Source organism: Vigna angularis, chromosome 8, assembly GCF_016808095.1.
Source record: "Vigna angularis cultivar LongXiaoDou No.4 chromosome 8, ASM1680809v1, whole genome shotgun sequence".
Taxonomy (NCBI): Eukaryota; Viridiplantae; Streptophyta; class Magnoliopsida; order Fabales; family Fabaceae; genus Vigna; species Vigna angularis.
The window spans coordinates 5,768,118-5,840,206 of NC_068977.1; the positions used below are offsets into that span (position 1 = coordinate 5,768,118).

At 34.0% G+C, this 72,089-nt stretch overlaps 6 protein-coding genes, 1 long non-coding RNA gene and 2 pseudogenes across 8 annotated transcripts; 3 read left to right on the top strand and 6 right to left on the bottom strand.

Moving 5' to 3' along the window:
- Window positions 1-797: 797 nt before the first annotated feature.
- On the bottom strand, window positions 798-3,542 carry LOC128193656 (mogroside IE synthase-like). Its single transcript, XM_052867684.1, has 2 exons — window positions 2,830-3,542; window positions 798-1,668 (listed from the first exon to the last, which is right to left on the bottom strand). The coding sequence occupies exons 1-2, from the start codon at window positions 3,532-3,534 to the stop codon at window positions 955-957; spliced, it is 1,419 nt and encodes a 472-aa protein (XP_052723644.1). The 5' UTR covers window positions 3,535-3,542; the 3' UTR covers window positions 798-954.
- Window positions 3,543-6,550: 3,008 nt separating this feature from the next.
- Window positions 6,551-8,301, bottom strand: LOC108344956 (mogroside IE synthase). Its single transcript, XM_017583498.2, has 2 exons — window positions 7,601-8,301; window positions 6,551-7,413 (listed from the first exon to the last, which is right to left on the bottom strand). The coding sequence occupies exons 1-2, from the start codon at window positions 8,234-8,236 to the stop codon at window positions 6,703-6,705; spliced, it is 1,347 nt and encodes a 448-aa protein (XP_017438987.1). The 5' UTR covers window positions 8,237-8,301; the 3' UTR covers window positions 6,551-6,702.
- A 2,540-nt stretch (window positions 8,302-10,841) lies between these two features.
- Window positions 10,842-11,358, top strand: LOC128193819 (uncharacterized). Its single transcript, XR_008245128.1, has 3 exons — window positions 10,842-10,928; window positions 11,017-11,082; window positions 11,173-11,358. It is a non-coding gene; the product is annotated as an uncharacterized LOC128193819 (long non-coding RNA).
- A 10,800-nt stretch (window positions 11,359-22,158) lies between these two features.
- On the bottom strand, window positions 22,159-23,971 carry LOC108344908 (mogroside IE synthase). Its single transcript, XM_017583443.2, has 2 exons — window positions 23,245-23,971; window positions 22,159-23,054 (listed from the first exon to the last, which is right to left on the bottom strand). Exons 1-2 carry the CDS (start codon window positions 23,866-23,868, stop codon window positions 22,344-22,346), a joined length of 1,335 nt encoding a protein of 444 aa, XP_017438932.1. The 5' UTR covers window positions 23,869-23,971; the 3' UTR covers window positions 22,159-22,343.
- Window positions 23,972-28,515: 4,544 nt separating this feature from the next.
- LOC108344523 (mogroside IE synthase-like) lies at window positions 28,516-29,343 on the bottom strand (annotated as a pseudogene).
- A 3,939-nt stretch (window positions 29,344-33,282) lies between these two features.
- On the top strand, window positions 33,283-37,070 carry LOC108344896 (transmembrane emp24 domain-containing protein p24delta7). The gene is made up of 4 exons (XM_017583429.2): window positions 33,283-33,661; window positions 34,040-34,252; window positions 35,861-35,937; window positions 36,673-37,070. The coding sequence occupies exons 1-4, from the start codon at window positions 33,446-33,448 to the stop codon at window positions 36,815-36,817; spliced, it is 651 nt and encodes a 216-aa protein (XP_017438918.1). The 5' UTR covers window positions 33,283-33,445; the 3' UTR covers window positions 36,818-37,070.
- Window positions 37,071-37,364: 294 nt separating this feature from the next.
- LOC108345941 (uncharacterized protein At5g39570) lies at window positions 37,365-40,918 on the bottom strand. Its single transcript, XM_017584806.2, has 2 exons — window positions 39,509-40,918; window positions 37,365-37,692 (listed from the first exon to the last, which is right to left on the bottom strand). Exons 1-2 carry the CDS (start codon window positions 40,769-40,771, stop codon window positions 37,612-37,614), a joined length of 1,344 nt encoding a protein of 447 aa, XP_017440295.1. The 5' UTR covers window positions 40,772-40,918; the 3' UTR covers window positions 37,365-37,611.
- Window positions 40,919-42,502: 1,584 nt separating this feature from the next.
- LOC108345359 (putative disease resistance RPP13-like protein 1) lies at window positions 42,503-56,840 on the bottom strand. Of its 2 annotated transcripts, none has more exons than XM_052866710.1 (2): window positions 56,394-56,840; window positions 42,503-42,810 (listed from the first exon to the last, which is right to left on the bottom strand). In XM_052866710.1, the coding sequence occupies exons 1-2, from the start codon at window positions 56,721-56,723 to the stop codon at window positions 42,739-42,741; spliced, it is 402 nt and encodes a 133-aa protein (XP_052722670.1). In that variant the 5' UTR covers window positions 56,724-56,840; the 3' UTR covers window positions 42,503-42,738. The 2 variants fall into 2 exon arrangements, with proteins under 2 accessions (XP_052722670.1, XP_017439446.1); XM_017583957.2 differs by lacking the exon at window positions 42,503-42,810 and adding an exon at window positions 42,933-43,365 and having other exon boundaries at window positions 56,394-56,830.
- Window positions 56,841-61,161: 4,321 nt separating this feature from the next.
- On the top strand, window positions 61,162-61,734 carry LOC108344524 (uncharacterized; annotated as a pseudogene).
- The last annotated feature ends 10,355 nt before the right edge of the window (window positions 61,735-72,089 follow it).

A 72,089-nucleotide genomic window follows, 5' to 3' on the forward strand; every position in this document is an offset into this window, starting at 1 on the left:
AGTGATTAAAATCATGGTCAAAGTACGTGTAATCTTATTATAGACTTTAGTTAATTTATAAAAAAAATATCTTAAACTGAAAATTAATCCCTCGATATTTTAAATTAAGTATAATTTGGTTCTTAATTTTTACTATTTATGAACGAAGAATGCAAGCTAAATAAGCAAACTATATATATGTAGGGATGGGAACAAGTGTAAAATGCTTGAAAATCACTTCTTAGGATACAGTGTAAAATGGTTGGACAAGGGTTTGATGCACATGCAGTGCTATATGGAGTGTTTGATTGAATTTAGAATAAACATCATGAATGATTTATTAATTCTAAGCAGCATCCATGGTAGAGAACAATAAAATAAAATGAAATGAAATGACTTTATTATGCGTACCAACTATCAATTTCAATAACATTTAAAAACATAAAATTTAAAAAAACAACATTATTTAATATTAAAAAATAAGTTAAATCAATAAATTAATAATATTTTAGAAAATAAAATTAAAAAAGGGCATGTGTTATCATCTTTCTTATGCAAAAATTTATGAAAAATGAAACTAGTTATGGAGGGAGCATTGGGGGACAATAACTCTGTTATTCCATGTGCCTTGTTATATATATTTTTTGTCGCTTATAACAAAAGTATATTATTATTTTATTTGAATATCAGTTTAACAGTTAGCAAACAACCTCATACTAGTAAAACGACGATGTTTTTCTACTTTCTTCTCTCTTTTCCACTGCAACTGTTATTTATTTATTTATTTTCATTTTTTGAAAATAAGTTTATTCTAGATGTCAAAATTAAAGTATTATTTTATTAAAAAATATTTATCTTCTTAAATGAATTAAACATACCTACAACATCACCATTAACCTTAGAATATGCTAGTAAAAAAAAAAACTTAAAAAATGCATAGTTGTCATAGTAGTGATCGTTTTCATGCATGTACTACTAATGAAAGAAGCTATTTACGAATTCTAGAATACTTTTATGAGAACTTCCACCACTTTTAACAGCCTTCACAGCTAAAGTCCTCCATTGATTGGCATTGTTTTTCAACTCATTTCCTTTCTCATTCTCCATTATTTCTCTTATGCAATGCTTCAGAGCTTCTCTTCGCACAACCTTTTTTTCATCAAAGGGAGCCCTAATTCCCATCTTCCAAACATCTTCCATAAGTTTTGCATTCGTGCTTTGATCTGACCAAAATGGTATTGCAATTGTTGGCACTCCTAAGCACAAAGTTTCTAACGTCGAATTCCAACCACAATGTGTCACAAAACATCCTATAGCCTCATGAGCCAGGACTTTTAGCTGGGAGCACCATGTCACTACAAAACCCTTTTCCGTTTTCTTCTCAAAACCTTTTGGGAGATTGGCCTCTTCTGACTTTCTAACCACCCACAGAAAGTAATGTGAACACTCTTTCAAACAACAAGCTATTTCTTCCATTTGCTCCTTCTCAAAGCTTGCAATACTCCCAAATGATACATAAACAACAGAGTCTTTTGGCTTATCATCTAACCATTCTATGCATTCATCCCTCTTCAATTCTGTCACCCCATAATCTTGATCATCTTCATATTGTTCGTCTAAGAAGAAAGATGGTATATTTGGTCCAATACACCTAAATTTAGGCCAAATCTCCTTGAATCCATCTACAATCTAAATAAAAGATCTGGTTAAAACAATATTCATGCCAAATTTTACAAAAAGAAAGGTTAAAATTTTAATAGCTGCCACCATTTAAGTTTAAGGGTCATGAATTCTTGTAATCATTTAAGGGTCATGAATTCTTCCCACGCCTAAAACAACCTTTTATCCATGTACAGAAACAAAGATTTATAGTTTTCTAGTAGAAGCAGTAAAAGTTAAAATGGAAATAACCTCGGGAACCAAGTAAAAACCAAGGTATATTAATCTTATAAAATTGGTCTAACAATTAATACTTATAATTTTATCTTGTTTTTAACAATCTCCAACACATATCTTAATACTAATGACATTGAGGACTAGAATCAAGAAGAACCCGATTTATGGTGGATAGGATAAATTCATATTTCGGTTATGATAAACTCTTGTATCTTTTATATCATATTAAGGTAGTGAGTATGTTCTTCGTGTAATGAGAATGATAGAGGTACAAAATTGACTAAAAATAAAACTGCATTACAATATAGTGTAACCAAATTATTTATCACCAAATCAATTTTATAAAGTTTTAGAGGGTCGAATTAATTTTAAACTCACAATACTTCATATTTTAGATATTATTATTTTAACATCCAACAAATTTTTGTATATATTTAATTTTCATTATTTTATTTTTTAATTTTTCTCTTTCTTTATTAATACAAAAGTTAACATTTTTAGTGACCAAACTGTCTCCGATCAAGTGGTGCATCCAGTTTTAGAGATATCTTGTATTTGTAAAACAAGAGAGAGATTAAGGGTAAAACAATGTGAAAAAGGATAGCTATCCTTTAACAAGAAATTTTTATTAGTACAATTATATCTTAATACAAATTTCCTTACAATATTTTAATATAATATACTTGTTATCTTTTCATTGAATTTAAAATATGTTAATATAGTAACGATTAAATAATGAATCAATTAAACAAAATAACACTTAGTTATCATTTCATTGAATTTAAAATACGTTAATACATTAATGAATATCAATTAAAAAAAGAATACGTGTGATATCAAAATATTATTTAAAAATCTGTTTCAGAATATTATTTTCGTTTATATTATAAGCATTTAATACTGTCATGTCTTTTTCTTTCCGACGTGAAAATAATAGTACCTTAACATTCATACCTCTTTATCCATGTCGTATAATGTGTTGCAGAGGATCCAATCAGCTTTGTTGATGTTGGAGAACTGGTCCAGAAGAAAAGGAAGCAGAAATGGTTGCTTTTCGTAAGTAAGGAAAAATGTAGGCAAGTCCTGAGGTTGAAGTTTAGGCAAGGTGGGAAGGGAAATTTCATCTTGTTTGAGTGGAACCTGCAACTTTCCCATTTGAGCATGATAGTATATACTGTTCACAGTCATGTTTTGAGTGAGATAAGCAGCACTAACTATCTCAAATCTCTTAGCAACATCCAATGCCCAAGGGAAGAATGAATCATAGATAACACAATCAACACGATCATCTTCTGATCTTCCATGTTTCTCAAGAAGCTCAGCAAAGGTGAGTGACCCAACTTCACAAAATTTCTCTGTGTATTCTTTGTGGCTGGCAGCACCTGTATAGCCAACTTCATCAAACCCATCAGAAATGGTTTCGAGTGTAATGGGAGGAGGCACTTTCTGCACAATATTCGCGTAGAAAATAGTTGTCACAAACGTTACTCTCACTCCTTCACGAAGCAACACCTTCGACAACTGCAGCATAGGGTTGATATGGCCATATGCAGGGTATGCTAACACCAAGCAATGTGCTCTTCTTGTTGCTATATTTTTCTTCTCCATTATTTCTCTCTCTCTCTGATGTGTGGATATGAAAGGGGTTCCTTTATACATGATAAGATAAGATTTCTGCCTTCCATTATCCGTGCAACCAATCATGCTATTGTTTACTGTGATTAGGGTTCTTCCAATTCAACTCATTACTGTTCAAAATATCATCATTTACACTAATTTTAATTTTGGTATTTTAAATTATATTACAATTCATGTATTTTAAAGATTCAAGAGAGATAATATTAAAATATTTTTAAAAAAGTTTAACTTTGGTTTCACACCGGCATTTTGTATTGGGTTATTTTATAATAATATTTTATTTATATTTATTATTATTATTATTATTATTTTAATATATATTTTTAAATATTATAAAAAGTAGTTGTGTTGTTATAATTATAATGAAATTGGGTTCGGTGAAAAGTTTTCAATTTTACATATTTTCTCTTTAATTAGGTGAGGATCTTGGATTCCACAAGATTAGTTTGGCTCATTTACATGTCGTTTTCGAAGTTGAGAAGGTTCTATTCAACTGCTTCCTATTACATACATATACATACATACACACATATACATATACATATATATATATATATATATATATATATATATATATATATATATATTATAGGTTCAATTACAATAGTCATATCCAACGTTAATGAATTATTAATTAAATAATAAAATGACGACATGTTGTTCTTGACTTCCAAGTAAATATATGATTCTTTGACCAATTCATTTATCTATTATTCATTGAGCCCTATCTGCTAGTAAATTTATTAAATTAATTTATTACAATGTTTAGAAAAAGGGGTCATATTAAATATATATATATATATATATATATATATATATATTGTTTTAATATTTATATGTGGCATTTATCATGAGTGTCTGTATTTTCTGCAACCCTCTAATGCAGGGACATTTTTCTCTATTTTAGCTCTATTGTTTAATTAGACAATAAATTCTCGCATAATATTTTCATTTGTTTATTTATGTTTGCTGATGAGTAGGTGAACATTGTTGATACATATTATACACGTTTCTTATGATTTTGACAAAACAATTATTTTAAAGAGTTGGGACCAAAAACAATAAATGTATTGTGACTTGTACTACAACTAAGCCTTTAATTGCTCACTGCTAGCATGTTTGACTATGTATACAAGGTTTAAATATTATTTTAGTCTTTACTTTTATTTATTTTATTTAATATATTTTTTCATATGTTTAATATAATTTTATTTTAATAATTCTTTTTAATTTGGTGATGTTTTATGATTGTTTAAATCTTTAATGAAAAATAAACAATATATGTTACAGTTTGCAGTTTTTTAATTTTTTAATTAAAATATTTACAAATTTTAAAAACTATAAATTAATATGTGATATATTATTTTTTTTCGTTAACAATTTAAATAATAAAAAATAAAATTAAATAAAATCTATGAAAATAAAAACCATATTAAACGTTCAGAAAAAATAGTCTCACTTTAACAAATTAAGTAAAAATAAAGACATTGTAAAAGGAAAAGAAATCACACAAGAAAAAACCTTTAACATCATTGTTTAGACGTCTAATGTTTAAATATTTAATGTAAAAAAGATAATCAATAATATTTTTGTAATTAAAAAGAGTATTTAGACGTGATATGACGAGACTCCCAATGAAAAAAAATACGTAAAAATAAAAATATGAATTTTTTATTCTATTAGAGATAGATAACCAATAAATATTTACGTAAATTTTAGTTAGAAGACATAAATAACCAATAAAGCATTATAAAGTATAAATATAAAATAGAATACACACAAAGCTTCCACTGCTTCCATATTTTACCCTTTAATTGTTGACTTCGTATTTGTTTCAAAAGTCATTTCTTACATAGATAGATGTCTTTATGAAATGTTTTCAATAAATATCTGTACCTACAATTGAAACTACTCCAATAATACAACTGTTGTGATAGTGACTAGCACTCTTAATTAGATAAGCACGTTGTGATTAGTGAGTCACTTTAAATATAATATGATATGATATGATATGATATGCATCACATAACTTTTATTTTAATACATGGAGCGAGTAAAGAATCAATACTTATAATAAAAAGTTTAAATATTTACTTCGTTCTCGTAAGATAAATTTTTTTTCATTATTCGATTTTTAAAATGAACACATTAGATCTCTATGTTATCAAAAGTATATGAATCAGTCTATAAAGAAAGAACAAGTTCAACAAATCATCAAAGAAAAAGCTGAACAAGAGACAGAAAAAGTTGGACAGCAGAAGAGAGAAGAAAAAAAATACGACCATCATGGACTTAACGTCATTACTGTCAACTTAACAGACATGACTTTATTCATACACTTTTCATAACATAGGGATCCAATGTCTGTATTTTTAAAACCCATACTAAACAGAAATTCACCTTTTAACATGAGGTCGAAATAAGTATTTAAGTCTATATCAACCAGTAGAGAAAAACTTTTAGTAGAAAAAGAATCAGTTCAGGCTTTATAATTACTTTTCAGTTTTATATGTATTTTGGCATAGGAATAATACTTTTAGGGGTTTTTTTTTCTTGTTTTTGTGATTGTGTATAATTTTAAATCATGATTTCAATGATAGTTATAAACCCAATCCAGCTCAACTAATGCATTTTAAAGGGACTAATATGGATCAGCCAATCACTTAATGCATTTTAAAGGTACTAATCTGGATCACTCAATCACCTAATTGTTTTGTTTTTGTTAATCTATTATTTCTTTTATGCTGTATTTGACTAAGAATTTCCATGTTGTAGTTGTTAACTATTAAAGTGTTGTCCCCATATCAAATGTCGTATTATCTACATTCTCTTTATCATCTCAAATAGAAAGGCGAGATCTCGGTTGTGTAGCACTAAAATTTGTTGAAGCTTATTGCCTTTTACAAAAATTTTATATACATTACTCAATCAATTTATAAGTTTAATTACTCTTTTTTAACTTTATTTTCGTTCAAAAATATCAAGATGGTTGGTAGATGGATATACTATTAGTTATAATAAAATGTTCGCATGAAAATACAACAAGAATTATTTGTCATGTCATGGAGTACATTTGATTATGAAGCTTATGAATCTTATGAATGTATTGAATTATTGATCAACTTGTTACATGAAAATACAACACAGAAACTTCTTATCAGAAGTAATCTCCATTTTAGAACATTAAGCTTATGAATGCGATAAATTATTCACAAATTCTTTGACATTTTCATAAGAACTACCACCTTCACTAACAGCTCTTATTGCTGAAGTCCTCCACCTAATGGCATTGTTCTTCATTTCTTTAGATCCATTCATTATTTCATTTATACAGTGCTTCAGAGTTTCTCGTTGTACAACCTTTTTCTCATTAGCTAGAGCTCTTGTTCCAATTTTCCAAACTTCTGAAAGAAGCTTTGCATTTATGTGCTGGTCTGACCAATATGGGATTGAAACGGTTGGAACTCCTAAGCACAAACTTTCTAACGTTGAATTCCAACCACAATGTGTCACAAAACACCCAACAGACTCATGAGCCAGAACTTTCAATTGGGAACACCATGTTACTACCAAACCCTTCTCTGTTTTTTTCTCAAAATCTTTAGGAAGTTTGGTTTCTTCGGAAGCTCGCACCACCCACAAGAAATAACTCGAACACTCTCTCAAACAACATGCAACTTCTTCCATTTGCTCTTCACCAAAGGAAGCCAAACTCCCAAAAGATACATAAACAACAGACCCTTTTGGCTTATCATCTAACCATTCCATGCATTCTTCAATCTTGAATTCTGTGACCCCATAATCTTGGTCATCTTCCCATTGCTTATCTAAAAAGAAAGATGGAATGTTTGGTCCTATAGTCTTAAATTGTGGCCAAACCTTCACTATCCAATCTGCTATCTAAAAGTGTTTTCTGGTCACTAAACATCACATGCGAGAAATTGGAGAAAATATATAGATATATACATATTATTATCAGAAAAGTTGTAATATGGTTTACTGTAACTTGATACAAAAACTAGAAAAACTGAAAGAATAAACATTTAAGTTAAACATAATCTATATATTGAAATTATTTGGTTGTTACCTCTTTATCCAACTCATAGAAGGTGTTGCATAGGATCCAATCAGCTTTGTGAATAATGGAGAACTGAGAAACTACAAAATCAAGAAAAGTGAAATCTTCACCAAAAAAGAAAGAAGGCATGTCCTCGAGATAAAGTTTATTCATGGCAGGAAGGGAAAACTCATGTTCTTTGAGTGGAACCTGCAACTTCCCCAGGTGAACATGATAGTATATGCTATTCACAACCATGTTTTGAGTGAGATAAGCTGCAACAACTATCCCAAATCTCTTACAAACTTCTGGTGCCCAACTGAAAAATGAATCATAGACAACACAGTCAACATGGTCATCATCATCTTTAGATCCACCAAGTTTCTCAAGAAGCTCGGAAAAAGTGAGTGGCCCAACTTGCCAGAAGCGTGTCAAATAGGCTTTGAAGCCACCAGCTTCTTTTGGTCCTCCATTATCAAATCCATCAGAGATGGTTTCAACGGCAATAGAAGGAGGCACAGTTTTTAAGTTATTGTAGTAGGAACGAGTCGTAACGAGAGTAATTCTCACCCCTTGTCGTTGCAGTAGTTTTGAAAATTGAAGAATGGGATTGATGTGACCTTGAGCTGGGTATGCAAATAACAAGCAGTGTGCTCTCGTAGCCATAGTTTTTTCACCCAGTTTTTGTGGTGATGTTCTTCGTTGGTGACTGCTTGCGATCTTGAGCCGTTTATGGATTGATTTATTAAATGTTAGTCATGCAAAGGACAAAATTTGGACGGCATGTAAAATCAAGTATTGAATTTGGATTAGGTCACAACATGTACTTCTTTATTATTAAATTCCAAATATGATATACGTTGAAGGTGGTAAAGAATACTATTTGTAATAAGGACTTTTTATCTTATTTGATGGCTACTAGATTTTTTTAATTCTGGTAAGAAAAATGATTCTTTGACACGGTTAAACCAAATAACATTCATTTGACACGCGGTGGGCCCCGGAAACTGTCAACATCATGAAGGATAGCTTGGTCATTTGACATTATGGGCTGGTGCTGAGTTGGCAGGTAAAAAAGTTAAATGAAACGTTGCGTTTCACTGTGTGGCTTAGGATCTGTGTGGGATTTCAAATTTCGAAACGCTCGAGTTAACTTGCTGGCTTAGGATCGTGTGTGAGATTTCAAATTTCGAAATTTCGAGCTAGGGTTAGGATTGAGAGAGAACGAGAGATAACGAGAGAACCAGAGAGATCGAGGGAGAAAACACAAACCCTACTCCATTGCTGCCACCGGAGGCTGTACGTGATAGGAAAAGATTGTACCAGCGAAGGTGTAGCCGAAGGCAAAGTTCGTACCGGACGTGATCGATGTGGAGCGCGGAAGGTTTGTCCCCTTTCTTATTTCTCCCCTTTGTACCGTTTGAATAATATAAAGTATGATACTGTTGTTCCTTTGTTCTTTTCTCAGAATTTGTCTATCTTTGTTTTTATTTTTGGTATTTTATCGGAAACCCTAGACTAAAGGGGGAAATGTCGTGAGAGATAAAATTCTGGATTGGGCAAACCTGTAGGATTATTTACTGTCCTTAGTGTTTTTGGGCTTGGTTTGCTTATTTGCAAAAGGGAATATTGCAATAAATGGATAAAGTGTGAGATGATTACAAGAAATGGCAACTACCCAGCATGGTTATTATGCTCAGCAGCAGCACGAAATGCAACGCAAACGTTTCTAACTGTCTTCGCGCGAATGCTGGAGCTACTTCCCATGAACTGATTGAAATGATTCCCGTTTTTGTTATAGTCCGAAAACTCCCTGTCCATGCTGCATTGGCTCCCTCTGTGTTCCTTCATTATCTGTTTGATGAAATTTTTTTTGAGTTAGAAAAAGGGAAATATTGTCATGAGAGTTGAACATCAGTTTAAGGTGTCCTGAATTTTTCATACATTTGCTTCTGGCACCATTTTATTTTTAATTTATGTATTGTATATGTTATTTACCTGAATCCACTGTTTTTTACTCAGTGATAAATTTGGTTTGGAATCCATCACATATATTTTATTTCTATCACTACTAGGTTGCCCTTTCTTGGTCAGTTGTATTAGCATTTTGCATTGTGCCCTGTTTGCCCCTAGATATATTGCGTGATTATGTTGTTTGTGGTTTGTATATGGTGTTTGGCCACTGTTATTTATAACTCCTTGGATTTTATGTAGAGAATAGTTTCATCTAATTTATGAATTTAAATATAGGTTATTCTTTCATAGAGCTAAGTGCTTGATTAACACCAAAAGTTTGTTTCTCCATTTTTTCTGTTTCTAGTGTCCTTGTGGAATCAGCTCTTACGAAATTAATTGTTTTGCATGTATTACCCTATGACAATTGATGCAGGAGTTAGATTTTACAAATGTTCGTGAACTTGAAGATTGCATGATTACCGTATGACAAATGTATGTATTCCCTTCCACAGAGTATTTAATGCTTTCCTACTATCCACACAATCATTATTTTTTATCTTGTCTTTTTGTAGAATGTTTGATATAATTAGGTTAATAAATTGGTAGGTTGAAACGATATTTGATGAATGACAGACATGATTTTTAATTTTCTATGTTTTATGGCTTAAAGTCTAACTTGTTTATTTTATGGACATTCAGTACAAACCATAGAGATAGTTGGAAGAGTCATTATGGAGAAACAGGTTTGAATAGACATGATGATTTATTATGTTTTTAAATTTAATTTGGTGAAATGCTTTGTCTGACTTATTGAATTGTATACTTTGATGTATAGGTTTATGTACGGCATTCATGCAGGACAAAATACTTGGCACATGTGAACACATTATTAACAGATGTGCAAAAGACATTGATACAAACAACTCCTTTTGCATGGCTATTGTCCATTGATGTGGATGCCAAAATGAGTAGGACACTACTTTTAGAATTGTGTAGTAGATGGTCAGAGAGGAGGGGCGGTTTTGAAGTTAGGTCTGTCTTTATTCCATTCACCAAGTTAGACCTTTGTTTAGGTTTAGGGGTTAGGGTTAATGGAGAGATGTTTAAGTTGTTTAAAGACAAAGTTGATTGTCATACTAGGAGATTGTTTGACACAATTGATGTAAGTGTTCATAATGTTTATGAAGAAATTCAAAAGCATATAAAAGGGGATGAAGTAAGTGATGTATAGGTTGATGTATATTTACTTTGACGACCAGCTTCAAATATAATTCTGATAAATGAACCTCTTTCTTAACAGGATCCAAAAGGGACTGTAAAAGCAAGTGTTCACCACAAGGCCATTGATCATCCTGAAATAGGCATACACTTAAAAGTTGGAAGTGTGATAATCCTACAAGATGTAAGTATATTTCATTTTCATAAACACTTAGCTATTGACCTTATATTCCCACATAAAAATATGGATTCCACCAATAATATTTCTACAGGTTTCAATTTTTTCACCAATACGTGAAACATACTATCTTAACATAACTCTGAGGAATATTGTCAAGGTAAAGATTTTGGTGAACAATTTTCTATTGTACTATTACATATGTTGTAAACTTTTCTATGACTTTAAATGATACTCTCGGATTGTGCAGGTTTTTGGAAGTGATATTGGGGGCCCAACTGATGACCTAGTACGTCTATCAATACCAATTGATACCAACAAGCCTTCAACACGCTCCGTTGATGACATTCTATCGAAATTGATTCCACCTCTTCACAAACCTCAAGGCACTGGATGAAAGAAGAACAATATAAATGGCCTATGTTAAAACTTTCATAATTTCGTTGCCTGTATTTAAGATTTATCGTTGTTGTTTGTTGTCGAATATTGTGCGTGGTCACATGGATGTGTTATTTAGAAAAATTTGTGAACTACTTAACTTATGTTCATCAATTTGTTGTTGCATTAAGTGCTTATGTAATGTTCGTTAAGTTATAAGTTTTATATGAAGTTCATTTCGTGAAAATTAAAAGTGTTTAACTTTATGGACAACTTTATTCGGTTATTTATTGAATTGGTTTTCTACAACAATACAAGTGGTTATTTATGCAATTTGGTTTTGTACAAATTTTCTGGAGGAGCGTCCAATTTTATGGACGAGCGTCCACTTCTCTACGATCTTCTGGACGAGCGTCCTTCTGGATGAGCGTCTCGACGACCGTCCACATGTGGACGACCGTCCTTCTGGATGAGCGTCTGGACGAGCGTCCATCCGGTCCAGCGTCTGCACGACCTTTAAACGACCGTCCATGTGCCAGCGACTCACGTATGGACGAGCGTCCACTAACAGATCGAGCGTGGACTTGATCTTCTGTGGACGACCGTCCTTTTGTGCGTGCAGGGGGCGACGAGCGTCAGCTTGCTATGAAATGTTCGTGCGCTCGCTATGTGACGACCGTCGTGGGCGACAGGGTGATGTGCGAAAACGCTAGACGCTCGGTCAGCTGTACAGAACGAACGCTCGGTCACGTGTACAGAGCGCTCGTTCACTACATGCATAGGCGCTGATTTGGTTACAATAAATGGTTATGTTGTTAGACCTTTGTGGTTATTTCTTAATTTTATTTTGTACAACAATATTACAGGTTAACTGGATATATGGACATCTTTGATGCAGTAACTGGATATATGGACAACTTTATTCGGTTATTTACTGAAGGACCGCGATATTCCAACAACACATTTTTAACACTCTTTTAACACTATTTCATGGATAACTGTAATATTTGAATCTCTATTAATGGTGTGTTATAATGAATTTAATTATGTCATACAAAATGGTGCCTAAAAGTCAGTTTTTTTGTCCAATGGTCTCACATCACCATCCACCATCCACCCTCTCCCACCACTGGAACACCTCCACAAGCCTCAGACCGGTCCAGATTAGCATAAAAGTCAGTTTTCTGTCCAATGGTGACCTGTGTTCATCTGACTGGGTACCTGTGTTGGACTTTCTGTACAAATTCCCAATTTCTCTCGGGTAATCGTTTACAGGGATGCTGTAAACGATTACCAGCCCCATTTTTCAGCACTCTCACTCATTCCTTGCACAGCTTCCTCCCCCAAGTCATGAGGGGTCACCCCACCCTCCTTGGCCTCACATCACATCACCATCCACCCTCTCCCACCACTGGAACACCTCCACAAGCCTCAGACCGGTCCAGATTAGCATAAAAGTCAGTTTTCTGTCCAATGGTGACCTGTGTTCATCTGACTGGGTACCTGTGTTGGACTTTCTGTACAAATTGGCAATTTCTCTCGGGTAATCGTTTACAGGGATGCTGTAAACGATTACCAGCCCCATTTTTCATCACTCTCACTCATTCCTTGCACAGCTTCCTCCCCCAAGTCATGAGGGGTCACCCCACCCTCCTTGGCCTCACATCACATCACCATCCACCCTCTCCCACCACTAGAACACCTCCACAAGCCTCAGACCGGTCCAGATTAGCATAAAAGTCAGTTTTCTGTCCAATGGTGACCTGTGTTCATCTGACTGGGTACCTGTGTTGGACTTTCTGTACAAATTGGCAATTTCTCTCGGGTAATCGTTTACAGGGATGCTGTAAACGATTACCAGCCCCATTTTTCATCACTCTCACTCATTCCTTGCACAGCTTCCTCCCCCAAGTCATGAGGGGTCACCCCACCCTCCTTGGCCTCACATCACATCACCATCCACCCTCTCCCACCACTGGAACACCTCCACAAGCCTCAGACCGGTCCACATTAGCATAAAAGTCAGTTTTCTGTCCAATGGTGACCTGTGTTCATCTGACTGGGTACCTGTGTTGGACTTTCTGTACAAATTGGCAATTTCTCTCGGGTAATCGTTTACAGGGATGCTGTAAACGATTACCAGCCCCATTTTTCATCACTCTCACTCATTCCTTGCACAGCTTCCTCCCCCAAGTCATGAGGGGTCACCCCACCCTCCTTGGCCTCACATCACATCACCATCCACCCTCTCCCACCACTGGAACACCTCCACAAGCCTCAGACCGGTCCACATTAGCATAAAAGTCAGTTTTCTGTCCAATGGTGACCTGTGTTCATCTGACTGGGTACCTGTGTTGGACTTTCTGTACAAATTCCCAATTTCTCTCGGGTAATCGTTTACAGGGATGCTGTAAACGATTACCAGCCCCATTTTTCAGCACTCTCACTCATTCCTTGCACAGCTTGCTCCCCCAAGTCATGAGGGGTCACCCCACCCTCCTTGGCCTCACATCACATCACCATCCACCCTCTCCCACCACTGGAACACCTCCACAAGCCTCAGACCGGTCCACATTAGCATAAAAGTCAGTTTTCTGTCCAATGGTGACCTGTGTTCATCTGACTGGGTACCTGTGTTGGACTTTCTGTACAAATTGGCAATTTCTCTCGGGTAATCGTTTACAGGGATGCTGTAAACGATTACCAGCCCCATTTTTCATCACTCTCACTCATTCCTTGCACAGCTTCCTCCCCCAAGTCATGAGGGGTCACCTCACCCTCCTTGGCCTCACATCACATCACCATCCACCCTCTCCCACCACTGGAACACCTCCACAAGCCTCAGACAGGTCCAGAAGTGCCTACAAGTCAGTTTTCTGTCCAATGGTGACCTGTGTTCATCTGACTGAGTACCTGTGTTGGACTTTCTGTACAAATTCCCAATTTCTCTCGGGTAATCGTTTACAGGGTTGCTGTAAACGATTACCAGCCCCTTTTTTCAGCACTCTCACTCATTCCTTGCACTACTTCGTCCCCCTACTCATCACGGGTCACTCCACGCTTCTTGCGTTCACATCAATCACCAACACCCATCTCCCCACTCAGAAATTTATCAAATCCTTCGCATTAATTACCATTAATTTTAGAGAAAATGGTCTCGTACTGTTCAAATTTTTATTATAATGCTGCGTTGATTTTTCATTCATTAATTTTGTCATTATAACAAACACAAACGCAAAGTAAAAACAATTCATTTCGAAATCCAACCACTATTCTTATTACAAACACATAGTGTACATTGTCAAATAACATTAGGTACATATTTCAACATCTTATACATGTCAAAATTGTCAAATAACATTAGGTACATATTTGAACATCTTATACATGTCAAAATTTGATAATTTCTTAGCAATCCTAGACAATGCCGTATAGATGTAGGGCTTCCATTATGCTAATGTTCTCATTGTCCAGCATCCAGTCACACAGCGAGAGAGAAGACGGACGAGAGACAAGGCTTGAACGAACGACAAAAAGCAAGGCTTGAACGAAGACAGACGGACGACACAACAATACAAGTGTTCAACTTCAATTTCAATGTCAAATATTTTTCGTACAGTTAGTGGTTATCTGTTAAGTTATATATGGTTATTTGCTCAATAACTTTTGTTCACTGCAAGTTCTGCTAATTTAGTTAATAGCTTATGTACACAAAATGGACAGTGGTGATACTACTGCATAACTAATCCTTCACTATACATAGTAAACAACTTAAAAAACCATAGAACAAAAATTGTTTCATATTCTATCATATTCCAGCAACATCATTACAAGTTATATCCTATTTCATGACTTCTTCATTTGCTATAGCATTCCACAGTTCTTCATTACTGTACTTCTATGCATATTTCCTTCATGTAATACCCAATCACACACCGTTTGTTGTCGAATAAGTTGTAACTGCTCCTGCATTGATATTACAGTAGTGAAATATTATAATTAATAACCTGTTTTAAAAAACCATTTAAAACAATACAAACATATACTTAAAGAAGACCAACTGTTGTGTAATCGGGCATTTTTTTGCCATCAAATTTAGGTTGGTTGTCCCATAACTCCATATATTTCATCACCAACAAACCACAATCATACCTACACATTAAACAAATATTAGAAGGATCACATATGACACAACCTAATACATTGGTTATGGATAAGGTCACTAACGTATTTGGTTGAATTGGCAAATCTTCTTTAATGACCTTCAATTGTCGCTCCTCAGAATTTGCTTCATTATCTATCATATTGAATAACTCTTGCAAACAACCGACCTTGGAAATTTGTATTCAACACATTCATTATTATTGTACACCTTTGACGCAAAAATAATACTTCCATCAAAATAACAAGTCTACAGCACAACTTCTCTTACCATTGCCTTGTCAATACCATATCTGGTCCGCCTCTTATGACCAAGAGAATCTAAAATGAAAAATTCCCTTGATTGGCAATTGACACAATAGCACCACCAATGGTCATCACTCACAGTAGGCACAAACAACTACAGAACCACAACCACAAACATCAATATAGTGAACAACACATGTTATGATAAAGGTATAGGTTCAAGTACTTACAAATTCAGAATTTAACAAATGATTTATTGAACAACTCTGAGGTTGGAAGAAATTATGGTAATCTATTGCTTCCAATAATTCTCTCTTTTTTTTAGGAATCTTCATTCTTTCAATGATCGTTGTCTACAAAAATTGCATTAGTAACATTAGTTCAAACATACGTACTTCACCAAGGTCAAACATCAATGAATAATTATTCTACCGCAAAAAATGGATTGAAACAACATCGACTGATCATTCCTGATTTATGCAATTGATTTAACACAAGCATCGCAGTCGCAAACAGCATAACCTACACCAAAAGTTCATAACCAATCATTGAATATCCTTTTCACATTTATATTTCTTCATAATAAAATAACGTAGCATTTTTCAATCTTAACCGTTCTATATACTCCTCACATAGTACTTCTACACAACAACTTTCGGGTATTTGAACTTACAATGTTATCAATTTTTGCACGAGGTCGAAAGCATTGCAAGTCTCCTCTGGTTAAGATGTTGTTAGACACCTCCACAAGCGCTCTATATACAAAACAAATTCCTCATAAATTTCAATCATAAAAACATTTATTAATAATTTTTTGAATTTTTGGTTCTATTGAGTTAGGTATAACTTACACATCACCATCATGACAAAGTGATGAAGTGCAGGTGGTGTAAACACTTCTAAAATCAATGTTGTCCTGTCTGGAAGCTCCCTCCATTCCCACATCCACAAAATTGACAATAGCTAAATCATTCATTTTGTCAGCTGTGGATGGTCCCGCAGCTGTGGATGGTCCCTCCATACCATCATTAGAAGATGGCATTTCATTCTGTACTTGTTCTTCAAGACGTCTTATTTTCATTTGTAACTCATCAAGCCGTTCTGCATGCTTGTCAACTCTTCTCATCAATACTCTCTGCTCTTCCACAAGTCTAGCAAACTCTACGTTCTCATCATTTGACTCAGGATTACTTTTCCCACCATGAGTTTGTGATTCCTTCATTTCATCATTTTGTAATTGCTCTTCAGACAAGTTGCATTCCCACAATATCTTCAAAACAAAATAGAAATTTTAAGAACGCTAATAAATCATATTAATCAAATAACACAACAAATGTAACCATTATATAAAAAAGTAAGGAATTACCTCTGTTTGTTGAAAACTTAATTTGATTTTTTTCCTTTTATCTTTAATAACAACCCAATGAAGAAATCGGGGATAAATACATCGTCCATCAAGATGATACAAACTGATGTGTTCAACAACCCACAACTGTAAAGTTCATTACAGTAGTTATATCTCTTTCAAAAAGTATCATTATTTATTTTGTAACAGTTAAATAGATGAATGTATAAACATACCTGCAGAACTGTTGCACACCCAGCCATGTGTATAACTTCGTGGTAAGATCTGTTATTGTATTTATTGCATGCCCGATTCAAACTACTTACTATCAAACCATGTACAGCATCACCCCAATTGTATATATTTAGATCATTAATGTTGTCTAGTTTACTAAAAGGGACACTGTTTATCACATTACTATTCCTAGGAAAATAAAAGGCTCCAAAACCTAACAAAATATACAACCTGCAAAACATGTCAACACTTCTTTTGGATTTAAATGTCTTATGCTTCATCTTATCCATTATACTTAAAATTGTGATGTCCTCATCCTTAAACAAGTCATTGACAATGCCACCGACATCATTCTCTAAATTAACACTCTAGCCAACATTAGGTAAACCTAAAAAAAAACAAACTTCATCAACTCTAAAAGGCACTAAATTCTCCCTAATCCTAAACGCCTTATGAACCACGTCCCACCTACTGATTAACTCTATAAGAATAGGGCTAGAAATAACCATATCATCAACCAAATCCACCAACCACTTGAAAGGTGTTGACTTTAAACGTTCCTTTTGAAAGGATGATAGGCAACCGTTCACTTGAACTATATGTTGTGTCTGGACTCGATGCCTAACTCTAAGTGAGGCCTGCAAGTATAAATCAAACCGTATGTTACTTAATTCAATACAACATTGTGCATATTTAATGGTAAATTAATAAAAGTACACCATACTTACCATTTCACTGACTTCTTTGTCCATATCACTATATCCTGCAAATTTAACAAAACAAAATAATATTGATTGTATAATACTATGTATCTCACTTCACAGTCGCATGTTCAAATTAATAAATTGCTTAAATACAGTGTATCAAACTAATGCATGCATAAAGTGGAATCGTGATATTAAAATTTGAACATTGACCACTTACTGTACCAAAAAATACAATGTATCTAACTAATGCATGCATAACTAACCATAACACCACTTATTGCACTTTAAAATGTGGACATTGATATTGTATATAAAAACTGCTACAGATGTACAAATACCGATTTACAAATCACCACATCCGACTAACAAGATAACCAGCTAATGCAGGGAGAATATTGCAATCTGATTTCGTTTGGGAGTGGAAGAAAAGGTTGCCCTGCAAGCTCACTGGCTTAGCAGGTTGTGAAGGGTCTCGTTGTTTCTAAGGCTCTCATTGTCTCATTGAATATAAAAAACTTCTACGGCAGTACAAAACCAGATTTACAAATAACCATATACGATTAACAACATAACCACTTCCTGCACCTATTACTCAACTCATGCATGCATAAAGGGTCTTAAAAACCAACCTCAGTCAACGGCATAGCGACAAAAACAAACTCAAAAGTCTAAGAAACCACCTCCCCAATTTTAAACCAAATGGACCCCGTATCACGCCTACACCCTAGGGTCAAAATGAAACTCAAAAGACTCAACCTTTTTACTAATCTGCTTCCTGTCGCACCACACATAAAGCTCCTACATAAAACACGTTACCAGCAAAGCAACCCCAACCCCACCTCCAACATAGAACACATCACCAACAAACCAACCCCACCTCCCATCAACCCAAAAATCAGAGATTGGTCCCCCACAACCCCACATCAATAAACCGATGTACCAAAAAATTACATTGCCACAAAAACTACACAGCCTAACACAGAAAATAAAAAATCAAAAACCTGTACCGTAAAATCCGAAGACGAAACGCGCGACAGAAATGGAGTTTCTTGATGGAAACGCGCGACACAAATCCGAAGACCAAACCTGGACCGTAAAATCAAACCAAAAAGGTGTCTGAAAGATGAAACTGAGAAGCATATGACAGTGGTGGAAATCGACTTTCTTAAGAAAACTCAAATGGGGATTTCGAATCTGAAAACACAAACCCTAGGTGTTTTTCCACTTTTACCCTCCATCATTTTGCAGTTTTTTTTTAAAAAAGCTGACGTGGACCGTGTCAAATGAATGTAAGTGACACGTAAGCGTGTCACCGTATTACTACTCTTCTGGTAAAAGCATATACTTACTCTACACTGTTCTTAATAATTTAACTTTTAAATTAGAATATTTATAAATAGTATATGGTACTTTAATCTACTAAAAATAGATAGATATTTATCATCCCAAAAAACCGTCATTAAAAAGCAAAATCGACTTTAAATAATTAAGATTGGATTTGTATTGTATTATCGTCTAACTCCATGCACATGTTAGAAAATGACTCCGACTTAAATATTTTTTAATATGTTTAGGGTGTGTGTTTTTTTTAATGAACCTTACAGTTTATAAAATTAACATTAAATCTTTCATTAATAATCGATTACAATGTTTCTAATTATTACAAATTAAATACTATAAAATATAACAGAATAATTTTTACTCTTCCTATCCTTTCATTTGCTTTATCAATTTAAATATTTACACTCATAATAACTTTCTTTGTTATTGGGTTAAACAATATATAGGTCTTAGTTTTATTTTCATACCTAATGACATTATAATAATAAAGAGTTTTTTTGACGTTTGTTATTTTTATTTTTAACGTCCATTAAAACATATACATAATATAAGAGGAAGTCAATTTAACCTTAGAATAAATAAAGGAAATTGATTGACGTTGGAAAACAGACTATTCAAACATCCTTCAACACTCAACGTCATGCCTTGGTTGCTGAGCAAAAGTTTTTGGGTGGTCTTTGGAATTTCAAGTGAAGGGTGTTTGACATCAAAATTCATCCTTTTGACGTCGTTCTTAGTAGGTCACGCCTTGCCTGTTCAACGAAGGTTTCTTTCTGGAATTGGCATTGCAAACTTTTTGATGTTTGAAGAAATTCATTTTTTACTTCAATTGACGTTAGAAAAGATTATTTGACATCAAAAAGTGCACTTTCCTACATCCTATTTTAATAAAAGATTCGTTTTTACAGTTTTACTAAACTTAAAAAGAGAAAACTAGTTTTTCATTTCATGTATCCAAAATTTATTTTGAAATTTGTTTGAATTAATCAAAACTATAAACTAAATATATAATAAATAAAATTAAAAGCTAAAGTTATCAAAACTCAAAGTATTAAAGTTAAATTAATGTATATCCTAATTCCATCGATCCAAAAGATATGTGATCCATTCTTATCGTATTTTTATCATTGTGGCATCTGCTATTAGTGATGAATTGTTGAACTGCTGCAAAAACAAGACAACTTTATATTTATGTTCTAATGTTCAAAATTGAATGTAATTTGTAAGATATGAAAGATATATTATTATCTCGGTCCAATCATCTCTAATTTCTGATCGAATGATAATCTTGATCTAAGACATGATGTAGTAGCTGCATGTCCATGAATCTGACTACATGTTACTCTAAACATGACAAAAACGAAGGTCTAAATTTCACATACAAAAATTAATAAGTTAAAGATCAATTAAGCTCAATATTTGGATACAATATTTGAATTTATTGTGCTCGAGGCTTACCTACAACTCTAATTCAATTTGAAACATTATGCAACCATATAACGTTCAAAAGGTGAAATTCCAACATAAATTAATGTCGGAATTCTCTTTTCCCAATGTCAATTAGGCATATGATGTCGGAATGTTGGAATTTTCAACGTCTAAATAGGATAATTATTTACAAAAATATGACTGGTCATTTCTAATATTGGCTTTTCTTTATGCTGATATTGAATGGTAGGTGTGGAACGCTTATTTAGCACTAGTGTAAATACATTTTTCTTGCTTCTATCTTCAAGCTTGGTTCGCTATTAAGCTAGAACATGACCATAAGCTACACTGCCAAACACAAACTCTAAGAGGAGACACACTTAGCTTTCTTCAACTCCAAAGTTCTTGTGGTGTCTAATTGCTTAACTCTGCAAGAGGGCATCTATTTTGCACATAGATACTACATAGCTTCATCCTAAAAACTCCTTGGCATATTCTTGCTTTTAAACATTTGTTGAATCATAAGATGTTTCGATTTTTTCTCTGTGCAACTCTGTTTTATTGGAGTGAGTATGGTGTTGTCAGGAATCTTCTTATCCTTCACGAAGTACTTCATGAGCTTGGTTGATATAAACTCCCCTCAGTAACTGAATAGATTAGTTGTTGGTCTCATTCTCAATCATCACTTTAAACCTTTTAAACACTTTGATCATCTTAAATTTCTCCTTCAAGAAATACTTAGGTTTCCCTTGAAAAATAATCAATGAAAAAAATAAAATACCTTTTTCCAATAAAAGAATCGTATGTAAATGGTCCAGATAAGTATGTATGGATTAATCCAAGTTGTTCTCTTGCTCGATAATCAGATGTCCTTATAAACGAAGTTCATCTAATCATAAAAATCATAAATAAAATACAATACAATATTATATATTTGTAGTTATTGCACACAATATTCTTTTACAAGATGACAATTAATAAGTATAATTCAACAAGACAATAAAATAATTCACACGAAAGAAGAAAATACATGGACAACTAGTTCTTATAAATACATTATAAAAAAATCAAAATCTAAATTTGTTGAAGTTTATTGCCTTTTACAATAATTTATACACATTACTTCGTCGATTTATAGGTTTAATTATTTTTTTCCACTTTATTTTCGTTCAAAAATACCAAATTGGTCTACCAATTTATTTTATATATATATATATATATATATATATATATATATATATATATATATATATATATATATATATATATATATATATATATATATATATATAATTAGATAATGCAATGCAGCATGTTCTGTATATACACAATAATCCACCACTTCATTTTCAAATTTACTGATAAACAAATATAACTATACAAAAGGCAACCTAAATGATAAAATGGATATACTATTACTTATAATAAAATGTTTGCATGAAAATATAACAGGAATTATTTGTCCTGTCATGGAGTACATTTGATCATGAAGCTTATGAATGTACTGAATTATTGTCATGGAGTACATTTGTTACATGAAAATACATCACAGAAACTTTTGATCACGAAGTAACATCAAGCTTATGAATGTGATAAATTATTCACAAATTCTTTTATATTTTCATAAGAACTACCACCTTCAGCAACAGCTCTTACTGCTGAAGTCCTCCACCGAATGGCATTGTTCTTCATTTCTTTAGATCCATCCATTATTTCATTTATACAGTGTTGCAGAGTTTCTCGTTGCACAACCTTTTTCTCATCAACTAGAGCTCTTGTTCCAACTTTCCAAACTTCTGAAAGAAGCTTTGCATTTATGCTCTGGTCTGACCAATATGGTATTGCAACTGTTGGAACTCCTAAGCACAAAGTTTCTAATGTTGAATTCCAACCACAGTGTGTCACAAAACATCCGACAGCCTCATGAGCAAGAACTTTCAATTGGGAACACCATGTTACTACCAAACCCTTCTCTGTTTTTTTCTCAAAATCTTTAGGAAGTTTGGTTTCTTCGGAAGCTCTAACCACCCACAAGAAATAACTTGAACACTCTCTCAAACAACAAGCAACTTCTTCCATTTGCTCTTCACCAAAGGAAGCCAAACTCCCAAAAGATACATAAACAACAGACCCTTTTGGCTTATCATCTAACCATTCCATGCATTCTTCAATCTTGAATTCTGTGACCCCATAATCTTGGTCATCTTTCCGTTGCTTATCTAAAAAGAAAGATGGAATGTTTGGTCCTATAGTCTTAAATTGTGGCCAAACCTTCACAATCCAATCTGCTATCTAAAAGTGTTTTCTAGTCAGTACACATTACGTGCCAGAAATTGGAGAAAATATCTAGATATATACATAGTATTATAAGAAAAGTTCTCATGCAATATGATTTTTAGTGTAACTTGATACAAAATTACAAGACATTGAAAGAATAAAAATTTAAGTTAAACAAAATATATTGAAATTGTTTGGTTGTTACCTCTTTATCCAGCTCATAGAAGGTGTTGCATAGGATCCAATCAGCTTTGTCAATACTGGAAAACTGAGAAACTAAAAAATCAAGATAAGTAAAATCTTCAACAAAGAAGAAAGAAGGCATGTCCTCAAGATATAGTTTAGGCATGGCAGGAAGGGAAAACTCATGTTCTTTGAGTGGAACCTGCAACTTCCCCAGGTGAACATGATAGTATATGCTATTCACAACCATGTTTTGAGTGAGATAAGCTGCAACAACTATTCCAAATCTCTTGGCAACTTCTGGTGCCCAATTGAAGAAGGTATCATAGACAACACAATCGACATGTTTTGATCCATCAAGTTTTTCAAGAAGTTCAGAAAAAGTGAGTGGCCCAACTTGCCAGAAGCGTGCCAAGTAGGCTTTGAAGCCACCAGCTTCTTTTGGCCCTCCATTATCAAACCCATCAGAGATGGTTTCAACGGCAATAGAAGGATGCATAGTTTTTAAGTTATTGTAGTAGAAACGAGTTGTAACGAGAGTTATTCTAACCCCTTGCTGTTGCAGTAGTTTTGAGAATTGAAGAATGGGATTGATGTGACCTTGACTTGGGTATGCAAGTACCAAACAGTGTGCTCTTGTAGCCATGGTTTTCTTCACCACTTTTTGTGCAGATTTTGAACTTGTTCTTCGTTGGTGAGTGCTTGCGATCTTGAAGATTTTATGGGTTGATTTATTCAATGTTAGCCATGAAAAGGACAAAGTGTGGACGGCATGTAAAATCAAGTGTTGAAGGTGACAACATGTACTTCGTTGTTATTAAATTCCAAATATGATATACATTGAACGTGGTAAAGAATACTATTTGTAATAAGAACTTATCAAATTTGAAGGTTACTAAAATTTTTTAATTCTGGTATTCTTATTCTGCACTCTTCTTAATAATTTAACTTCTAAATTATGATATTTCTAAATAGTATTTGCTACTTTAATTTGCTGAAAAGGATATATATATATATATATATATATATATATATATATATATATATATATATATATATATTGTAAAAAAGCCGACACTAAATAGCAAAATCGACGTTAAATAATTATTAAGATTGGATTTGCATTGTACTTCCGTGTAACTCTGAATTCAATAATATTCTTCACTTTTAAATTGCCTTACAGCTAATAGGACAAACTGTGAAAGGCTTGTAATTCAAGTGTTGAATTTATATTATTAATTTCCAAGTATGATACATTGAAGGTGGTAAGGATACTATTTGTTAAGGACTTTTCATCTCATTAGATGGTTACCAAGTTTTTTAAATTATGGTAAATGGATACTTACACTACGTGTTCTTAACAATTTAACTTCTAAATTATAATATTTTAAAATAATATATTCATCACTTTAATTTACTAGAATAAAATATATATTAGGTTAAATATGTTTTTATCCTTAAATTATTACATGATTTTGGTTTTAATCTCTCTCATAAAGTTTAATCTATTTTCATCCTTTTTTTTTTTTAGAAAGTTTTGGATTTAGTTTGTATGATTAAAAATGTTTTTTTTTCTTAGGTAAGTAACGAATACAAAAAAATATATAGTTAATGAGAAAAATGGATGTAGATGAATAAGATAAATGTAGATCAAATATATAAGTTCAAATAAAGAAGATGAGAATATGAAGTAAAATTAGAAAAAAAATATGAAAGTGGTCACTCAGAAGAACATGTTATATATGAAAGTGGAGAACACAGTCACATAAATAGAACTTGCAACAAAAAGATAATAGTTTTAATTTTTATGGATGATTTATGTGGTTTTTACATATGTAATATGTACAAGAAATTATTTTTCTTAATGTATAAAACATATGGTTTATATGTGTAATTTGAGTATCATTTAGTACTTTAAATTATTTATTAAAGAATAGTAGCAAAAATATATTAGAAAATATTGTAATAAGTAAATAAATAAATAAATAAATACAAGGGAAAAAATTGTAAAATTAAGAGGAAGAAAAATTATTTTATATACTTTTTTATGGTCTGATCTTTTATTGTTTTTATTGTTCTTAATTTTTGTTTTTCTAATTGTTAAATATGTCGGAAAGCTTGAAAATTACATCTTCTCAACTCTGTTATGTTCTTTTTCCTTCCATGTTCTTTATTTTTAACAATACACTGTGTGTATTTATTTATTAATGAGGAGCAGAGAGCGACACACTTGAATTGATTACCCATTTTTAGACAAATGTACATTTCAGTGTTATTTCATCATGGGAAAAAGAACTTGAATACACCGCGGTCTTAATTAATTTAAGTTAATTTTTAATTAAATAAAAGGTTTAAACTAACAGTAAGTCATTCCATTTATTCCTAAAGTTTGTACATTCTTCTTCTTGTTTGTAAGACTATGTAAATTATATACTTTTTTATCTCATCTTACATTTTATTTATGTAATATGATAATCTCCATTAATTACTTCCTCTTTCCGTTTTATCTATATCTATATCATTCATATTTATCCATTGGTATGTGTGAATAAGAGAAAAAATATTTTAAAAAAATAATTATATGTTATAAGCAAGAAAAAGTAAAAAATGTTTTTCTCCGGTTTTATATAAGTGAAAAAAATATAAAAAAAAGGAAAAAAATGATTTTCATAAACAATGTAACATTTAATTTGTTTTCTTAATATGAAATATTTTTTACTTCTAAAATTAAATTATATTCCAATTTTAAAAAAAATAAACTCAGAAATAGGAAGTCATTTCCCACTCATTTAATTCTAATTTGAGACAAAATTATTTTGTTTTGCAAGAGTTAAAAACAATCAGAGGAGTCATTACTAATATTTGTTAAAAAGGTTAAGAAAAACTTTTTGAAAAAATGGTTTTCGAAAACAAAACTCAAATTCTTTTTTTTTCCTAAAGAACGGTTAGTGCATAAGATTTGAATAAAAAGATTTTCATTAGTAAATAATAATTTTTATATTTTTTTAATTAATTAGTAAATGGTAATTAAAAATATTTTATTAGTTGAAGTCCACATTTAATATTCATTCGTGCGTAATAAGTCTTTCAAGTCTCACATTCAATATTAGAATACAAAAAAGACAATGTTAGAAATGATAAGTGACATTTTTATAAATAGATATTCAATTTCGATGTCGAAATTTATATTTTCTATGTCATAACTCATTAGATGAAAATGTTTAGTGCGAAGATGAAAATATTTAGTGCGAAGATGAAAATATATCAACGTATGATGTTGAATGCCCTAGTTTCATACCTCAAAGAGCTATAAGACGTTAGAGTTTGGAGTTTTCTGACATCATATACATTGTAATTATTTTCTAAAAGCAGCGCCACCATACTATTTCTTCGTGTTTTCTCTTCTACTTGGACTAGAGACTTTGTTCACAAGTGCAAGGAAGAACAAAGATAAGTTTTGTGTAATTTCCCTTAACGAAAGTGTTTCTATTGCATTTGTTTGGATATTTCTTTAGTTTTTCTGTTGATTGTTATCGTTTTTTCGTTTAACATTGACGTCCTAAACACAAGTTCAAAATCCACCATTTTTAGGAAAACGAACTGCTTCGTTCACGAGTGCAAAGAATAAAGGTTAGTTTTGTATCATTTACCTTAAATATATGTGTTTCTACTACCTTGGTTGTCATTTTGTTTGTGTTTTGATGGATTCATTTCGTGTTTTCGTACTTCATTGAAGCACTACCACAATAACCATCATAGGCACATTCTCATTTCTCTCTCACCAGTGACCGCGTTTTATTCCATTGATGAACTTACCTTTAAGGTTAGTTTTGGATTTTTGATGAACTTCCATTTCCATTTTTTGGGTTATAAATTAGTTGTTGAACTTTCACTTTTTGAACTTATTGTATATGATATTGGTTATATTTTATCTAGTTTGCGTTGAACTCACTCCTTAGTAATTCTTAATTTGTAAGTTTAGATATTCAAGTTTTCTTCTGTGAAATTCAATGTTTAAATGCACTTTGCTTAATTCCTTCATGGAATAGAAGATTTGAAACCTGGATTTTTGTTGAAAGCCTTATCATGTTCTTGATTGGATCTTTGACATTTATATAGTTTAGTCAATCATCTTCTGAGTTTAAGTAAACGCATAAATTAAATACTTAGTTTAGTTGGATTATGTCAAATAAATATAACTGGGACAGCTACTACTATCCAAATACTATTAAATTGGAGTGCCACTACTTTACATAAATTAGCGCTGGGTTCCGGTAAGCAAGAAACATAGGAAGCTGGATGAAGGGAAATATGTGCTAATTTATAATAGTGATGGAACTTGTTATGCTATTAATTAGTTCTGTGTAGGTTTAGTCTTTGAGCAGGTCTCCGAGAACTATTACCATAGAAAAGAAAGTACAACAAATTATAGTAGATATGCAGGAACATTATTAAAGACCTCCATAATTTTATGAATGATTGAATCTACTCTATAGTATAGATATTATAATGTTTGTTGATGAAAAAAACAGATATAATGATCATACTAGATATATGTACAAACTTTTGGATATATAAATAGATACAATATATTATATTTAAAATTAATTTGTAATATATATAATTGAATAATATTAAATTGAACTGTTTGAATATTATTGAATTATATTTCAAATGATTTTTTGTTTGTATTTAACTTTTAAAAGCAAAGTATTATGAATATTGAATTGGCTTGTATAGTTTGGAAATGAATATAATGTATTTACCCACGGTTTTAGATTAGTATGTAATTTATCCACAAAAGTTGTGTGGTAGGAATGATCCACGGATGATAAATGATAAATGGTATGTTTGGTACTTACCTATTGATAAATAGCTGTGGAAAATTATCTACAAATGTTTGGTATGAATTCAATTTATTATAATTTTTTTTTTTTAATTTTAGTTGGAGTTGTGTTAATTTGATTTTAGTATATATTATAATATAAAAGGAAGTCGTGTTATTTTTGTATGATTTTTTATTTTGTTATATTTTTTTTTAACTCTAACTAAAATCATACTGACTTTGCAGACTTGTCCAACTTTCTAATTATATCATTTTAATAAGAAGACAAAATTACACTATTTTGATGGCTTTGTCAAAGAATCACAAAGTAAATATATCATAATCAACCTCCCACTTGAAAATATATAAAATAAGCATAGTAAATTAAGCGTATGAAAAGTAATAAACAATCATCATCCGTGAAAATATAAACGAGGACAATAACTTAGTACAGATCAAACTTGAAACTTAAGAATGCAACAAACTATTCATAAATTGTATGATATTTTCATAAGAACTTCCACCTTCATTGACAGCTCTCAGAGCTAAGTCTTCCATTGAATGACATTGTTCTTCATCTCTTTGTTTCTTTCTATTATCTCCTTTGTACAATGCTTGATAGATTCTCCATGCACAACTTTTTTCTCATAAGTGAATGCTCTAATTCCAATCTTCCAAACATCAGCAATATACTTGGCATTTGTGTTCTGATCTGACCAACATGGTATTGCAACGGTTGGAACTACTAAGTACAAAGTTTCTAACGTTGAATTCCAACCACAGTGTGTCACAAAACACCCGACAGCCTTGTGAGCAAGAACTTTCAATTGGAAACACCATGTTACTACCAAACCTTTTTTTGTTTTTCTCTCAAAATCTTTAGGAAGTTTGGTTTCTTCGGAAGCTCTCATCACCCACAAGAAATAACTCGAACACTCTATCAAACAACAAACAATTTAATCCATTTGTTCTTCACCTAGTTTAACCATACTCCCAAATGTTACATAAACAACGACTCTTTAAGTTTATCATCTAACCATTCCATACAATATTCTTCACTCTTATACATTGTAATTCCATAATCTTCATCATTTTCACATCTTTTATCTAAGAAGAAAGAGGGCACATTTGGTCCTATGGTCTTAAGATTTGGCCAAATCTTCACAGCCCAATCTACTATCTAAAAAAGGAGTGCATGCTCAATTTAACAAATTTCAATGTGATATATATTTTATTAAAAATGTGAACTTTAAATCTAAGACATAATTATAAATGGATTACCAAAATTAAAAACATTATGGGGTGATATTTTTAACATGTGTAATAACGTGGTCAATTTAAGAAAACATGTATGTAATATTAATTATTTATATTTAATAAGTTAAATATTTTACTATAAAATAGTAAATGAAATACATTAAAAACAAAGTAAAACCACTATCCAAATAAAAAACAAATTAGCTTATTGAATTATGGGTGATGATACAAATAGCATATTTTCTACTCAACACCGATTAAAAAAACATTTTTGTTTTAAAATATATAATGGATTAAAATGAATTAAGGAAAAAGTTTAAAGTCTTAATTAAAAAGTTGGTCTCTTTGATTTATTTTTATCTTTATATTTCTTTTTGTCGATTAAATTTTTTTTAAAAAAAAAACCCTCAATATAATCACTTCCATTAAATTATGTCACTTGTCATCTAGATTTGTAATGGAAGTTGAAAGTGCTGGTGTCAAAATTAGAAAGGTTTTAAAATAGAAAATGACGTAGATTTTTACCTATAACATTTCTAAAGGATCTTAACATCAATTTAATGAATAAAAAAAGTTACGTTAAGTTATTTTAAAAAATATAAATAAAAAATTAATTGATTAAAAATATATAAATATAAAAAAAATGAAAGATGTAAATATAATAATCAAATTACTAATTAAATTAAAATTAAAATATTAGTATTTTATATATTAAGGGTTGGAAAAGTGTATAAAAATTGAAACACGTATATTTATAATTTTCCTTGAGACTAACATTATCTTCTTTCCAAATGTGTGAATCTAACATTGAGCAATCACAAACTAAGAAAAAAAAAGACCCATTTTTAAAATTTAAAGCTATAATCTACAATATAATATTTCATTTATAATATTTTTCTCTTTTGAAATATCTTCTTCTTTGTTATCATCTATAATATAATAAAAAAATTCTAATTAATAATATTGAAATACAAAATAATAAATAATTAAATTAAATTAGGTGGATTGGTAAGCCAATCCGGCTCACCACTGGTTCAACCTGATGAGCCAGGTTCTAAGTGAATCGGGTTGCAAAATAGCCCGCATAAATAAATTACATCTGTTATTTTAGGCTTTTAATGTCAGATCCCGATCCGACGTCTTTATGGGTGATGTTAATGGGACGTCAGACTCTACAGGTTCGACGTCTTTATAAATGTCGGTTTACACCAACACCGACGTCTATAGACGTCGGACATGACATTAACCGACGTCTACTACAACTCGTTTCTTTGGGTAACGTAATAGCACCTTCTTCGTTTGTTTGTTTTGTCATAAGAAAAGCTTGCATCTTTTGGACCTCTTATGGCATTTCAACCAAAAACCGAATCTCGGTCCTTTCCTAGTTCCATTCCAACCGGCAGTGAAAACGAATACGATGACATGAGAACTAGGTAAGGACCCAAGTTCGATTTTGGATTGAAAAGCTATAAGACATCTAAAAGACGCAAGCTTTCCTTACGAGGAAACTAGCAAAGGGAGAGAAGGTGCTATACTACGCTACCCAAAGACACAAGAAAAGCTACACCAAAACACAACGAAAACTCATTTTAATCGGTTCAAATGGAAGATAATCCATCAAAGACTAATTTAATGGGAGTAAATGTAAGTTTAAATGGTTCAAAAGAGATAAAACGCACTTGGAAATGCAATGTCACGGATAGAAAAGGCGAGAAGGAAGACGATGAAGTGAGCGTAACCGCGGGTTCGATTTCTGATTTAACAGGAATCCAAACGTCGGGCACAGGGGGGCATCGACGTCTATTCTCGACTAGACGTTGGGGACCTCACTAATATGACGTCCATTCAATTTAAAAATTAATATCTGTGGTGTATATAGACGTCGGACGTAAGGGTGGCCGACGTCCAAAACAACTTTTCACCTACCTGTCAAGCCATTTAGACGTTTGTTAGGAGGGGCACCAACGTCCATAATATTAGAGACGTCGGGGACCCTCTAATCGACGTTTATATGTCCAACTTATTTACAAAAATATTACCGGTCAATAATTTACGTTAATTATTTGGTAGTCCGACGTCTACGGATGACGTTAAAGGCCAATTCTGCACTAATGACAAAAGGGTGGTAAATAATGTGAGAAATATTGTACACACTCACTTGGGTGAAATAGAATCATAGGTCACATTCTTCCTTCATACTAAACTTTTAATTTACTATTTGAAAATTGTATATTATCGAGTGATTTATGAGTAATTCAAGTTTATTAATACTAAAAAATTCATTGATAAAATAATTATCAAATAAGTTTTGTACACCTAATTAAAAAAATCATCTTATCGACTGATTTATTACTAGTTCAAGTTTATTAATACTAAAAAATTCATTAACAAAATAACCGTCAATGAGTTTTGTACACCTAATTAAAAAACTCATCTTCAAACGGATACCATGAGACGCTAGCTAATACCTACTACTTTCGAACTCAATCTGATTTCGCAAACCATTCATATTTTAATTTTTTTTATATGAAAACTTTGATGATTTCTTTATATTTATATAAATAAATTTTTATTAGTTGTCTCGTGATTTCGGTGTATATATATATATATATATATATATATATATATATATATATATATATATATATATATATATATATATATATATATATATATATATATATATATATATATATATATATATATATATATATATATATATATATGGGGTTTGTTAACGTGCGTATGTCTGTTTTTCAGTTGGTACATTTTAACAATGTGTACCGGATTTTAGTAGACAAAAATACCCTTATATATCATGGATTATAAGTTTTAAGGTTAAAGGTATTTTAATAATTTTCATTCTCAAAACTTAAAAAAAAAAATCAGAAACATTTGCCTTTAAACAATTTGTCTTTGTAAAGAGTTGAGTCATTAACATATTCACCTTCAGGCAAAGGTTCAAGATCTCTTCAATTTCACCATCTTCACTAACCTCTCTAATTTCATCATCTGCATATGTTGAATCATCATCTCTAAAAAAACCCTCCAGACCAATTACCAATTCTTTTGGATGTCATTATGCTTGTGAAAATTAGATAAAATTATATACGACAAAAATTATAAAATGAAAACTCATTATAAAGTCATTTTTTGTAAGAAATTGTTTAACAATGAGTGTTTCTGATTTTTTCCAGGCCAATTACCAATTCCTTTGATGTCATTATGCTTGTGAAAATTAGATAAAGTTAGATAAGACAAAAATTATAAAATAAAAACTCATTATAAAATCATTTTTTGTAAGAAATTGTTTAACAACGAGTATTTCTGATTTTTTCCAAGTCAATTACCAATTCCTTTATATTTGTAAAAATTGGATAAAATTACATAAGACAAAAGTTATAAGATGAAAACTCATTATGAAATCATTTTTTTGTAAGATTGTTTAACTGCAAGTGTTTTTGATTTTTTCAATTGGGACTATAATGAAAGAGAAAGGATTGAGAGGAATGAGAGAGGTGTGTAAGGATTTCGGGGGTTTCTTTTTTTTTTAGTTTTGAGAATGAAAATTATTAAAATACCCTTACTTATAACTTAGAATCCATGATATATAAAGATATTTTTGTCTACTAAACCAGTATACATTGCTAAAACGTACCAACTGAAAAACATTTTTGTCTACTAAACCAGTATATATTGCTAAAACGTACCAACTGAAAAACAGACGTACGTTAACAAACCCCTATATATATATTAATTCTCTTCAAAATTTGTCAACATTAATAAATAGTTATATTTTTAATTTATATATTCAAGTCACAATAATAACCTTTTTTATCTTTGTTTGTTGTTAAGGAACGTAAAAACGTATTTATTTTTATAAATGTTTTATTTATGTTGTAAAAGTGTATTAGTTAGTTGAATGAAAAAGGAAATTAGTAACAGATTCTCACAATATAAATAAAACATTTGTAAGTATGTTTCATCTGTTATGTTCCTTAACAACCAAAAGCCCCGGTGGTTACTTTTTGCATATCTCGCTCCGTTTTGAGTTCACTCTGCGAGGTGCCGTTTTGGCCATCCTTCTTCGTTCCCTTTCAAATCCTAATCTACAGATCAGATCCCAAATTGGGAACACCCCATGGCAGCAATGTTCAATTCGGTTGGTCCCCTCGCACTTCTCACCCTGGCATTGACCTTTAGCCTCGCGTATTCGATGCAGTTCGAGCTTCATTTGGGTCACACCAAGTGCATTTCAGAGGATATTAAGGCCAGTGCGATGAGTGTGGGAAAGTACAGTGTCGTCAACCCTTCCGAAGGTTACCCAAACTCCGATTCCCACAAGATCATTGTCAAGGTAACTTCGTGATTCAATCACTGTCAAACCCTTTCTTTCACAGTGAAAAATGAACTCTCCCAATGTTATAACTCGCAAAGCCAAATGTAGCTAATAGGACCACAATTGCAGTTGCGGGCACCCAAAATACCTAGGCTTTGCAATTAAAATCGCGGTTTTTAACTGTTTTATAAAACCTCGTACTTTCTGAATGAAAAGTAAAGCCTCGAATCTTAAATGGGTCAGCTGTAGAATGTCTCCTGGTTGTTTGTGATTTGCTTTGTGGTTTGGGTTTCTGAATTTGGAATGTGGTGTGATTGTTGGGAGGGACAATGGGGTCCTGTGGTTTTGTTATCAACGTGGGTTTGACTGAGATTTTGGATGTGTGTGTTTTTCCAGGTGTCATCGCCTCATGGGAACATGTATCACTTTGGGGATCATGTGGATTCTGGTAATTATGCATTTACTGCATCTGAAGCTGGTGACTACACGACTTGCTTTTGGCTTCCGGATGAGAAGGATGCGCCACCAATGGTGACTGTTGAATTTGAGTGGAGAACTGGGGTTGCTGCCAAAGACTGGTCCAAGATTGCCAAGAAAGGGCAGGTTGAAGTAAGTAGTTTTATCACATTTCCATAACTTGCATTTGCTCGCGTGTATGTGATAGATAGTTTTTTTTTAATCATTATTATATCATTTTAACTCTTTCTGTGTTTTTTCTTTTTTGAGAAACCCCTGTGTCGCAGTACCAAACCTGAATATTGAGGAGGGTTGAATTAGGCAATAGGCAGGTTTCTGCAATGTAAACTTTGTCAAATGTTTTTTATACTGAACAACAATGTAATTCTGCTAAGCTTTGTACGAAACAATTGAGAAATCTTGCTCTATTAATTCTTTTCCCCCTGAAAATTTAGGTTTGGTGGCCCGTTTAGTGAATTTACTGGCTAAGAGAAGTTTTAGCGTGCTCTTTTTATGCCACAGCAGATATATATAGCCAACTTGCACAGTGAAGTAATGCACTCAGAAGTTATTGTGTGCTCTTGTCATGGTTTTGGACACCCGCAGGATTATTAACTAATGCTATGCTTCTATCTTTCTATTGTATTTGGAATATGATACTGTATAATATATAGTTACAATATCGTAGTGTTTTCCCTTATATGTGAAAAATTAGTCTAACCTATTTTATCAATCTAGTTTTTCTATGACGAAATCATAACTATCAATCAAGGGTAACAGCATGAAATGGCCACCCTTGAAAACTGTGGCAGTATAAAGGAAAACTTGTGTATTTTTTCAAAACTAAAAGAAGTTTTACATAGAATCACCCTCAATCTGGTAGCAACAAGAGCATAGGAATGATGCCAAAGAAAGAAGGAAAAAGGAGCTGAACAGCGTACTCTCACAGAAAGAATAAAAAGAACATAGACCTTGAAAGTGTGAAGGAACAAATGTCAACTCAGGAAACTTTTTGAGTAAAGAACTGATGAAGAAGGGTTTCTAAATCAAAATTAATTAGAAAATGGGGTAGAATCACAATTCCCCTACCCCCGCCCCAAACAAAATTGTTTAAGCCCCAAAATGGGTTTTAAAATCCTATCACAAGACTGCCACTGTAGTGCATGAAAACCTGCTATTTTGGGAATGACTGCTACTGAAAACTGCTCTGCAGTTTGTATCTTGCAGTAGCCTAGGGAACACACACTATAACGTCATAATAGGTCCTTCATGAAATAACGGAATATATCAATTTAAAAATCTCAGTTCATGGAATTTTCTGAAATTCTAGTTCTTGTACTTATAGAGAAATCAAGGAACTAGCATAAAACTGTCTGAGAAAGGATGTACCAGTAACCCAGATTTAGCTTTACACTACTGCTTTGGATCCATATGTTTATTTTAACCATGACTGTGTAGCTCACCCATTCTTTACGTTTTGGTGTGCATCTTTCTTGCTTAAGATGTCAAATCCCCCAATTATGAACATTTATTATATCATTGTTCAATTGTCTTTCATTGTAAATGTTCCATGTTTAGTTGCTACTAAATTTTATGTGAGCGTACACAAGGTAGTCATATGATTATGAACGCCATCCTAATTTCTTAACATTTGTAAGTTATAGGGATAGGGGTTTCTGTTTTAAAGATCTAGGTGTTTTTGGTCTTTGTATGTTTTGGTCTTTGTTTGTTTATTGATGTGGTTTTCCCCCTTTTGTCTAGGTAATGGAATTTGAGTTGAAGAAGCTATATGATACTGTCTTATCAATCCATGATGAAATGTTTTATCTTCGAGAAAGGTATTATTGCAATGACTTCGGCTAACTAACTAATCTCTTGAATTAGTATATAATGGTTCCATGTGATCTTTTGATGGAGAAGATGATTTGCTTAATTCATTCATAATTTTGCTTAAATGGAAGATAAATGATTTATCTGTTCCGTTAGAAGAAACTGGAATCTTTTTCTGTGCAGCCACGTATTCCTCCCAACCTGTCCATGTACTATCTGGAATATATCTATGGTTAATCTAAGCCTTGCATCAACTGTTTATATTCTCTTTACATTAAAGAATGGTCACTACACAATTAATTTGTTTGTTCCTGAGTCAGATAAAGATAGGGATGAAATCCCTGGACCTAATCAATAAATATGGAGAAAGAAATGTGGATAGTTTATGGCATTACTTTTTCTTCCATGTTTGATAACCTTCATTATTCTCTTCCATCAACTATATTGTGTTTTCCAATAATTTAATAGCTGGAGTGGGTCAGAAACTTGTTCTCTGTTATGCCTCCACTAAAAATAACTTCTTTGCTAACATGTTGTTCTGTATGGTTTTCCTAAGAATGAGATGCCTAGGATCAAGTAGTTGGGTATATAACTGATGACAAACTTCTATTTTTTACGTTAAGTTTTGGATGGTTTGGCTTTTCGTGGTCATGCAAATACTGCAGCATTAGAGTTTGCATTCATTCTAGAAGTGTTTTTTAGTGCATTTTGCTGACCTGTTTTTATCCATGTGTCTTATGTAGGGAGGAAGAGATGCAAGATCTTAACAAGGCAACTAACACCAAGTTGTTTACTTTAAGTTTCCTTTCGATTGCGGTTTGCTTGTCTGTGGCTGGTCTGCAAATATGGCATTTGAAGACATTCTTTGAGAGGAAGAAGCTCCTCTAAATTCATAGCACGAAGTTTGTTCACTTTGCTTCTATTTTTTTTATTTAATTTCCTGTTCTCTGGTTGTTCCTTGTGTATCCAAGTGTATGATTATTATATCTTTCAATTTTTTTACACTTCATTTCATGGTAATTAGGAATATCTGCCCATTGCAAGTCATGCTAAATGTATTTGTATTAACTTCTGAATAATAGTTATCTTTCTCTACAGACCCTTTAATTTGTAATTGGAATGATTGAATTTTATTTTTTTATTATGAAAGCCCATCAGTAACTCCTTCAAAACACGAAAGGTAGAAGCGGGAATTATTTATATTCAAATGAAACACCATTGCTATGTTATCATGTTCATGCATCTCTTATATAAATTTGATTTTATTTCTTGTCCCTCCTACTAATGCATTTCCAAACCGATGTTTAATGTTACTTTAAAATTTAATTTACATTATTTGTTTCAGATTTTGTTGAAATTAATTTGAACATTGATGTAATTGTTTCAGTTATGAATTCAAATTATATTTAATATATTCTATTAGGAAGATAAATGATGTTGCAGGACGGCCAAATGCATTCAAACTTTGGAAAGTGAAAATACATTAACACACAAACTCGAACATTAGGGATACTATTATCACACAAAAGCCAATGACCTCACATTTAGTTTAGACCAACAGTGCTTAAAGCTCAAGACATCATAGTAATAGTCTAAACACGCAGGAAGGTATAATGGTGTCAACCCTTTATTTAGTAGGTAATTATGGGGTGACTTTCAAACAGCAACCACTGGCATTTTGATTACTCATCGGCATAACTATTGTGATGATGGTGATGCTTGTGGTGATGCTTCTTCCTATCATCATCATCCGAGTCATCACCCTGCAATGATAGGAAAATATCAGCAAATGGATACCAACTTCAATAGAAATGCTTTATGCACACAGATATAACATTCACAACTACAGGGCAGCATTTTATTATGTTTGGATAAAAATTGGAAACATGACTATGGAAATTGCAATACACATTCCCAAATTCTGGGTCGCAACGTAAGAACAATTTGTTGGTTTAGGTAGTAAAAGCACCTACTCCGCCAACTAGCATTCAAACATATAATCGTTCTGCTTGCAAAACCTATTACATACATCTTACAGGGGGATGGGACAGAAGAAGCAATCTTTATTGATTGCAAAACCTATTAAACATATCATGTTCAGTTATCAAATTTCAGTAGGAAGCACAAAACTTACATTTTGAGTCTCAATTTGTAATCTCTCCATCTTTTTTGTGCATACTCAGTGACTATATTAAACATATCATGTTCAGTTATCAAATTTCAGTAGGAAGCACAAAACTTACTTTTTGAGAGTCAATTTTGTAATCTATCTATATAAGCTTTTTCCAGTGTATAGCTTTTTTGTGCATACTCAGTGACCATATTCATTTAATAATTTATATAGTATTAAATCTTCCACGAATACATTCAATTCCTCTAGAACTTCCAAACAAAAAGGAATGGGAAGTTTCCTCTATTCCATCATTATGTACTCAAATAATGATATAGCAATTTTATCCCATTCCATCTGCTATCAAATTCAACCGATTACACCCATCACCATTTTCCAACATGAAATTGATTAAAATAAAACTGTTGAGGGTGAAAAGTTGTTTGGAGAAAAGAAAATAGTTAATTTTTTGGAGTCGGGCCATAAAACAAATTACTGTAGCCATTGAACAAAAAAAATGTGTAAACTGAAGTCTAGGAAATGCTAAGCTAGTCTAGTTTTATATGAAAAATGTAACATGTTAACTGATATTTGATTACACATGTTTCAGGTCAGCCTTAGCACCCTTGATCCTTATCATGCATTCATTAGAAAGTAAGTTCAAAAGGATTCTTGATCTATTAAAACGCAACACCAATGATCTATATTTATAACAACGCATGAAAACGCATGAAAGTAATCCACTGAATCATGTACAAGAAGAAACAATGCAACTAACTCTGAACACGAATACAAGGTTTTGGAACGGTACAATGAAGCAAACCAAACTTTAGCAAAACCAAATCCATGAAACTAGCAATGTACACATTGTATCATATACCATAAAGGAAAAAACTTCGATACAGTTCCTATATAGTTTCTATGTTGTTTTCTAATCAGAATTAAAGTTTTATTTCTGTAATTCACGTAATAAAGATTTGTGTTGAAGGTTAAAATAGGTGTTACTAACTGAAACTCCAATTCTAACAAAAGAACAACACCAAATAGACATAAGGAAACTCCAATTATAACAAGTGGTAAGAAAATAGAAGATATATGACAAGAAATTAAAATTTACATAATAATACTACATATCAATTAGTTCAATCAATTACACCATTACAATGCACAAACAATATAAGATATGAACCATGCACATAATTCGAGTATTGCTTGCAACGGCAAAAAAAAACATCTTTATTAAAGAACACCAAGTTACCAATTAGTGATTTTAATTTCAGTACACTACCAGTATAACTATGAACTAATCAGAAATCACTTTAATTATGCCTTCTAAGGAAGTAATCAGTAATCTTATCACCGTATATGATCATTTGTGATTAGATAGCAAAGTAAAATCCCTGTACACTACAAATCACAGACTACATAAACTCATTAGTTGAAGGAATGCAGGAGGCAGTAGTACTTACATATTTCTTGCGTCCATAGGCCTCATCATCATTATCATCACGCTTCTCATAGCTAGGCTTCCGGTATCCCTCCTCCTGAGGTGGACGCCCATAACCATACTCAACACCTCCTTGGCTCCCATAGCTAGGTTTCTCATCATACTCACTCCTCCCTCCATAACCATACCCACTGTCCTGCTGCTGCTCTTCCCCGTACCCACTACTCTTCCTTCCACCATACCCAGATCCATATTCACTCCCCTCCGTTCTTCCACCATACCCGGATCCATATTCAGATTCTTGCCTCCTTCCACCCCCGGATCCATATTCAGTCTCCTCCTTCCTTCCACCATACCCGGATCCATATTCTGATTCCTCCTTCCTTCCACCATACCCGGATCCATATTCTGATTCCTCCTTCCTTCCACCATAACCAGACCCATATGCAGATTCTTCCTTCCTGCCACCATATCCCGACCCGTATTCAGATTCTGGCCTGCTTCCTCCATAACCGGATCCATAGTTAGATTCCTCCTTTCTCCCACCATACCCAGATCCATATTCAGACTCCTCCTTTCTTCCACCATATCCCGACCCATATTCACCTTCTTGTTTCCTACCACCATACCCGGATCCAAAATCTGACTCCTGCTTCCTACCATACCCAGTCCCATATTCAGATTCCTCTTTTCTTCCTCCATAACCAGATCCATATTCAGATTCCTCCTTTCTCCCTCCATAACCAGACCCATATTCTGATTCCTCCTTTCTCCCTCCATAACCAGTCCCATATCCAGATTCCTCCTTTCTCCCTCCATAACCTGTCCCATATCCAGATTCCTCCTTTCTCCCACCATACCCAGACCCATATTCTGCTTCCTCCTTTCTCCCGCCGTACCCGGATGACCCGTATTCAGATTCCTGCTTCCTGCCATACCCGGATCCGCCATACCCGGATCCAGCGGCGGGGTTGAAGCCTGCAGGTGCAGGCCTAGGTTTGGGGCGAGAGTAGCTGCTATACTCAGTGACGAGGGCTTCGTCTCCATAAGCAGAGGGTTCAGCGTTGGAACTGTATTGAGGGCGATCGTAGTCAAAGCTGTCGTCGGCGGAGGAAGAGTTTCCAATGGGGTAGCATGTCTCTTCGGAGGGAGGGACAGGACGGCCGTAGATGAGGGAGATGTCGTAGCCGCCGCCGTAGGGGGTGGGATCGTACTCGTCGAAGTCGTCGACCTTGTCCCCGTGGCCTTCGTAGCCGCCGTGGTGGCCCCTTGAAAAGAACGACATTTTCACTCTCTCTCGGTTTGTGATCGTGCAATTAGGAAATGGGAAGCAGCGAGATTGATTATGATTCTGAATCCGCGGTGCTTCTTTATGCTACGATGGTGGAGATTGTTCTTGTTTTGTGGACCCACACGTTTCCAACGGAAAACCGACACATTTTGTAAACGTCCTCAATCTTATTAAAAAGAATAAGAGAAATTTTTATTTTTTTTTTATAAATTTAGTTTGGATATAATAAGTCAATAGGTTTAATTGTAATTTTTTTTTATGTTATAGTATATCTGTAATTTTTTTTATAATTTTAATTTTCTAATTTTCAATTATTTATAATTTTAGTTACCAAAATTCTTTTCACTCAATTTTGTATCTAAATTTTTATAAATATGTAAATCTGTTCAGTTTTTAGTTTCATAAAAGCTATTGGCTTTAATTTTGTAGTTGTTACTATATTCAATTATGTAAAGAAAATGAGTTTTTCTGTCAATCATACTTTGTTATGCCCGAATTAACCAAAAACAATAGATAATTTAATTAAAAATTGACCAAAGTTACATATTCTTAAAAATTAAAGAATCTAAATATTACAAAACATATAAATAAGAGACTAAAATTATGGAAAAGAGATTGAATATGTAAATTGTGGATTTTACAAAAAAAAAACTAGAAACAAATTATAATTAAGTAAAAGAAATATTAGAAAATTAGAAAATATATGTACAAAATAAAATACACAAAGTAGTTTATAGATAAGTTAATTTTAACTTAAGTAAAAACTCAAGTGATCTTCTATCTTTTTTATTAGAGAAATTTATCAAATATATTCTAATTTTTTTATAATTTGGTTTCATAAAACTAAAATCAATTTTTAGTTAATTATGTTGAATTAGTGGATTAAATCAACATTGCGATCTTAGTTCTGAGTTATATTTTAGCTTCAAAGAGATTAATTAATTAACTACTAACTTAATTTATTTTGTAATTATTGTAAATTAGTTATTGATTTTATTAGTAGTTAATTTTAAACTTAAATAATTCAATTTAGTAAAAGAAACCTCCAACCTAAAAACTAAAATGGATTTGAGAACTATATTAAAACAAGAAAAAAACTAAAATTATTTCACTTAAAAATTTGAATTAAAATAATATGTATATTCGAGTGACGTTGACTTAATATTAAACTCCCTAATGCTTTATGTATTTCAAGTATTGTAGGAGTATATTACTAATGAATGTCTAACTTAACAAAACTGGTAATAAAGATATATTCAAATAAATTTGAATGACATTTTACACTTTAAAAGTAAATAGATTTTTATAAACTAAAAATTAATATTTATAAGAGATTGTATTTATAGATTAAAAAAATTAACTTGTATAAATTTGAGTTTGTAAAAGATTGCTTTATTTGCTTTATTTTTTTTAATGGTCTTTAAGAAATTTTTTGTTCAAATGTGTTTTTATAAAAGTAAATTTCACACGTATCTTTTATTTTAGAAAGGATATTTTAAATAAAAAATTTCCTCCAATATTTTTTCAAGTTTAATTATTTATTTAGTTTCCAATTTGGATGGATAGTTCTGAAGTAGTTTTCGCTTAACTTTTTATTTCAATTATGTTTCAAAATTCGTTGAAATATTTTAATCGTGTCCTTTCTAATAGATTTTCATTCATAATGTTAATAGAGTGATGATATAATAAAGTATGACGGATACATGTCAAAGGTTTTAAAATTATACTGCAATTGCAATAGTTTATGTGTCTACTTTATCTCTTTTAAGGTTAGGGGTTTGTTTTTCCTAATGAATGGGTCTAATCGATTGCCCTTAATGGAGATGGGCACTGCACATGTAGATGTCACCAATGACCAATCGAAGACATCTTCGCCACCATCATTCATAGATTAGAGTGTTGTTGGTACCGCTAGCGAAATGTGTGGGCATAACTTCCTCCCACTCTCCAAATCGCATGGCTCACCATTGGTTTGCTTTCTCCAATGAACCTTGTAGAGACACCACCACGATGTTTGAAGTACCTAAAAAACACTAGAAGGGAGAGTTGAATAGTGTTAATGAAAAACTTTTGGCAATCCTTCTGATATAACTCTTTATCGAGCTCTTGAAATCTTCTTTTAAATAATCGTAGGCTTGACTTAATAGGATTTCGCAATAACTACTTTCAGCATGCTATTCAGATTATATATACTACAACTATTAAGAACTTCCTTTGTGAAATAAATCGTTTAACTTGGAAGATTCTTGTGTTTGTAAATAAAGCGCAACTACAAGTTTTCACAAAAAGATCATTTAGGTAAGAGAAGAGATAATTGCACAAGAGATTTTATACTAGTTCGCTTCAATTGAGCAACATCTCGTCTCCTCCGTAGAGAGTTCAACTATAATCTTCACACAATTATAAATGAGTATTAGCACCACTCTTGTCAAAGCAGGCATGCTTTTTCAGTTCTTTGCTTGAAGTAAGTTGTATGATATTTTTAGACTTTGCTTCAAGTGAAGAACATTTTGTGAATATCTCCTTGTCTCTAACGTCCACTTTTTGATATTTGATGTAGCACTGTGGATGGGTGTAGAATAGCTTATCTGCAAAATTAGAGTAAATTGTGCATGCATTAGATACGTCTTTTCTTATCACTTTTGTTGTTTTTGACTGTTGAACATTTAATGTCATTTAATGGTTGCTCAGAACAACAAAATGCTTTTGATTTATTATCGTTAGGTAACATTTTACAATTAAGTTATTTTCTTTAAAGATATTAAGCGTAGATATCTACTTCATCATAAGATGAGGTACTTGTTAAGCTCGTGACATCGTTTAGTCAAGTAAATGCTTCTTTAACTTTTGTCTTTTTTAGACAAATAACATTTAACTTGCTTAAGCTTTCTTGCATTTAATAATTATGTCTTTTAATATATTTTGTTAGAGACATTGTTTCGACCTATTTTGTTTTCGAGAGAAGCTGAATTCCTATTTCTGGTACTATAAGTATTAAGTGTTTAACTCAATCTCTCTTGAACTCTTTATGCAGAATATCGTTTAACCATGTGTCTAGCTGTTTTAGCCTAAATGTTTTTCTATTTCCTAAGACCTAAGTGTTTTCCTATGTTTTTCTATGCTTGGAGATTCTGGTTTTAAGTTGTTTTTGTTTGGGGTTTAGGCTCCAAAATCTTGTGTTTTCACTTTAAGTTATTTTCTGATTATCAACATGTTTTAATGTTATTTAATTAAACTTCAAAACATAAAAGTTTTTTGGCGTATAGGCGATTTTATCTTTAACTTGCCCCTCTCTTTCCTTTTTCTTTTTTTTGTTCTATTTTTTCTTTAGAATTTGGGTGAAGCGGAGGTTTCCTTTTTCTTTTTTTTTTGTTCTATTTTTTCTTTAGAATTTGGGTGAAGCGAAGGTTGGTGATTATTAGAAGGTGGGTTAAAGACTAATTCAACCTTACAAAATCGACTTGTAAGATGATGTTTGCACCTCACTTATATATTATAAATTGGTCTTATCGCTAATCGATGTGAGACTTCTAAGAATCATTTAAGGGAAAAAGGTTAGTGGTCAGGTTGAGAAGAAGGAACGCTAGGGGCTATGATGGGGAACTGGTGGGAAGATGTGTAACGTTGATGGCTTGAAAGATGAATTTGTGATGTGATAGAGGAAATTAATGGACATGATGTTATTGTAGAAATTTTATTATTGTTCATCTCTCTAGTTTTTTATCTATGTGCTTTTTTATAGATTAAATTTTATCTTGTGTTCTATTTTGCATAAAAAGAGGAATTGGTGGAAGGAATGATGATTTGGAGGAAAGGAAGAGATGGAAGGTGAATGGGCATGAGGTTCTCGAAAAAAATTTTGGAGAGGGAAAGTGTTATAATTGTGATGGTGAGTGAAAGAAGAGAGGATTTTTGGTGTGGGTGGGTCTTATGGGTCTTTCACCCACATTTTTTAAATAATTTTATCAAACAAAATTCTATGTAAGAAAAAAAAACATGTGCTACATCTACATTACTTGTCTAATAAGCATGTCTAATCATGTAGTCGATAATGATTTTAACAATATCAATAAAAAAGACTTAATTGTAGCGTTTTAACAAATTTTGAGACGTATTTGAAACAAAAATGCTAAGCTTGAGATCAAAGTTAAAAGAATTCAACTCCATGGTCCTTCATAAACATGTTGTTAGGCCAACATGTTGATAGTGTTTGAATGAAGTGTTCAATTTTTTCTTGCGTTGTCAGGCCAACACAGTGTGAGTTGCTTACGTGCTTAACGAGACCGATTCAATAGAGGCCATGACAAGATTAGTGGTAGCAAGCTCGGTCAACCGAAGCTCGCCCAACCGAAGCTCGCCCAACCGAAGCTCGACCAATCGAAGCTCGGCCAGACAAGCTCAACCACAAGAACTTAACCACAAGAACTTAGTCACATGAGCTCGACCATAAGAGCTTGGTCGTCATGCACAATGTGAGTTGAAATTAATTTAATTAATCAGCGTTGTTTGAATAAAAGTATATGCGTGGGGTTCACAACTTAAGGTTTAGAACGCTCATGAAAATCACATGGAGGTTGTTCAATTGAGCTCGTGTGGCTGAGCTTCGATTGACCGAGCTTGCTACTCGTCATGGTCTGTTGAACTAGTCTCGTCAGTCGAGTAAGTAATTGTGCAGATAGGTCACATAAGCAACAATCGAACAACTCATTCAAACATTGCTAAAATGTATAATTTATCGTTAACAATTTAAACGTCGTCATGAAATAGAGGCATCATGATGCTGTCAATTATCATCAACATATGCACTCTAGCGTATTGTTGAATAACGTGATCTGTGGCATCATTAGGCAAATGGCGAAATGTGTTATTCGGCCAAGACAACTTAATTATGTTGCCTCTGACACTGTTCTCCGGAGGAACATCTCCTAGTAGTTGTTGACAAAAAAATGTTAGAGGACCACTACTGATATCAGTGACAGCATGACCTTCAATTGGAAGGACCTCCAATAAAAGATGATGGACCTCCACTGAACGGTGTTGAAGGTGGAAAGGCGAAATAAGAGGTCTCAACCCCAGGATATGTTGATGTCGGTGGCATGTGTTGTTGGAACCTTGAATTCATATGTGGATGTTGGTAGTTGACATGGTCAGAGGCAGACCTTTGTGTATCATGATATGGTGGTGATGCGCGGAATGCAAATGGCGGTTGGAATTGTTGTTCGTGGTCCATGTCATACTGCCAAACACAATGTGTGATATGAAGAACGCAATAGAATAAGACTTTCATAATTTAAATGGTGCGAATATTGTAGTACCTCTTCGTCGGTTGAATCTTCTATGATAACAATATAGCGGATTATATGATTTATATACCATTGCATGTACTCCGATTCATCTCGCAAGTGACCATATTTTTGGAAAGGAATACCGTTGAATACACGATTATGCCGGTCATTCCATAATGCAATCCACTGTCCATGGTGTTCCTGCCAATTCCAATTAGTGCGTCCTTTCATATCCTGTTTATGTTCGTCATCTAGATTCATCGGTGGATGGGGTATATTTTGGCGAAATCCAAATTGACGCATGACACGGTTTGATTGTTGGTATTCTACAACAGAGAAACATATTAGAGGCACAACAGCCCGACAAGTCGGGGCCACTTCGACTGGAATGATTTGAGGAAGGAGATCACGTATGTACGGTGTCCATATAAACTGAAGTATTGAAGATATTAAAGATACTAGTAATTAAGCCAAAAATGGATAAAATAATTTGTACAACAATATTAAGTTCAGAGGTGAAAAATACCTGTCTAGGTGATAGGTCGTCTAACTTTTGACGAAATTGTTTCACAGTTGTCATGTCATGATGTATTGACTGTGTTGTGCGACACCATCTTTTCACCAGTGGAAAAACTGCACCAGAAGATATGTCGTCTTCTGTGACTTCAAGTAATTGTGGTGAAATACATGTTATGCGTTCCCATGCCCAGCATTGTAACAAGATCATGCACCCTCCGATGTTCTCTTGGTCAGCCCTAGTGCCATGATCAAGGGCACGATACAAGCAGGAAAGCACTGCGGATCCCCAGCTATACTGTGAAACATTCTGTAGGTCCACCAAAAGGGGAAGATACATCAAATGCATCATGCTTGCAGATGTGTCTGACATCATGATGCTGCCAATTATCATCAACATAAACGCTCTAGCGTATTGTTCAATAACCTCATCGGTGGCATCATGAGGTAAATGGCGAAAAGTGTTATTCAGCCAAGACAACTTTATTCTGTTCCCCCTGACATTGTTCTCAGGAGGAACATCTCCTAGTAGTTGATGACAAAAAACTGTCAAAGGACCACTACTGATGCCAGTGACCACATGTCCTTCAATGGGAAGCCCTAGTTGTAATGCAACGCCTTCCAATGTTATACTACTTTCACCAAGAGGCAAGTGGAAAGTATGAGTCTCGACTCTCCACATCTCAACCAAAGCAGTGACTAGATGGTGATTTATTTCCATTGTTGATGCTTTCAAAATATGGATAAACCCTGCTGCTTGTAAAATATTCATGACTCTTTCATTAAGTTCGTTAACATGCTTTGCTATCCAAATTGCATGTCTTCGAGGGCAAATAACTCGTTCATTGCCTTCCCAAATTGACTTGACAATATGTTTATCTTGTAGACGTAGAAGGGACATATCAACGGGAAGTTGACGGGCGGAAGCCATATTGAATTTTTTGGGATATGTAAGCAATGACAAAGGGTTAAGTGCTTTGGCTATTGGAACTCACAATTGAAAAGGGTAGACGGTGGGAGAAATGAAATGACCCTCCACATATTTAACTACAACCATTGATGCCCAAAGAATCTTCAAAGTCACATGGTTGAGGACATGGAAATTACAATTCAAACTTTGTAATGAGTGGTCTTCATCAAAGAATCTTCAAACTTGCAAATATTAAAGGGAGGCATGTGATTGAATAGGAGGTTATAGGACGAATCTTGAATGTGAAATCTGCACCAAATTTAGGCATGCAAATGAATAGGAAAGTTGAATAGCATGACTAATGTTGGTGGTCAGAGGCTAAGGTGCAGAGTGCATGTGTAGAAGGTCATCACACCTACCACCTCATTTTAATGAATTGCAATAAACATTTTTTCCCTAAAATAAAATGTAAAAATATGTAATGAATTTTAATAAATAAAATGTATTGAATGAATTTTATTGAATTGTAAAAATATTTTCCAATATTGAAGCATTTTATTAGAGTTAAAAAATAATTTTTTAAAATGTGAAAATTTTAGAAATAATATTTTTTTTTAAAAAATGAAAAAAAGGAAGTTGTGGGGAGGGGTCACGACTTCAATAGGTGAAGTTGTGTACCCCCTACAAGACTTCACCTATTGAAGTCGTGTCCCCTCCCCACAACTTCCCTTTTTTCATTTTTTTTTAAATCCTAGTTCTAAAATTTTCCCATTTCAGATTTTAATTATTTCTAAACTATATTATTTTTATACATCTAAATACTACATTATTTAATTTTTAACAACAATAAAACAAGTTATTCTCTCAAAATCTATAAGTAATAAAAAAACAGGTGATCAAAAGCTTATGATATTAGACCACACTGTTTATACGGAATGAAATAAATATAATACTATACATACGTTATAATTGCATGGAAGTCTATATACATATATAACAGTGCTATATTATTGCTCAGTACTTCTATTTTAGACCGTAACACGCACTTATCAGTACTTCCTATTTTATTAATTTACAACCAGTTAACAGTTATCAAAAGTAACCTTCCCCTCCCCACAACTTCTATATATATCTATATATCAGTCTTTAACAAATCCATCTTCGCATCCAAACTGCACGCCCAAGAGCTCTTCTTCTACTCCAATCTTACATATTCTCCCAAACATCTATAACATTATGGCATCAGGGAACTTTCTAGCATCTTCATCATCGCAATTCATCGACGAACAACCTTTGATATTAGATAACGTTGATGACTTCAACACCGATGATGAATTAGACAACATACTTGAAGATGACAACAACGATGACCACATCACACAATCATCTACACATGTCGTTACATAGTTGAATGAACGTATGCAGTTCTAGTCAAAGGAAGAAACTATTGCTGCAATCAAACATTATCACATAACCAACGGTTACAAATACACCGTCGTTGAATCGAAGCCCAACATTTATGTTATTCGTTGTGTGGAATATCACAACGGTTGTCAATGGCGTTTAAGGGCAGCTTATAGCAAAGTCCGTAAATATTGGGAAATAAAAAATATAGACGGACAACATTCGTGTTTCTCAACAATACTATCTGAAGATCATACAAATCTTGATAGTACTCACATTGCCGCGATCATATCTAATTCAATTCGGACAAACCAATCCAATCCAATCAAGAGTTTTATTGCAGATATTAAAGGTCGATTCGAATATTCTGTGTCATACAAAAAAGCATGGATCGCTAAACAACAGGCTCTTGCTATGGAGTTTGGAGACTGGGAGGACTCTTATAACCACATGCCGAGGTGGTTGCATGCCGTCAAGGAAGCAAACTCAAGTACAATTTTACAATACGCTAGTTCTCCAGTGCAGATTGATGGACAAACCAACAATAATTGCTATATTATGGAAAGAGTTTTCTGGTCTTTCGATCCTTGCATACAAGGATTCAAATACTGTAAACCCATTCTCCAAGTTGATGGTACATTTCTAACGGGTAAATATCATGGAACTTTGCTCACCGCCATAACTCAAGATGGCAATACAAATATTTTCCCATTGGCCTTTGCCATTGTAGAAGGTGAGACAAAGGAGTCCTTGATATGGTTCTTTCAACTACTTCGAGAACATGTTTGCCATCAACAAAATATTTGCATCATCACTGACAGAGGAAAGGGTATCCTATCGGCCTTGAGATCATAAGAGGTTGGTTGGGAAGAAGATGGTTTGAACTTTGTTTATTGCATACGTCATCTAGCATCCAACTTCAACAACAGATTCAAAAATCATGACCTCAAAAAACAATTCATCAATTTAGGTACTACTACAAACATTCTTCATACATTTTTACTTTTATAATTTTGTTAACATTATTCTTTAATTTATTTATTCATTACATCATTACAGCTTACGAGGTCAAGCAACCAACTGTGACGGCAAAACTTGCTACATTGAGAAACCAATACCCACAACAAGTTGATTGGATAGATAAAATCCCATTACAAAAATGGTCTCAGGCTTTTGATGGAGGGAGAAGATATGGACATATGACGACTAATATTGCTGAGTGCACCAACTCCATTTTAAAGGAAGCCTTTTGTTATAAGAGTCCTCCCAGTCTCCAAACTCCATAGCAAGAGCCTTTTGTTTAGCGATCCAAGCTTTTCTGTATGACACAGAATATCCGAATCGAGCTTTAATATCTGCAATCAAACTCTTGATTGGAATGGATGGGTTTGTCCGGATTGAATTTGATATGATCGCGGCAATGTGAGTACTATCAAGATTTGAATGATCTTCAGATAGTATTGTTGAGAAACACGAATGTTGTCCGTCTATATTTTTTATTTCCCAATATTTACGGACTTTGTTATAAGCTGCCCTTAAACGCCATTGACAATCGTTGTGATATTCCACACAACGAATAACATAAATGTTGGGCTTTGATTCAACGACGGTGTATTTGTAACCGTTGGTTATGTGATAATGTTTGATTGCAGCAATAGTTTCTTCCTTTTACTGGAACTGCATACGTTCATTCAACTCTATAACGACATGTGCAGATGATTGTGTGATGTGGTCGTCGTTGTTGTCATCTTCAAGTATGTTGTCTAATTCATCATCGATTTTGAAGTCATCAACGTTATCTAATATCAAAGGTTGTTCGTCGATGAATTGCGATGATGAAGATGCTGGAAAGTTCCCTAATGCCATAATGTTATAGATGTTTGGGAGAATATGTAAGATTGGAGTAGAAGAAGAGCTCTTGGGCGTGCAGTTTGGATGCGAAGATGGATTTGTTAAAGACTGATATATAGATATATATAGAAGTTGTGGGGACGGGAAGTTTACTTTTGATAACTGTTAACTGGTTGTAAATTAATAAAACAGGAAGTACTGATAAGTGCGTGTTACGGTCTAAAATAGAAGTACTGAGCAATAATATATCACTGTCATATATGTATATAGACTTCCATGCAATTATAACGTATGTATAGTATTATATTTATTTCATTCCGTATAAACAGTGTGGTCTGATATCATAAGCTTTTGATCACACATTTTTTTTATTACTTATAGATATTGAGAGAATAATTTGTTTTATTGTTGTTAAAAATTAAATAATGTAGTATTTAGATGTATAAAAATAATATAGTTTAGAAATAATTAAAATCTGAAATGGGAAAATTTTAGAACTAGGATTTAAAAAAAAAATGAAAATAGGGAAGTTGTGGGGAGGGGGCACGACTTCAATAGGTGTAGTCTTGTAGGGGGTACACGACTTCACCTATTGAAGTCGTGACCCCTCCCACAACTTCCCTTTTTTCATTTTTTCTTAAAAAATCCTATTTCTAAAATTTTCACATTTTAAAAAATTATTTTTTAACTCTAATAAAATGCTTCAATATTGGAAAATATTTTTACAATTCAATAAAATTCATTCAATACATTTTATTTATTAAAATTTATTACATGTTTTTACATTTTATTTTATGGAAAAAATGTTTATTGCAATTCATTAAAATGAGGTGGTAGGTGTGATGACCTTTTACACATGCACTCTGCACCTTAGCCTCTGACCACCAACATTAGTCATGCTATTCAACTTTCCTATTCATTTGCATGCCTAAATTTGGTGCAGATTTCACATTCAAGATTCGTCCTATAACCTCCTATTCAATCACATGCCTCCCTATAATATTTGCAGGTTTGAAGATTCTTTGATGAAGACCACTCATTACAAAGTTTGAATTGTAATTTCCATGTCCTCAACCACGTGACTTTGAAGATTCTTTGGGCATCAATGGTTGTAGTTAAATATGTGGAGGGTCATTTCATTTCTCCCACCGTCTACCCTTTTCAATTGAGTTCCAATAGCCAAAGCACTTAACCCTTTGTCATTGCTTACATATCCCAGAAAATTCAATATGGCTTCTACCCGTCAACTTCCCGTTGATATGTCCCTTCTACGTCTACAAGATAAACACATTGTCAAGTCAATTTGGGAAGGCAATGAACGAGTTATTTACCCTCGAAGACATGCAATTTGGATAACAAAGCATGTTAACGAACTTGATAAAAGAGTCATGAATATTTTACAGGCAGCAGGGTTTATCCATATTTTGAAAGCATCAACAATGGAAATAAATCACCACCTAGTCACTGCTTTGGTTGAGAGGTGGAGAGTCGAGACTCATACTTTCCACTTGCCTCTTGGTGAAAGTAGTATAACATTGGAAGACGTTGCATTACAACTAGGGCTTCCCATTGAAGGACATGTGGTCACTGGCATCAGTAGTGGTCCTCTGACAGTTTTTTGTCATCAACTACTAGGAGATGTTCCTCCTGAGAACAATGTCAGGGGTAACAGAATAAAGTTGTCTTGGCTGAATAACACTTCTCGCCATTTACCTCATGATGCCACCGATCAAGTTATTGAACAATACGCTAGAGCGTATATGTTGATGATAATTGGCAGCATCATGATGCCAGACAAATCTGCAAGCATGGTGCATTTGATGTATCTTCCCCTTTTGGCAGACCTGCAGAATGTTTCACAGTATAGCTGGGGATCCGCAGTGCTTTCCTGCTTGATCATGGCACTAGGGCTGACCAAGAGAACATCGAAGGGTGCATGATCTTGTTACAATGCTGGGCATGGGAAGGAATAACATGTATTTCACCACAATTACTTGAAGTCACAGAAGACGACATATCTTCTGGTGCAGTTTTTCCACTTGTGAAAAGATGGTGTCGCACAACACAGTCAATACATCATGACATGACAACTGTGAAACAATTTCGTCAAAAGTTAGACGACCTATCACCTAGACAGGTATTTTTCACCTCTGAACTTAATATTGTTGTACAAATTATGTTATCCATTTTTGGCTTAATTACTAGTATCTTTAATATCTTCAATACTTCAGTTTATATGGACACCGTACAGACGTGATCTCCTTCCTCAAATCATTCCAATCGAAGTGGCCCCGACTTGTCGGGCAGTTGTGCCTCTAATATGTTTCTCTGTTGTAGAATACCAACAATCAGACCGTGTCATGCGTCAATTTGGATTTCGCCAAAATATACCCCATCCACCGATGAATCTAGATGACGAACATAAATAGGATATTAGAGGACGCGCTGATTGGAATTGGCAAGAACACCATGGAAAGTGGATTGCATTATGGAATGACCGGCATAATCGTGTATTCACCTGTATTCCTTTCCAAAAATATGGTCACTTGCGAGATGAATCGGAGTACATGCAATGGTATATAAATCATACAATCCGCTATATTGCTGTCATAGAAGATTCAATCGACGAAGAGGTACTACAATATCCGCACCATTTAAATTATGAAAGTCTTATTCTATTGTGTTCTTCATATCACACATTGTGTTTGGCAGTATGACATGGACCACGAACAACAATTCCAATCGCCATCTGCATTCCGCGCATCACCATCGTATCATGATACACAAAGGTCTGCCTCTGACCATGTCAACTATCAACATCCACATATGAATTCAAGGTTCCAACAACACATGCCACCGACATCAACATATCCTGGGGTTGAGACCTCTTATTTCGCCTTTCCACCTTCAACACTGTTCAGTGGAGGTCCATCATCTTTTATTGGAGGTCCTTCCAATTATTTTGGAACCTCGACAACGACTCCACCATCTTCATCGTTACATAACGTGTATCGACCGACATATGATTCCTAAAACCTTCAGCAGTCCAATGAAACTCATCCCACAGATGAAGACCAACACATGCAGAGTCCCACACTACAACAACAACAACAAAGGCGAGGACAACGACAACGACGAAGACCAACGTGTGGGACTGGAGGATATAGATAGATTGGTTGCGATCTTTATTTATAATTATGTAATTTGTCTATGGTATCTTAATTAATGAATAAGATTTATTTCGTTATTATTGCACATCGTGTCAAAACAACTTTATACATAAATCAATTTTAAAATATCATGCATTCAATGAATTCTAAAGCAAAGAATAAATCAAAATTTGATCCTCCACACACTGGTAATCGCTTACAGAAAGCTTGTAATCGATTACCAGTTACACCATGTAAGTGATGGTAGGATTTCCTGTAATCCATTACCAGAGACGCTGGTAATCGATTACAAGGTTTGTGTAATCGATTACCAGAGACTCTGGTAATCGATTACAGAAACCTCGTAATGATTACAAGCCCAAACCTAGCCTATATATTCACCTTTTTCTCTCTCCTGACGAACTCAAACCCCTCTCACTCTAGTAGCATCGCCTCCCCACGGTTTTCCCTCCTCTCCAACCTCAACAATCAACTTTTCTTCCACAATTTTCACTTCAAAACACCATTTTTCAACTCCCCTTTCAATTCTCTTCAATTTGCACCGAATGGAATTTGAAATGGCGGAATCTTCAAAGAGGCAAAGACTAAGGGGATCATTTTCTACAGCTGGGGAACGTCGCCGCCGTCAACCTTCACCCACAAAAAACTCACCCTCGCCCTCATCACCACCGTCACCGACTGCTCCACACCAAAATCTTCAATTTTCAACTCCTGCAGTAGCCCAAAGGTATTTCTCACTATATAAAGACCGTCAAATCATTGAGCCAAAATGCCTAAATGACGAATATTTTGAAAGTCGTAATTTTGAATTTTTTGGAATGCTAAAAAATTTGGGATTGGATGAATTTTGCTGTGATGTTGCGCCTTATAATTCTGATTTGGTACGTGTGTTTTATAGTAACCTCAAAATTTGTGAAAATGGAACAATGAAAACTGAGGTGAACAATGTGCAAATTATTATCAAACTCAGCATTTTTGCTTCCATAGCCAACCTTCCCTCTGTTGGGTTGAAGTTTGAGGGAAAATTATTTGAGAATTGGGCCAATGAATACAATATATACGTTGTCAGACAATTAATTTGTTTGCCACACAATCCTCCTACCACTAGAATTCTAGCCGACAATATGACAGCTGAGGCTAGAGTATTACATTATACTATATGTCGTGTTTTGTTTCCACGTGTTTCTAACTTTGCACAGGCAACCGAGGAAGATCTTCTGATAATGTGGATAATAATGACGACAAAGCAGATAAACTGGACCCATCTCATCCGACATAGGATGAAGAAGGCTTTGAGGCCAGGTGCTCCTTTACCATATCCAACGTTGGTCACCCGCATCCTAGAACATTTTGAAGTTCCACTAGAGGATGAAATATCTGTCCCACCTAGTAGGCATTGCACAATATCAGGAGGAGTGATACAATCATTTGGATTAACCCAAAATGCTGACAACAGATGGGTTCATAGAAATTCTCCTCCTCCACATCAACATCAAAATCAACCACCTCCTCAACTACAACCACAACCACGTCTTCAACAACAAACAAGTTCACTTCATGACGTCTTGAGGGGGATAAACGATCTCCGAACATTTGTTGGAGACAGCTTCAATACACTCAATGAAAGCATCAATGCAAGATTTGAACAATTGGAGCTGAACATGGGTGACCGCTTCGATACTATTGATGCTCGAGTTGAGCATGTGGAGCACGACATTGACTATCTGCGTCGTCATTTTGATCCACATGGTGGATCATCTTCCTAGATGCCTTTGAATTTGTAGTGTCCTTTTCTTTTAATTTAAGCTTCTTCCTTTTGTAATGCATTTTTCATTCAATAAAATACTACAATTTTCATTTATGATTTTATCTTATGATTTTGTCTTACAATTTTGTCTTATGATTTACATAAATTAAAAAACTCTTCCAATACATAACAATACATCACAATGTAATCAACAACAATGTGTGCTTACACAAATTCATATCAATACACTTAATTAACTTCCAAATTTTCAAAAACCTACAAAAAACACACTGGTAATCGATTACAACAACCTTGTAATAGCTTACCAGAGTGGTTCTTGCACAAATAACACACTGGTAATCAATTACAGAAGTGTCGTAATCGATTACCAGTGTGTTTTTGGCCTACTGAATTAAAGTCGTGCAGGGGTGTCACGATAACTACACTCTGTAATCAATTACAGAACCCAGAAGTTGTTTTTAGGGTGCACAACTTCAACACTGTACAAATACACATTGTGAAGTCGTGCAAGGGGGACACGACTTTTTCAATTGAAGTCGTTTGGATTCCACGACTTCTCTATTTTTGTAATTTCGGTTGAATTTGCCTATTTTAGTAATATTGTGTCTAATTTGGTGAAAAACCCAGATTCTAGTTTTTCAAGGATTTCTTTCATCTCTGATTCAATTTTCTTGTTAAATGAACTGAAAGTAGAGGTGAAGAAATTTGATACCTTGTGAGTAAAGGTTTGAGGTTCGGATTCAGCTTCCACTTGGCATCTGGTGAGTTCATAATCTATTTCACCCAAGAGATCTTCTGCATCAAAGACAGTCTCTTTGACAGAAAAAAGACATGCTTTAACGTTTGAATCAGTGAACTGCTTCTGTTCTGCATCTTGAGCGAGAGAATTGATGGAGTGCAGCATGATGTTCAAATTGCCGAGCAGCTTCTCATCAAGTTTTCTTCCACGAAAGAAGTCTACAAATTTAGGAGAAGCCAACTTGTCGAATGCAACCTGAAGAAAAGCAGAAAGAAGAGCACCACCAACAATTTCTGCTGCCATGGTATAGGAGTTGCAAAATGGTGAATGGAAGTGTGTAATTTGAGATGGAAGTTTACCACAGGGATTCCATGCAGGGATGCTATGATGAAAGTATGAAATCCTAATATGGAAAGAGGGTTGTGGGCCCCAGTGAAACAATAATTGTTGAGTCTTTCTGAATGTTCACAGCTGTAATGCATCAATGGATGTCTGACAATAGGAAATCAGTAGTGACATCTGACTTGGTATACATTATTTTGAAACCAATGCTCGGATATTCTCATACTTAAAAGGTGTAAAAGATGATATAATTTTGGACCAATCAACATGTTAAAATGTTTAAAATGTTTTTAAAAAATGTTTTCAAATATCACACTGTCCATAAAAGTAAGGAGACAAAAGCTACTTCGTCTCGTGACTAGTGTGAACCCTGTTGTCAATGAACAACATACAAAGCTAAAGGAGATTCCTTTGATTCTGCAGAACGTAATTGTCTGTCTAAGACTGTTGTTGCATTACGTTCAACAGGAAATATGGGGCTAGTGACAGGTCTGAAATGTCCGCATCATGCCAGTTTTGACAAGGCAATAATGAGTCAATATGACGTTCATTGTATAATCTAAATCTTCCTATATTATATTTCTAATATAGAGAGTCAGTCTATTAAGGGAAGAATCCAAATTATAAAATATACAAAGGTGATATGTTTTTAGATAAAGTAAGGATATCTCGGACAAAAAAGTCGAGACATACCAGATCATGGTTTGTTGTTATTTTTATTGTATTGTGTAAGGTCTCGAAAATTTAATCAACTTTCACCTTTCAAATCATGTAATTACTGTTTAAAAATCCTGTTCAGGTTTTTATTAAGAAACGCACTCAAACCCTCACATTCTGAGCACCATTTAATGCACCCTCGCCACACGTGCAGTGCCATTAAAACGCACTCACACTCACTCTGCATGCAACTGCCAAGTGTCACCTTGGAACATTCGAAAACGTTAATGGAATCCAAGTGGCAGCAGGTGAATGGACGTTCGTCCTACGTGGGGAGAGAAATTAATTTTCTAAAAAACAGTCTTCCCACTCTTCTGCATGCTTCGTCTTCTTCCCCAAACTCTTGATTTCCAAATTCTCTACCTTCTCTCTAGAACCTCCATCTTCTCTCTACCTTAACTCACTTTCTTCTTCTCCGATCCAATTTCAGAGACCGTAGAAGTAATCCAGACGTCTTAAGCTTTCCGTCAAACCGAACAAGTTCAAGTTTTGAATCTGGTAAGTTCGTCCCTTAGCTGTTCATTATTAGGTTTCATGCAAAACCAAATCTGGTTACATGCATTCTCTTTATCTGAATCAAATTTTGATTCTGGAAATGGTTTTTAGTTCGCAAGAGTTGAGTGGTCTGAGGATAGAAGAGATAGTTGGGCGAATCCAGAATTTCACGTTAGGACGTTCGTTCACTACTGATCCAGGTAAGGGAAGCTTATTAAATTTAATTCATGAGTATGTGTTGTGCTGTATGGAGTATGTGAATTTATGAAGTATGAAATCTGTATTATTGATCTTTGGTGTATGATCTGGATGATGAGATGATATATGAAATTTATGAAATGTGCTATGATATGAGTAGTTAAATGCATGAAGGTTTATACTGAAAAATGAGTTTACTGTAAGTGAGATTTTAAATATGAAATGCTATGATAATGCACGTTCGCTATCGAACGGTCTTTGATCGTTCAGTATTTAGTACTTCCCTTGAAAACGGAATTCTTTCATTTGGAAAGAATACTGAGTTAGGACGAACGCCCTCTTATATTAGTCTTACGTTTGAGCGTTCGGCCAAAAGTAGGTGCTTTGAGTGTTATGTGAGAAATTGAGAAGCTTGGAAAAATACAACTTTATATACTTAGTCATTCCTAAATAATTCTCTTCCCTATGATTAAATTATAAATTTCTATTTCTATTAATATTCCGCATCAGCGATGGGTCTCGACCCAAAGCGTTCATCATGAGTGGCGCTCGGTCTTATACCGAACGCTCGTCCTTACACTTGATTACCAAACGTATGTAAATAGCGTTCGTCCAAATAATTAATAAATAACTATTACCGCGTTCGGTCATTGACTGGCGGTTAGTCTCTTTTATAAATTCGTATCCGGTATCAATATCTAAAAGCCTTGCGATGTCTTTATTCATTTGGATTCGATCTAAAGTTCTTGAACTTAAGTTATTCTAAGTATCATTTGAATCGTTCTAGAATCAGTTCATTTAACTGATTCAAGTGGTCATGACGTCCGTCCTTGGAAAGACGTTCGTCTCCCTTCTTTCAGAAACGAGAACTTCTATGTATCATGATAACGTTCGTCCTCATTATGAAGGGGGCTGAACGCTCGTCTTTTTATGAAACTAAAATGGAATAGGAAAATGATGTTAAGTTGGAAAGCTATTGAGAATGAACAGTATTTGAGGTGGAACTATGGTTGTGGAATTTGGACGAGCGTTCCGTGGAGGAACGACTCTTGTATTGAATATTAGGAATTGTATAGTATGACTATGGTAAAGCTACTGATGGCAGTTCATCCTGATGTTCCGTGAGTGCTCGTCCTCACATAGAGGAGGGCAGGTCATGTGTGGGAACGGTAGGAGGTCCTAGTCCTTCTGAGTACTTTGGACTGATAGGGCTAACCTCGGGTGGCAGCTGATGGACGTTTCCAGTTACTACATCACCTGGGTGCAAGAACGCCTGTAGATACATAGAATCATACAGTCCGGACGGTCTGTCTTATGAAAGTTTGAAATGATCGTATGTGTTGTGATATTTTTATGAATGTTAATATGTTATTTGTATGAATGACTTGTGAATTAAATTCAATAAGCTTACCCTGTGTTCTTTCCTTGTGTTGTCGTTCGTACCTGTACGTCCGTCTTGTCTATGCAATGATCATCCGTGTGGATGTGAGCAGACGGAGAGGCGTTGCTGGAAGAAACACTGGAAGAAGAAAATTTGGAGGACGCCAATCTGGTCGAAGTAGAGGTTAAAGCCGAGCCCTAGAGCGCTCGTTAATTTGTAGCCTTTAGTTTTTCTGTTTAGCTTTTTGGACGTTCGGTTAATGTTTGTAAAACCGTTCGTCTTTGAACTTTGATATACTGCTGTATGGTATTTATCTCTGTACTTAAGTACGTTCGGTTTTGGAAGTTTGAATTTTAGTGTAAGACTGCATGGATTAACTGTTAATTGTAATTAATTCTAAATTATGGTTATTACTGTATCTTGGGATGTTACATATTGTTAATATATATTTTTTAATTTGGGTTTAATTTAATTTTTACCAAACTATGTAATGAATATTTTGAGTTTAATTACCTAATTAGGTTGATTAAGCTTTTAACTTTATTTGTTTTACGATGTTAAATTTACTATATTGGTACAATAAATATGGTGTGAAAATTTTCAAAAAATAAAAAATAAGTCAACCTATGATAAAAATACAACATATTAAAAAATAAATAGTACAAACAATTAAGTATTTTATACAAAGGAGGTTTTAATAGTCTTTTAGTATTTATTTTAATCGACTTTCTTTGATGTGAGAATATTTTTTGAGTATTTATTGTGATATCAATTTTAGTAATTTACGTTTAATATGGTTTTTTTATGATGCTTAAATTATTAAGGTTTAATCATTCCATATGTTTCTATTTTCGAGCAGAATTTCAATTTGATCATTTTCTTTCTTAGTGTCTTAACTAGATCCTATTTTTGTGAAAATCGTAACAATTCGGCCCTTGCCGTTAAATTGAACCCAACGGCGTTAGTGTCTTGTTGACGTGACACACTAGAATGAGTTTTTAATTGACGTGCAGGGCTACTCTGTCTGACGTGTATATTTATATTTTTTAAAAAAACAAACAAATGGAAAGTAGGGTTTTGATGTTTTTGATGATGGTGCTAAAGACGGGAATGGTAGCCGCGGAGGTGGCGGCTGGGGAGAAACCCACTGACCCCGGCGGTGGTCGTCGATGGAGTCTAGTGGAGGCAGAGCTCTTACCTTTTTCCATGGCAGCTTTAATGGCATCCAAGAGATCGGGCGAGACGTTCAACATGTTAATTAGGGATTGGGATTGGGAGAAGTTTGTCCTAACATTGTGGGGTTCTTGTAGGGTTCGTGCAAAAGTTCAATCAATTTCACATTGGGATATAAATTTGGGGATTTAGGTTTTAATTGAAGTTGACGTTAACAGAGAGCATGAAGTAGTCGTCTTCGTCGGAGTTGTGGGAAGAGTAGAGGCAGCGGAGGACAGCGATGCGGACATCGAAACCTAACCCGCCATTTAAAATCCCTCCCTCAAACATATCCTAAAACACAAACCCTTGTCGTTCCACCTTTGTTTTTCGTCTTCCCTCGCTTTTTTCACTCTTCTTCTCACGCACCACAACACAGTTTCTCAAGTGACGGCGATGGCCAACGATCCCAAGCAGAACGAAGCCCAAGTGACGCTAATTCTCGGCCCGGATTCCACTCATCTCAAATCCTTAATTTCACACTTGATGTCCTCCTCCAACGACCAGCGTTCTCAGCCTGAGTCTCTCTTCAACCTCTGCAAGCAGACTTGCCCAGAATCCCTCCTCCTTGGTCTGGCCCACCTCCTCCACACTGCCCCCAAACCGGAGACCCGAACCATGTCCACTATCCTCCACTGCCACCTCACGCGCCACCACGACTCTTTCTTCTGGCCACTCCTCTCCCCGGTTGCTCGCTCCTCCCTCCACTCCGTCCTTCTCTCCTCGCTCCAACAAGAGCCCATTAAATCCATCCCCAAGAAGCTCTGCGACACCATCTCCGAACTCGTCGCCACAATTCTCCCCGACGACCCCTCTGCCTAGTCCAACCTCCTCCCCCTCCTCTTCCAGCGGGTCATTTCTCCCGAGCCCAGGCTCCAGGAAGTCTCCCTCCTGATATTCGCCCAATTAGCGCACTACATCGGGCAAACCCTGCTTCCTCAATTGTCCACTCTCCACTTTGTCCTTTAACTTTTCTCCTAATTTTACAAAGTTTTTAATTTTAAAATTATCTTAATACACATCATTTATCCACGTCAAGCAAAAAAATCAGTACAAATCAGTACAACATGCCACGTTTATCAGATACTGACGCCAATTTAATGGCAAGGGCCAAATTGTTGTAATTTTCACAAAAATAGACCCAATTGAGACGCCGAGAAAGAAAAGAACCAAATTGAGATTCTGCTCGAAAATAGGGACCTCCGGAATGATTAAACCAATTATTAACGACATAATGTAAATGTTGGCAGTAAACGTTTGATGACGTCCTCTATGGATGTAAGGAAGTCTTTCCATACTCGTGTTGAAGTTGCACAGTGCTGATATAAGTGGATGGCAGCAAAATTTTCAAAAAATAAAAAATAAGTCAACCTATGAGAAAAGTACATCGTTTTAAAAAATAAATAGTACAAACAATTAAGCATTTCGTATAAAGGAGGTTTAACTACTCCTTTGGTATCTATTTTTATAGATTTCGTTTTATAGATTTTGTTTAATGTGAGATTATTTTTTTTTCGATTATTTATTGTGATCTCAATTTTGATAATTTATATTTAATTTGGTCTTTTTTTATAACATTGTTTAAATTTTTAATACATATTGTACACATTGACAGTATTTGAATGAATTCTTGGATTGTTGTTTAAGTGGTCTGTCCTACACAGTGAGAATTACATATGCGACTAGCGAGACTAAATTAATAAACCACAAGAGGACGAGCATAGGGGTGTCTCAATTTGTATACAAATCATGATTTACATTGAAGTCTTCTTATTAACCAAATTCATTCTAATAAGTTTGTATAGCAAAATGTTTAAAAGTAAAAAGAGGTCTTTATTCAAAGTGCAACTAAATTAAAAGTACATGTTAGAATATGCTTCCCATATAAAAAAAATACATTCTATTATTCATGATGATATGGAAGCATACCTGAACTTGCCATTGAGAATCATGAAGTTGATGAGATTAGAAATTAGTAGTCATCTTCCAAATGTAGAGTACCTTATGTTCCTTTTTGGGTTTCTCTTCTGATGGAAAAGAAGCGAAAAATATTGGAATGATGTTATGTCTCCAAAAATGGGGGTCATAATTTCTATAAGTTACATTTAGAACTGTAATATTTCTAATTTGGCCCTCATCAAATTAAAAATAGTACTTATGGTATTTACACTATTAGCCTTTCATGACATACATGTCCTTAACCGTAATTTTATATTAATTAGATTATTTTAATATTTTTGGCTAATAAAATAATGTCACAAAAAAAACATTTTCAAAACAACGGTAATTATCAATGTGTGTTTTCAAATCTTCATCATCCACATCTTCTATCTTAGATCACAAATACACCTCAAATTTATCAAAAGAAGGATTGTGCGAAGAGTAATAATGGCATTTTTAGGAAGAAGACTCTATAGATCTGACGAGAAAGAGAAAAAAAACTCATATATCAAATGATTTTTAGTTGTGGTTGTGTAGAAAGAGTGAAAAGATATAATACCTTTATCAATGCAACTTGGTGACCAAAGGTAGCGGAGCTTGAGCAATGGAAGAAAAAAAGATGCAAACAACAATAGGATGTGGCAGAAGCGAAAAGCTTCGTATCCAAAACCCTAATGACAAGCGACGACAGCAATAGTGAAAACCACGATTTGCAAGGAAGAAGAAGAAAATAAGACGATGTCTAGAAGAGAAAAGAACATTGGAGGACATGAAGGAGGAAGAAAAATCCCAAGATGTTGCTACAAAGAAGGAGGTATGTTCCAGAACTGAAAAGGAATCTGATTTCCATATAAGTGTTTTGACCTTATGGTATATTCAACAAAGGTTGAGAATGTGTTGATGAAGGTGACAACAAGAGCTTCTGTAATTGCCAAAAGTTGATCTCATTAATGGCTTATACATCTTTGATGAATCCACTATTATATCTCATGTAGTTATTGCAAGCCAGTCCATGGAAGAAAAGCCAAGATTATGACCTTTGAGGTTGGGCCATACAAGTAAGAAAGGGCTAGTCGAATTGGAGAAACAACAACTGCTTATGGGAGATAAACTTCATAAATTGGAGCTTTGTAACTAGTGTGTTTTGGGAAAAGCTCATAGAGTGAAATTTGGAGCAGGCAAATACACTTCCTCAAAACCTTTTTGAGTATGTTCATGCAAATTTATGGGGTCCATCCAGGACCTAAACTCATGGAGGAGGGTCATACTTCTTGAGTATTATTGATGATTACTTAAGAAGGATATATGTTTATATCTTGAGAAAAAAAACAAAAACGGAGATTTAAAGATTGGCATACTCAAACTAAAATGCAGCATGGATCCAAGTTAAAGGTATTAAGGACTGACAATGGTCTTGAATTTGTCTATGATATCTTTAATAGCTATTGTGCTAAACATGAAATTAAGAGACATAAAAATGTAGTTGCAACCCCACAACCAAATGGTCTTATTTAAAGGATAAATAGAACTATTCTTGAAAATGTTAGGTGCATGATCTTAGGTGCTAGATTACCCAAGGTATTATGGGGTGAAACTATTGACATAGTAGTGTACCTGATAAATAGGAGCCCATCTTTTGTAATGAAGAATAAAACACCAATAGAAGTCTAGAGTGGTAAACTTGTAGACTACTCAAATCTAAAGGTGTTTGGAGTTTTGGCTTATGCTCATGTAAAGAAAGATAGGCTAGAAGTTAGAGATGAGAAAGGTGTGTTTCTTGGGTATGCAAAAGGAGTTAAAGGATACATATTGTGGAGGCTGGATCCAAACTCTCAATTAGTAGAGATGTGATCTTTGATGAAACAAGGATGGGGATGCATACTTTAAACCAAGAATCTGAGAAGGAGAAAACATAATTCAAGGTGGAGACTCTTATGGATAAATCTCAACAAGATCTTGATAATGACCCAGAAAGTTCATCAAGTGACACTGAGCACCCAGTTACGAATTCGAGGGCTTTAAATCGAGCCACCAATGACTATCAACTTGTCTATGATAGGGAGAGAAGAATCTTCAAACCAACTGAAGGTTTGGTCAAGTGAGATTCCGAGGGTTCAAAAGGCTCGATTCAAGGTAAGATTAGTGGCAAAGGGGTTTAACCAAGTAAAAGGTATGGACTACAATGAGGTTTTTGCACCTATGGCTTTGATAATGCTTCTTCAACAAGAGATGCTCTCCAAAGTGTGTGTTGATGAAGCTCTTCAAAGGATGGACTCCATGTGAGATGATGAATATTGTAGAAGCTTTTCAAGATTAAGAGATGTGGTTGACGGTGTTGGATAGTCTAGGTAGAAGTCCTTCTAGGAGGTGAGGCCAAACTTGTAGTAGAAGGTAAGAAGAAGTCTAGAGACCTTCGCCGTCCTCGCGCAGTCATCTCCATCGAAGAAGTCGAAGTTGGAACCTTCGCGGAAGCACTATCGCTATCAGACGCGACCCCGCCGCGCCTCGCCACTATCAGACATGACCTCGTCGCGCCTCGCCGCTATCAGACGTGACCTCGCCGCGCCTCGTCGCTATCAGACGCAACCTCACCGTGCCTCGCCGCTATCAGATGCAACCTCGCCGTGCCCTGCTGTTATCAAACGCGACCTCGCCGCGTCTCTCCATGTCTTCGCTGGCCACTCACCTCCATCACAGCACTTTCGCTGCTCGTCCGCGTTCAAGGGAAGAAGAGAAAGGGAAGAAGCTTTAGCCTATATTGCCTCACTACTGGTGCGCGTTCAAGGGAAAGAGGAGGATCCGGGCTTGCTTCGAAAGGGATCTGGTGCGCGTTCAAGGGAAAGAGGAGGATCTGGTGCGCGTTCAAGGGAAAGAAGCTTCACCCTCAATTAGGTCACTAGGCCCACTTGGAATCAGAAAGAGAAAGGATCTGGGCCTATACGGCCTCGGTTCAAAATATAACAAAGGTAATATTACTATACTGTTTCGGTTCTTCAACCTAATCGGTGACATGACATGCTGACAGTGTCTTTTTAGATGAAGTGGCATTATAAACGTGTGTGAAGTGTATTTTTTTAATTTTTAATTAAAAAATAGAGTGCAAAAGGGAAAATAAAATTTTTGGTAACCAAATCACGCATCCATGACAGCCACCGTAAATAGAACTGCAAATTGCAGGAACCCAACCATTTTGGGTGTTGCCTCTATAGAAAAAAAAATATAGCTCTTGGAATCATTCAACTAATAGAAAAGAAGTATAAAAGTTCTCTATTCTCTTCAAGATTTGATGATCAACACATATATATTTTAAATACTCACTTTCTAGGCATGAAAACCTTCCACCTCCAAAAAATTTTCCAGAATCTGAAACGAAGAACAGCCAACTTCTCAAAAATTAAACTCTTATACCTACCACAATCACATAGTCTGCGATTTACACCACCAGTAACAAACTAACATTATCATGAACACTAAATGAAAATAATTGATAATAAATAATTAAAACATGTATCAACATCCAAATGCTCCTAGAGAACAACCAAAGACATTCAGCAAACAATATCATTACATTTACAAGTACCACAGCAAAAATTCAGAACCCCAACTTTTACTTCTTTCGAAAGAAAAACATTTCATCAGACAAACGAAGCATGAATGCGATGAGGACAAGATGTCGCGTCCAGAACAAATTCCAGTACTATACCTAAATTCATGTATCGACATTCATTTGGCAGTCAAATCCAGAACATAATTTCAGCGCAACACAAAACCAAATCCAGAAATATTTCATCATCCGAAAACCCTTGAGAGAAGAAAAAAACTCATACCTGAAGAAAACCTGAAAACCTAACAAAGGGGAAGGACAAGAGTGTCAACATCGACAACGTGAGGCGTCTTGCCTTTGCCTCGCCATCGTGAACTCGACAGAGGAGATCAAATGAGCTTGCGGCGACGGGAAGAGAGATTGGAGATGAGCTTCGTTTCTCTTGAGGGAGGAGGCGATTCGTTCCTGTGCTTGGGTTGTGTTTGTTGCGCCTTCCAGGACACCACTGAACCCTCCCACGCGCTCCTCAAGACCTTCTACCTTAACCTCCTCGCCTCCAAGCACGCCTCCTTCATCCCGCTCTTCCGCAACAACCTCTCAGAACACTTTGCTGCAATTTACACCACCAGTAACAAACTAACATTATCATGAACACTAAATGAAAATAATTGATAATAAATAATTAAAACATGTATCAGCATCCAAATGCTCCTAGAGAACAGCCAAAGACATTCAGCAAACAATATCATTACATTTGCAAGTACCACAACAAAAATTCAGAACCCCAACTTTTACTTCTTTCGAAAGAAAAACATTTCATCAGACAAACGAAGCATGAATGCGATGAGGACAAGATGTCGCGTCCAGAACAAATTCTAGTACTATACTTAAATTCATGTATCGACATTCATTTGGCAGTCAAATCCAGAACATAATTTCAGCGCAACACAAAACCAGATCTAGAAATATTTCATCATCCGAAAACCCTTGAGAGAAGAAAAAAACTCATACCTGAAGAAAACCTGAAAACCTAACAAAGGGGAAGGACAAGAGTGTCAACATCGACAGCGTGAGGCGTCTTGCCTTTGCCTCGCCATCGTGAACTCGACAGAGGAGATCAGATGAGCTTGCGGCGACGGGAAGAGAGATTGGAGATGAGCTTCGTTTCTCTTGAGGGGGAAGGCGATTCGTTCCTGTGCTTGGGTTGTGTTTGTTGCGCCTTCTAGGACACCACCGAACCCTCCCACGCGCTCCTCAAGACCTTCTACCTTAACCTCCTCGCCTCCAAGCACGCCTCCTTCATCCTGCTCTTCCACAACAACCTCTCAGAACACTTTGCTGACCTCGAGGACCAGCTCGTCGAAAGATTCTCCAAGGCCAACTTCAACTCCTCCGTCGGCTCCGCTTGCTCCGCCTCCTTCAAGCCAACCTTCAACTTTCTCTCACGAAGCCTAATTTCGCATTCCTTAATTGCAAAGAGAGAGGGACTGCTTTAATTTCTTTTTCCCAGTTTATCCTCAATTTTTAATTTAAAAATTATAAAATACACGTTAATCATGTATAAATTGCCACGTCATTTTAAATAATAGACTAGGTATGCCACATAATCCAAACTTAAACATAGTTTGTACAATTTGATTTGAAGGAATGCCTCTAATTACTTTAATTTTATAAAAATAAAGACCCAATTAAGACGCCGAAAAAAGAAAGAGACCTATTTAAAATTCTGAACGAAAATAGGAACCAAAGAGACATTAAATCTTAAAAAAAAATTCTTTTACATCATAAACATGGTTAAATTATCAATATTAAATGTGATTTTTGTAATCCTAATATATATCTTTCTTATAATAATAAAACTTTTATGTTACATATATAAAAAACAAAAAACAAATTATATTCTAATATAGGTTTGAAAATGTCATTTTTTCTTAATAAATCTTTCTTCAAAAGTTTCATTACAATCTAGGTTGAATATATTTTGTTTATATCATTCAAATCTATCTTTATTGGTTTTTAATTTTAATTTTTTCAATGACTTTTGTATGTATGTGATAATAGGTGGTTGACATGCATATAACATGTCTAGAAATGAGAATGTGAAATGTATGATGAGTTGATTTATAAGAAGTAAAACATTACAAAGTGGGATGAAGATTTCAACTAAAATGCAAGTTGAATTATAATCTCATTTAACTTCTATACTTTTTTTTCTTAATGTTTTCTTATTATATACGGTTTATTTTAATTTTTTTTCATTATTTCATTAATATTATATATTAAAAAATGAATTTATATATTTATTCTATATTTTTTATTATATACTTGTTTTTTTTAATTAATTTTTAAGCTTTTCTTTTATTATTTAAAAAAATCCTTATTTATATTTTTTTTTATTAAATACTGGTTGATTATTTTTTTCATTTTTTTTAAGTCGAATTATAAGAACGCAAAATCATTGCTTATACATATTAAATTGGATCTAATAATATGCAAGTAGTATTTTCAATAATCATTTTATAGGAAAGAAAATATTTATATTTGATATTTATTTTAAATAATTATTATAATTTCTTTTTCAAAACCTGCAGCTATTTGAAATAAATCTTTTAATATAATAATATACTAAATTCAAAAAGATAAAAATAAAACATCATTTCTTAACCCAACAGCTTTACTCATCCATTTTATAAAATATAAATTCTTAAAAAATGTCTTTTTAAAAATCTTAATTTATTTTAATTTTAATCTCCTTTATAGAGAGTTGAAAATGTCATCTAGAAAGTGTGGCTTATTATTCTATGGAATGTTGTTTCCGTAGCATTATATGCAAATGGATATAGAGAGAAAAAAAAAGTTTCAAATAAGAAAAAGAAAGTTTCAAATAAGAAATTAAGAAAAAAAATAAAAATAAAATGGTGAAAACTGTTTTTGATCATAAAAAATTTAATGTCTATATCATTCATATTTTATTTTACATTTCTTTAACTCACTTTATTCTATTTTTATGTCAATACCCACTTTTTTATATTTTTTATTATTTCACCCGCTAATAGTTATGTTTTCTGAAATAATTGGAGATAGAGGTTGAGATCGCCACTATTAATTTGCACCACTTTGTATGAGGCACAAACCCTCAAGCAATGAAAACTTGAATCATAAAAAGAAAAAGAAGAAAAAAAGAGTCTTATTAAAGTCTAATTTAATTTACATGAACAGGTATATCTAATGTGATGAATACTGAAATAATGGCATTCCATTAGTTTCAATCCATTATTGATTTTTAAATATTATTTTGTATTACATAAATTATTACATTGAGTGAAGAGTTTATTGAAACTTCACGTGTTTATATAAATATTTATCCACTTTAGAAGTAAATTGTATTAAATTGTTCCATTTAATAGTTTTGCTTATACTATAAAAAAAGCAACCATCAATTAAATAATTAAAATTAAATCTCTATTAAATTTTGTGTTTATAACTTCGAGGCAAATACTTTTAATATTAAGAGTCTGTCTATATGGGTATAACAATTTAGGACTTGAATCAGAAAGGAAAACCTGATTTACAGTGGCTCTTACCTCCTTCAATTTCAATTAAAAAAATGTATGTTAACTATTAAAGGATTAGGGTATAAATTAATCTCTAAAATTAATTTAAAATAAATAGTAAAAATTAGTTAAAATATTGATAATTAATGTTAAAGACCAATTTAAAATTTAATTTAAAAATTAATTATAATTTTTTTATTAGGCTTTCTTATATGTAAGAAACAATGAAGAAGGAAACATGATCCCAGAAGGTAATGACTTTTATTCCTTTTAATCCTCCAAACAATATAGTTTCCCTACCAAAACAACTAATAGTTAAGAAATCTAGAAAAAAAGACTTCTTCCTAAGTTGTAAATAGGTAGACTCATAAGAAAAGAAAACAAAGTAGAAAACCAGTTCATTCAAAACTTGTGTATTGAAGAAAATAGTTGCAAGATCATTGTATTCGTTGTCTTTGCTACAATAAAACTGTAAAACACAATGAATAGAAATCAATACACAAAAGCAATTAAAACAAAATGAGGCATCTCAAATGTTCGCTAGAAAGGAATTAAATTCAAAAGAATGTATGTTCTAGCAGCACAGGCTATATGTCCTCTGTTTGACTTCATCATTTTCACAGTTTCATGCCTCCTTTTTTCAAAGGAAACTCCAGTAACATGCAGGGAGAGAAACCTCATTGGGTTTTGAGCCTCTTCATGTTAACTGCTTTCTTTATCTTTGCGTCAAAGGACTCTAATTTTCTTTTGTCTAATAAATTTGTTCTTTTATAAAAAGAAAAGACTACATGAAATATGATTTATCACAATAAGAAGTAAAAGCAAAGTGCTTTAGCGGTGTTTTAATCTCTCATTCCCTCCTACTTAGGTAGCACTGAAAACATGTTTGTTTTGTAAGAAGGAAAGAACTGGGTGAGAAATAAATGAGAAATAAATGTGAATATTAGGATATAGATAATTAAAATTCAGTAAAAACAAAATAAATATGAAGCACATCAAAGAAACACTATAGGACAAGGCTCTTACATTTACATAATTCCCATACATTCCAGGAGGTTGAGGACACACAATTTAACACAGTAGTGTACCTGATAAATAGGACTAGTGTAGAAAAAACTTTTAACGTCACCCTTCAAATGTGTGACCACCGAATATCTAACGTAAAAAATGATCGATGACATTGTTGTAATTAAAATCACTATTTAGACGTCGGTTGGGGGGTCCTCGACGTCTAAAAAATAATACAAATTGGCCCCTGCAATTGGACGTCAAAAATAGACGAATGAACAAAAAATATTAATATTTTAATTGGCTTTAGACGTCCGAGTTCAGGGTGCCCGATGTGTAAGACCTATTTTGGGCCCAACCATTGGACGCCAATGAGGTAGTAAGAATTCCAAAAGTTACCATTTAGATGCCCGATCCCGCCACACCGACGTTTAAAGTCTTATTTAGACGTCGGCCCCCCATCCCTCTGATGTCAAATTTCCTTAAAAAGTGACTGTTCTATTGTCCTTAGATGTTTGCACCAATGTCTAAATAGGTCTTAGATGCCAGCCCCTCCTAACCCGGACGCCAAATGTGTCCACTAAAATTATATTTTAAACCATTTATGCACAATCAGTGTTCATCATCTTTCTCCCGTTTTCTCTCCACGGCCAAAGCTTTTGAGGTTCGTTTTCTCTCTTTTGCACCATTTAGAATTAGTTTTACTCCAATTACATTACTCTTTGATGAATTATCTTCCATTTGAACCGATTATAATGCATTTTGGTGCAATTTTGCGCGTGTCCTTGGCCGGCAATTTTGAGAGTTTTTGGCCGACGATTCTTGCATTTTTGAATGGTACACTCCTCCATTTCCCTCCACTGTGTTTTTGAACGGTGCACATGCAGACGTCTAATGGATTACAGAGCCAAGATTTGTCTAGGACATTAAACGTCGGTCGCCCACAGTCTGGCGTGTATATAGTCATCTACATTGACATCTCCCAATAAGACGTCGGTGCGGGATCAAACGTTAAAAGCCCTAAATAACAGACGTTAAAAGCCTTTTCTACACTAGTAGTCCATCTTCTGTAATGAAGAATTAAACACCACTGGAAGTGTAGAGTGGTAAACTTGTAGACTACTCAAATCTAAAGGTGTTTGGAGTTTTGGCTTATGCTCATGTAAAGAAAGACAGGCTAGAAGCCAAAGCTGAGAAAGGTGTGTTTCTAAGGTATGCAAAAGGAGTTAAAGGATACATATTGTAGAGGCTGGATCCAAAACCATCCATACTCATAA

What these genes read in the sequence shown, in the direction of transcription:
- LOC108345359 (XM_017583957.2), bottom strand. Translation starts at nt 56,723, where the DNA reads ATGGCAGCAGAAATTGTTGGTGGTGCTCTTCTTTCTGCTTTTCTTCAG. An exon ending in CTCAAACCTTTACTCACAAG is followed by an intron (nt 43,366 to 56,393) that starts GTATCAAATTTC and finishes CTAATTTTGCAG; the next exon opens with ATAAGCTATTCTACACCCAT.
- LOC108344956 (XM_017583498.2), bottom strand. Translation starts at nt 8,236, where the DNA reads ATGGCTACGAGAGCACACTGCTTGTTATTTGCATACCCAGCTCAAGGT. An exon ending in TCTATGAGTTGGATAAAGAG is followed by an intron (nt 7,414 to 7,600) that starts GTAACAACCAAA and finishes AAACACTTTTAG; the next exon opens with ATAGCAGATTGGATAGTGAA.
- LOC108345941 (XM_017584806.2), bottom strand. Translation starts at nt 40,771, where the DNA reads ATGTCGTTCTTTTCAAGGGGCCACCACGGCGGCTACGAAGGCCACGGG. An exon ending in CCTATGGACGCAAGAAATAT is followed by an intron (nt 37,693 to 39,508) that starts GTAAGTACTACT and finishes CTATCATTGCAG; the next exon opens with GGTGATGACTCGGATGATGA.
- LOC108344908 (XM_017583443.2), bottom strand. Translation starts at nt 23,868, where the DNA reads ATGGCTACAAGAGCACACTGTTTGGTACTTGCATACCCAAGTCAAGGT. An exon ending in TCTATGAGCTGGATAAAGAG is followed by an intron (nt 23,055 to 23,244) that starts GTAACAACCAAA and finishes AAACACTTTTAG; the next exon opens with ATAGCAGATTGGATTGTGAA.
- LOC128193656 (XM_052867684.1), bottom strand. Translation starts at nt 3,534, where the DNA reads ATGTATAAAGGAACCCCTTTCATATCCACACATCAGAGAGAGAGAGAA. An exon ending in TATACGACATGGATAAAGAG is followed by an intron (nt 1,669 to 2,829) that starts GTATGAATGTTA and finishes TCTTTTATTTAG; the next exon opens with ATTGTAGATGGATTCAAGGA.
- LOC108344896 (XM_017583429.2), top strand. Translation starts at nt 33,446, where the DNA reads ATGGCAGCAATGTTCAATTCGGTTGGTCCCCTCGCACTTCTCACCCTG. An exon ending in CCAAGAAAGGGCAGGTTGAA is followed by an intron (nt 34,253 to 35,860) that starts GTAAGTAGTTTT and finishes CCTTTTGTCTAG; the next exon opens with GTAATGGAATTTGAGTTGAA. An exon ending in ATGTTTTATCTTCGAGAAAG is followed by an intron (nt 35,938 to 36,672) that starts GTATTATTGCAA and finishes TGTCTTATGTAG; the next exon opens with GGAGGAAGAGATGCAAGATC.